This window comes from Trachypithecus francoisi, unplaced genomic scaffold (genome assembly GCF_009764315.1).
Source record: "Trachypithecus francoisi isolate TF-2019V2 unplaced genomic scaffold, Tfra_2.0 Lachesis_group18, whole genome shotgun sequence".
Lineage (NCBI taxonomy): Eukaryota > Metazoa > Chordata > Mammalia > Primates > Cercopithecidae > Trachypithecus > Trachypithecus francoisi.
Genome location: NW_022681463.1, coordinates 45,446,649 through 45,518,737, shown reverse-complemented (window position 1 = coordinate 45,518,737; position 72,089 = coordinate 45,446,649).

The window sequence follows — 72,089 nt, the reverse complement described above, 5'->3', positions numbered from 1 at the left end:
TATTCTGGTAATGCCTGAGTTATCCAGCAACAGTTTAGGAACTATTTGTTACATTGTATTTTTTGGTGATGAAAATGTAGCCATAAAACTTTTCTTGGAACAGGTAATTTTTTTTTTTTTTTTTTTTTTTGAGACGGAGTCTCGCTCTGTCACCCAGGCTGGAGTGCAGTGGCGCGATCTCGGCTCACTGCAAGCTCCGCCTCCCGGGTTTACGCCATTCTCCTGCATCAGCCTCCCGAGTAGCTGGGACTACAGGCGCCCGCCATCTCGCCCGGCTAATTTTTGTATTTTTTAGTAGAGACGGGGTTTCACCGTGTTAGCCAGGATGGTCTCGATCTCCTGACCTCGTGATACACCTGTCTCGGCCTCCCAAAGTGCTGGGACTACAGGCTTGAGCCACCGCGCCCGGCCGGAACAGGTAAATTTTAAGGCATGGTATTATTTTGGACAGGTTTCGAATGGGAGTAACAAATTTCTGTTCCTACAGGAGCTTAAGAGTTATTAACTAAATGCAAAGAAAGAATGTTCACTCATACCAGTTTATACATTTTATCTCATATTTCTTGCCGCATTTCTTGACCAACTTTTATTTTTCAACTTTGAGAGAGACACAATGACATAAAAAAGAATTCACAATTCTATTAAAGACAACAGCAGTAATGTGATAATATATGATAACTGACGTTTAAAAACAATTTTTTAGGAATCCAAAAGGTAAGGATATAAACTTTGAGGAACTGGACATACACACTCAGTCTAAACAGCTCAGCCAACCCTCAACTCTAAGCTGATTGCTGCCCAACAGATATACAGACTTAGCTTTTTTGCTTATATAATATTTTAGAGAAAAAAGAGGATTAATATCTATTACATTTTTTAAATACAAGTATTTAAAAATGAACTTAAGTAAGCCCAGTAGTCTGCCTTTTAGGCTGCTCATTCAAGTTTTGAAATGTCCACAGGGCATTACTGCAGAAACTGAAATAAACATTGTGCTGTCTTGAAAGTATCTGAAGGTAGTGACAGAAGAATGCCAAAATAGTATAAAGGAAAATAAAATAAGAATTATATATGATTGATATTGTCAAATTTTAGTTACTTGTATTCCACATTTATGCAATAAGAACTCAATCAAAACCCATCTCATTTTACCTAGATCATTGTGTGCAATATTTCTGTCAAGTCCTCAGTTAGCTACCAAAACAAAAACATTTAAAATGTAATATTATATTTTAGTATCTATTGCTTTCTTGAAGATTCTCTCAGAAATGTAGAACAATGTCTATTAATGATAAAAGCATGTTTTTCCACTTGTTAATTTGAGATAAAATAAATTGAGACACATTCTTATTAAAATCAAATGGAATATTTATCTGGAGAGTCATATAAATACATAAATTATTTTCATTTGTTAAATCATATACTGCTAAACTCTCAAAATATATCCTATTTTTTAATCACGTCATGCCACAACTTTTATTTTAGGTGACCTTTGGCTGAAGTGAATAGGTTTGTGAATATGCTTGTTGATGGAAAACATGAAAAAACATTAAAATCTGTGACAAAAATGTTAAAGATGCGATTTTGTTAAAGTATTTAATAGAAGAGCAAAGGAACAAAAATAATCCTTTAGAATGTATTAGGAATCCTAAAATAACAAAAAATATTTTTTGTTATACATTTTATTTTATTCTTGAAAATAATATAAAAAAATTTTAAGAAATTTTTACTGGAAAATGAAAAAATACCTCTCATGAAGATTAGATTTCACATTACACAAGAATTACAAATATTTAAAATTCTGTATGAACATATCTATGAAACAATTAAAATTAACGTGGAGTTAATGGATTAAGAATTTTAGGTCATGCGTCAAATTGAGAAATAATTCAAAGAGATTGGAAGAGTTAAAAAATATGAAATTCATTTTTAGTGTGGACAATGTTCTACTATGAAAGATTAGCCTGACTCTTACTTTCTTTTCCGTCGTGTGTCTTCCCTGTGTATATACAAAGCCACACTTATGTGTTGTGTGCAATACGAAAGTACCACAAGGTCAATTATATTCTTTGAAAGTAAGACTCTAGTATTTTTGTGGTGCTAGATATTGAAGCAATAATAGAACATTAAAAGAATTCCAAACTTCTTATCATGTACACGCTGAAGTAGTAGGTTTTATACAGTAGATGTTTTTCATTCTTTTTATGAACAATTGTATTATACATGGTACAATATAATACATGTACATTATATACATAGTATAAAGAATCTACAGAATATGTAAATATAGTATTTATATATAGAAAAATATGTTATATATTTTTCTAAAATTATTTGAAAATAAGAAATTTAACAAATGTTTCCCTAACCTTTTAATCTCCTTCCTGAGAGTTCCATTGTCTTAAATTTAGATGGGTATAATCCTAGCAACCCTCAGGTCCCAATAGCCTCAGTCCTATACATAGACTAAAGCTGTAATAGTAAAGAATTAAGAAATTATTTGTATGTGGAAAAGAAGACTGAAAAAAGCAAAAACTTAAAACTGCCAAGCGCTTATGCCTTGCCCATTGATAATATTGAAAGTATCAGTCAGTCTTCTACCACCATCTGGTGGTGATCTGTGGTATGAGCCAAAGAAGATAGTTCTGGTGTTAAGGTACAAATAAATTTCAATGTACAAGCACATTTTAAATGGAGTATTTAATTTGATTATTATGGAAAGTTCGAGTTTTTTTTACCTCAAATGTTTTTCTTATTTTTAAGTTTCAGAAAGTGGGACAAAAGATGTACCCGACTGTTATATATATAGGATAAACTAATAGCATTCATACTGTCCAAATAATAGTTGTTTTTTAAATTCATTTGAAACATAACTAAGTTAATAAACACTCTATAATCGACAAATCATTTAATAAGACAAAGGCACTCTTAAAATAAGTTGTGTTTGTTTGATTTGTTTTATTTTTATTATGAGAGTTTTTAAACATAATACAATGGGCTACTAGCTAAATATGTGTAGAATATATAGTTAATTTAACCTGAAGAAAATACTGCCTTTAATTTCTTATTAAACTTCTCTAGTGGAGTGTCATTTATAAGAAATGGATTGCAAATATTATGCAGCGGGCATATGATAATAGCATCATATTTTCTGATTCCTTGCAATTCTAATTCAAACAGGAGTTGAGAAAACATAAATATAAAATTCAAACTTCTCAATGATTTTTTTTAGCTTTAAAAGATCTTCTCCCTTTGCTCCTCACTGGTCAGGTTCCCAGGTAGCAATTTTTCATGAGAAAATGTGTGTAGATTATACAGGCAGAGAGGAGGGGCATGAATAATCTACTTTTTTTGTTTAGTGTTTTCAGAGTCTTCATTGGCCTCTCTGACGTGGTTTGTCTGTGTCCCCAACCAAGTATCATTTTGAATTGTAGCTCCCATAATCCCCAAATATCGTGGGAGAGACTGTGGGAGATAATTGAATCACGGGGGCGATTTCCCCCATACTGTTCTCATGGTAGTGAATAAGTCTCATGAAATCTGTTGGTTTTATAAATGGAAGTATCCCTGCACAAGCTTTCTTGCAGACTGCCACGTAAGATGTGATGTTGCTCCTCATTCGCTGTCCACCATGATTGTGAAGCCTCTCCACCCATGTGGAACTGTCAGTCAATTAAATTTTTTTCCTATGTAAATTACCCAGTCTTGGGTATGTCCTTATTAGCAGCATGATAACAGTTTAATACAGTAAATTGGTTCCTGTAGAGTGGGGTGCTGCTGTAAAGATACCCAAAAATGGGGAAGCAGGTTTGGAATTGGGTAACAGGCAGAGGTTGGAACAGTTTGGAGGGCTCAGAAGACAGGAAGCTGGGAAATTTAGGGACTCCCAAGAGATGTGCTGAATGGCTTAGGCCAAACTGCTGATAATGATATGGACAATGAAACCCAGGATAAAGTGGTCTCAGATGGAGATGAGGAACTTGTTGGAAACTGGAGCAAAGGTGACTCTTGTTATGCTTTAGCAAAAAGACTTCTGGCATTTTGTTCCTACCCTAGAAACTTAAGAGATATGATTAGGGGCATTTGGCAAAAGAAATTTCTAAGCAGCAAAGCATTCAAAATGTGACTTGGGTGCTGTTGAAAGTATTCAGTTATATATATTCACAAATATATGGTTTGGAATTGTAACTTATGTTTACAAGGGAAGTAGAGTATGAAAGTTAGAAAAATGTACAGGCTGATGATGTGATATAAAAGAAAAAAACATTTTCTGAGGAGAAATTCAATCAGGCTGCAGAAATCTGCGTAAGTAGCAAGGAACCTAATGTTAATCACCAAGACAATGGGGAAAATGTCTCCAGGGCATGTCAGAGAACTTCATACCAGCCCCTCTCTTCACAGACTAAGAGGCCTAGGAGAAAAAAAAAATGGTTTCGTGGACAAGTTCCAGGGTCTCCCTGATCTGTGTAGCCTAAGGACTTGGTGCCTACATCACAGCTGCTTCAGCCATAGCTAAAAGGGGCTGAGATACAGCTCAGGTCATGCCTTCAAATGGTGTAAGCCCCAAGCTTTGGCAGCTTCCATATGATATTGAGCCTGCAGGTGCACGGAAGTCAAGAACTGAGGTTAGGGAACCCCCACCTAGATTTCAGAGGATGTATGGAAACACCTGGATGTCTAGGCAGAAGTTTGCAGCAGGGGTGGGGCCCTAATGGAGAACCTCTCCTAAGGTAGTACAGAAGAGAAATGTGGGGTTGGAGCTTCCACACAGAGTCCCCACTAGGGCACTGCCTAGTGGAGCTGTGAGAAGAGAACCACTGTCCTCCAGACACGAGAATGGTAGATCCACTGACAGCTTGCACTATGTGCCTGGAAAAGCCACAGACACTCAATGCCAGCCAGTGAAAGCAGCCAGGAGGGGAGCTGTGGCCTGCAAAGCCACAGAGGCAAAGCTACCCAAGGCCATGGCAGCCTACCTCTTGCATCAGTGTGCCCTGGATGTGAGACATGGTATAAAAGGAGATCATTTTGGGGCTTTAATATTTGACTGCCCCACTGGATTTCAGACTTGTGTGGAGCCTTTAGCCCCTTCGTTTGGGCCAATTTATCTTGGTATTGACTCAATGCCTTACCCCCTTATATCTAGGAAGTAATTAACTTGCTTTTTACTTTACATGCTCATAGGCAAAAGGGACTTGCCCTATCTCAGAAGAGACTTTGGACTGTGAGCTTTTGAGTTAATGATGAAATGGGTTATGACTTTGGAGGACTGGTGGAAAGACATAATTGGTTTTGAAATGTGAGAACATGATATTTTGGGGAAACCAGGGGCAGAATGATATGGTTTGACTATGTCCCCACCCAAATCACATCTTGAATTGTAGCTCCCATAATGCCCATGTATCATGGGAGGGACCTGGTGGGAGACAATTGAATCATGGGGGAAGTTTCCTCCCATACTATTCTTGTGGCAGTGAATAAGTCTCACAAGATCTGATGGTTTTATAAATGGGAGTTTCCCTAAACAAGCTTTCTTTTCTGCCACCATGTAAGGTGTGACTTTGCTACTCATTCGCATTCTGCCATTATTGTAAGGCTTCCCCAGCCATGTGGAACTATGAATCAATCTAACCTCTTTTCTTTATAAATTACTCAGTCTTAGTTATGTCTTTATTAGCAGTGTGAGAGCAGACTAACACACAATGCTAAGATATGCTTCATGCAACTATATCAGTATGTGTCCTGTGCTAATATGACAAAAGGCAACACCTTTTGCCTAACATGGGAGCATTGTGATGGGAACTGCTACTGAAATCTCCCACCCCCAATGGAGTCTTTATTCATGAGGTTTCCCAAATTTGAATCTCATTATCTCCAACCTTAGGCCATTCCATTGAAGATTCTTTCTGCACTCTGAGTTACCTCTACAAATCACATAGGAAGTTCTGGATCATCTGAGTGTTAACCTTAGGCTGTTGAGGATATAAATTTATCACTCAGGACCATTTTTAGAGATATTAACTAGAGACATGCCAGTTCTGGACTCCTGACAGATGACAAGTTGGACAACACTGAAGATGTGCTTCATAGCCCAGTGGGGTGAGAATAAATGGAGCACTATGAAAAAGTCATAATTGTGTTGATCTCTTTCTGGATTCTATTCTGGTCCATTCATCTATGTGCCTATCTGTTTGCAAATATACAATTTTTGTTGACTGTAGGTTTAATACTAAATGTTCTTAAAATTGTGTAATGCTTATTTTCAAACACTGTTGTATTTCAAAGTTATTGTCACTAGTCTAATTCCTTTTCTTTTTTTATATAGTTTAGATTCTGTTTCTATATGTCTAAAAAAATACGTGGGATTTTGGGATTTTGACACATATTGCATTAAGACTAAAGATTAGTTTGGGCAGAACTGACATCTTTATTGTGTTAGATTTTCCGTAGTATTTATCTCTGTTTATATAAACCTTCTGTAATATTCAAAATATTTTATTTTATATTTTTTGGAGTTATAAATGGTATTTTATTTTATTATTTATTCATTTATTTATTTATTTAGAGATAGACTCACTCTGTCACTCAGGCTGGAGTGCTGTGGCATGATCTCGGCTTACTGCAGCCTTGACCTCCTGGTCTCTAGTTATCCTCCCACATTTGACCCCCAAACAGCTAGGACCACAGGTGCTCACCACCATGCCCAGGTAACTTTTTTTTTTTTTTTTGTAGAGATAGAATTTCATCATGTTGCCCAGGGCTCAAGCAATGCGCCCACCTCAGCCTCCCAATATGCTGGGTTTATAATAGGCATGAGCCACTATACCTAGCCAATAAATGGTATTTTTTAAAGTATGGTTTCCAATTGTTTTTTGCTTCAATATGAAAATATGATGAATTGTAGTATAATCACATTGTATTTTGTAGCTTTACTAAAAGTACTTATTATGTCTAGGAAAGTTTTTGTATATTCCTCGGATTTCTCTACAGAAAAGAATGTCGTTTGTTAATGGGAGCAATTTTATCTCTACTTTGCAAACGTTATATATTTTATTTCTTTTTCTTGTTTATTGTTTTGACTAAGACTTAGAGTCTTATGATAAATAGAAGTAGTGAGACTGAATATTCTCAGCTTGTTCCTGATCTAGAAAAAGCATTCTCACATTCACTATTAACAATGGTGTTTGCTGCAAGTATACTGCAGATGCCAATTATTGAGTTAAATATGTTTCTTTCTTTTCAAACTTGAATGCTTAGAGTTTTTATGGTAAGTGGGTGTTTAATTTTGTCAAATGTTTTTTCTACATCTATTGATACAATTATGTTTTCTTTTCTTTAAATCATTAACATGGTGAATTACATAGATTAATTTTTGAAAACTGGGCCAACGTTACATTATTGCAAGAACTCCACTTGGCCACGATGTATTCTTTTTATATATCTCTGAATTGCATTTGCTAATATTTTGTTGAGAATGTTAGTGTCTATATTCTCTCAGAGTATTAGTCTAAAGTTTTCTTAATGTAATTATTTTGGTTTTGGTTTCAGGGTAATGCTGGGTTCAAAAATGTGTTTGGAAAGATTCCTTCAGTTTCCAGTTTCAGGAAGAGGTTGGGCAGAATTGCTGTTATTCTTTCTTTAAATGTTTGGCAAATTTTTCAGTGAAATGCTCTATACCTAGAGATTTTGTTTTTCAGAAAATCTTAACTATCAATTCAGTTTCTTTAATAGCTATGGGATTACTTAAGTTTTCTATTTCATTAGGGTTAGCTTTGGTAGTTCATGCTTTTCAAATTATTGCTTCATTTTATGTAGGTTGTTGAATTTATGTGTGCAGCTTTCACAGTATTCATTCATTATTCTTGTAATGTTTGTAGTGTCCGTAGAGATACTTTATCTTTCATTTTTGGTATTGCTGGTTTGAGTCGTTGTCTTGTCAGTCTTTCTAAAGATTTACCAATTTTATTTATCTTTTAAAATAAACAGTGTGTGGAAAAGAAAGATCAGACTGTTACTGTGTCCATATAGAAAGAAGTAGACATAGGAGACTCCATTTTGTTCTGTATTTGAGATGCTGTTAATCTGTGACCCTACTCCCAACTTGTCCTTGCAAGAGACATGTGCTGTGGTGACTCAAGGTTTAAAGGATTTGGGGCTGTGCAGGATGTGCTTTGTTAAACAAGTGCCTGAAGGCAGTATGCTTGTGATGGGTCATCACCATTCTCTTAAATCTCAAGTACCCGGGGACACATACACTGTCAAAGGTCACAGGGACCTCTGCCTAGGAAAGCTAGGTATTGTCCAAGGTTTCTCCCTATGTGATAGTCTGAAATATGGCCTCATGGGAAGGGAAAGACCTGATCGTCCCCCAGCCTGACACCTGTGAAGGGTTTGTGATGAAGAGGACTAGTATAAAAGGAAAGAAGTCCTCACATCTCGGTGTAAACCTGATTGTATGTTCTGTTTACTGAGAAAGGAGAAAACGGCCTTAGGGCTGAAGGTGGGATGTGCTAGCGGCAGTGCTGCTCTTTATGCACTAAAAAGGTTTATGGAGATGTTTGCATATGCATATCAAGGCACAGCACTTTTCCTTAAACGTATTCATGTCACAGAGATCTTTATTCATATGTCTTACTGCTGAACTTCTCCCTATGATGATCCTATTATCCTTCTACTTCCCTTTTTCTAAGATGGTAAAGATAATGGTCAATAAATACTGAGGGAACTCAGAGACCGGGCCTGCATGGGTCCTCTGTATGCTGAGTGCAGGTACCCCTGGGCCCACTTTTTCTTTCTCTATACTTTGTCTCTGTGTCTCATTTCTTTTCTCAAGTCTCTCATTCCACCTAATGAGAAATGTCCACAGATGTGGAGGGGCAGGCCACCCCTTCAAAATAGCTTTCAGTTTCATTTATTTTCTTAACTATTCTTTTGTTTTCAGTTTAATGTATTTATTATCTTAATTATTTTATTTTCTTAGATTGATTTGGATTTATTTCATTCTTTTTACCAATATTTTAATTTTTTTTTTGTATATGTGTTTATTCCTATAACTTCTCTTGAAGCAATATCTTGGCTAAGTCCTGCAATTTTTGCTATTTAGTGCTTGTATCAGTTTGGTTTCATGCTACTAATAGAGACACTCCCAAAACTGGGAACGAAAAGAGGTTTAGTTTGACTTATAGTTCTATATTGCTGGGGAGGCCTCAGAATCATGGTGGGAGGAGAAAGGCACTTCTTACATGGCCACGGTAAGGGAAAAATGAAAGAAGAAGCTGGGGAGGCCTCAGAATCATGGCAGGAGGTGAGATGCACTTCTGACATTGCCACAGCAAGGGAAAAAATGAGAGAAGAAGCAAAAGCAGAAACCTCTGATAAACCCATTGGATTTGGGAGACTTATTTAGTATCATAAGAATAGCATGGGAAAGAATGGCACCCCATGATTCAATTACTGCCCCCTCCGGGTCCCTCCCACAACACATGGGAATTCTGAGAGATACAATTCAAGTTGAGATTTCGGTGAGGACACAGCAAAACCATATCATTCTGCCCCAGCCCCTCCAAATCTCATGTCCTCACATTTCAAAACCAATTGTGCCTTCCCAACAGTTTCCCAAAGTCTTAATTCATTTCAGCATTAATCCAAAGTCCATAGCACAAAGTCTCATTTGAGACAAGGCAAGTCCTTTCCACCAATGAGCCTGTAAAATTGAATCAAGCTTCTTATTTCATAGACACAATGATGGTACGGGTATTGGGTAAATACAGCCATAACAAATAGGAGAAAGTAGCCAAACAAAAAGGTTACAGGGCCCATGAAGTCCAAAATACAGCTTGGAAGTCAAATTTTAAAGATCCAAAATGATCTGCTTTGACTCCATTTCTCACATCTAGGTCAGGCTGATGCAAGAGATGGGTTCCCATGGTCTTTGGCATCTTTTACCCTGTGGTTTTGCAGGGTACAGCAACAGTTCAGGCTGCTTTCATGGACTGGAGTTGAGTGTCTGCAGGCTTTCAAGGCACATGGTGCAAACTCTTGGTGGACCTACCATTATGAGGTCTGGTGGATGGTGGCCCTCTTCTCATAGCTCCACTAGGCGGTGCCCCAGTAGGTACTACTTGTGAGGGCTGTGACTCCACATTTCCCTTCTGCACTGCCCTAGAAGAGGTTCTCCATGAGGGTCCCACATGTGCAGCAAACATTTGCCTGGGCATCCAGATGTTTCCATATATCTTCTTAAATCCAGGCAGAAGTTCCTAACCCTCAATTTTTGACTTCTGTGCACTTTCAGGCCTAACACTATATGGAAGCTGCCAAGGCTTGGGGCTTCTACCCTCTGAAGCCACAGCCTGAGCTGCACATCGGCCCTTTCAGCTATGCCTGGAGCCACTGGGATACAGGGCACCAAGTCCCTAGGCTGAACACAGTATGGTGATGCTGAACCCAACCCATGAAACAATTTTTTCCTCCTAGGCCTCTGAGCCTGTGATGGCAAGGTTGCTGGGAAGTTCTTTGACATGGTCTGGAGACATTTTCCCCATGGTTTTGGGGATTAACACTAGGATCCTTGCTACTTAGGCATAATTACTATGCAATTTCTGCAGCTGGCTTCTATTTCTCCTAAAAAATAAATTTTTTTTCTATTGCATCATCAGCGTGCAAATTTTCCAAACTTTTATTCTCTCTTTTCCTTTTAAAATGGAATGTTTATAATAGTACCCAAGTCACCTCTTAAATGCTTTTCTGCTTAGAAATATCTTCCCCCAGATATCCTAAATCATCTCTCTCAAGTTCAAAGTTCCGAAACCTCTAGGGCTGTGGCAAAATGCCACAAGTCTCTTTGCTAAAACATAACAAGTGTCACCTTTGCTCTAGATCCAACAAGTTCTTCATCTCCATCTGAGACCACCCCAACCTGGACCTTATTGTTCATATCACTATCAGCATTTTTGTCAAAGCCATTCAGCAAGTTTCTAGGAGGTTCCAAATTTTTCCACATTTTCCTGTCTTCTTGTGAGCCCTCCAAACTGTTCCAACCTCTGCTTGTTACCCAGTTCCAAAGATGCTCCACATTTTGAGGTGTCATTTCAGCAACACCCCACTCCTGGTACTAATTTATTGTATTAGTTCATTTTCCCTTTTTTTTTTTTTTTTTTTTTTGAGACAGAGTCTCGCTCTGTCTCCCAGCCTGGAGTGCAGTGGCCGGATCTCAGCTCACTGCAAGCTCCACCTCCTGGGTTTACGCCATTCTCTTGCCTCAGCCTCCCGAGTAGCTGGGACTACAGGCGCTCGCCACCTCACCTGGTTAGTTTTTTGTATTTTTTAGTAGAGATGGGGTTTCACTGGGTTAACCAGGATGGTCTTGATCTCCTGACCTCATGATCCGCCCGTCTCAGCCTCCCAAAGTGCTGGGATTACAGGCTTGAGCCACCACGCCCGGCCTAGTTCATTTTCATGCTGCTGATAAAGACATACCCAAAATTGGGAACAAAAAGAAGTTTAATTGGACTTACAGTTCCAAGTATCTGGGGAGGTCTCAGAATAATGGTGGGAGGTGAAAAGTACTTCTTACATGGTGGTGGCAAGAGAAAAATGAGATAAGAAGCAAAGGTGGAAACCCTCGATAAACCCATCAGATCTTTGAGACTTATTCACTATCATGAGAATAGCAAAAGACAGACTAGCGTCAATGATTTAATTATCTCCCCCTGCGTCCCTCCCACAACACATGGGAATTCTCGGAGATACAATTTGAGTTGAAATTTCAGTGGGGACACAATTTAAAAATATTTTTGAATTTCCCTTGAAAGTTTCCTTTATACTGATGAATTATTTAGTATGATGTAGTTTAATATCCACATGATTGAATATTGCCCTGATATCTTTCTGTTATTGATTTCTAATCTAATTTTATGATAATCAGCAAGTATTTTGAATTATTTCAATTTTTATAATTTTTTCAAGTTTGTTTTATGACCCACAATATAGGCAAGCTGATGAATGGGTCAATTGTTATTGTGAAGAATGTATATTCTACTATTGTTGGATGGAGTTTCTATGAATATCAATTAAATCTTATTGATTGACGGTATTAGTTCTTTCTGTTGTTGTTGATGGTATTCTCCATTACTGGTTTTATTTACTACTGATAGAATATAATTTTAGTCACAAAATATAACTGTAGACTTGTATGTAAGTTTACTTGTTTTTTCATTTGCTTCTGTCATTATTTGCTTTGCATATTTTGAAGTTCAGTTATTAGTGCACACACAGTTAGGATCATCATAATCTTCTTCATGAAATGACCATTTTATCAGTATGTAATGTTCTTCTTTATCCCTGGGTATTTATTTTATTAACTCTGAAGTCCACTTTAACTGATGTTAATATAGTCACTCTATTTTTCTTTTAGTTAATACTTGCTTGATATATCTTCTTCAATTTTTATTTAACATACTATTATATTTGAATTTTTTGTAGAAAACATAGTGTTGAGTCATTTTTAAAAGTCTAATCTGACAGTATGTTGTATTTAGAGAATTTGTATTTAATATAATTACTTATATATTTGGATATAGGTCTATCAGTTCATCATATGTTTTCTGTGTGTTTATTTGCTTGTGTTTCCCCTCTTTAGAGGTTCTAGCCAGCTTTTGGGTTATTTGAATGTTTTAGGATTCTATGTTAATTGATATATCACGATTTTGAAAATATCTCTGTTTATATATTTTAATGGTTGTTCTAGTGACTAAATAGTAGTAGTTAACTTCTCAATATCTAACTAGAATTAGTAGTTTACAACTTCATTTTTGAATATAGAAACTTTAGTGCAGCAATAGAGATTTTCCTCCACCCCATCCATGCTGTAACATTTTGAGTAATACATCTACATTTATTGAAATACTCATCCAATAATACTATTTTTTGCCCTAAACCATAAAACTTTTTAAAAACTCAAGAGGAGAACAGTCTTTTATATTTATATAAATATTTACCATTCTGCTGCTCTTCTTTTATTTCTAATATTTTTTGTTTCTTCTGGTATAACTTCTGTTCTTTCTGAAGAACATAATTCAGCATTTTCTTTTAGTGCATGTGTGATGCCTAAATTATTTTATACTTTGTCTTAGTTTCTTTTGTGTTGCTAAAACGGAATACCACAGAGTGAGTAATTTATAATGAACAGACGTTTATTTGGCTCATAGTTCTGGAGGCTGTAAAGTCTAAGAGCATGGCACCAGCATCTGGCAAGGGCCTTTGTGCTACATTATCTCATGGCCAAAGGGCAAGGGAGTCTGAGAGCAAGAAGTGGCAAAACCTGCTTTTATAAAAAAGCCACTCTCACAATAACTAACCTATTTCCACCATAACAAAATTAATGCAGTCATGAGATCAGAGTTCTCACGTCATAAGCACTTCTCAGGACACACCTCTCACCACTGTTGCACTGGAAAGTAAGTTTCTGGCACATGAACTTTGGATGACATTCAAACCATAGTAGGTTTCATTCATCTAAGAATGAATTCCTCCCTTCTTGAAGAATATTGTCACGGGATAGCAACCTTGGAGCAGCAAAGATGCAGCAAGAAATGACAGGAATATGAAGAAAATTGAGACTTGGTAGTCAAGATGATAGAAGAAAAAAAATTTTAAATAGGATCAATTATTCACACTTCATGGGAAGTTTCCATTTGAATTCATTAATAATGGAGCAGGATACAAGTAGGTCTCCATGGAATAAGCAAAGAGATACTGAACAAAATCTATGTGGGAAGGCTAGAAAGGCAATCTCATGCCATTTAAATTGCATGGAAAGTTCTCCTCTTGGGCCAACTCAGTGAGAAGAAAAAGGAATTATTAGTGAAATTACATTTATTGAGCCAAGAAGTAGCTATGTTAATGTTTCTAGAATGCATTTATATTGTAGTATATTTTACATTACCGATAAAGAACAAATAAATTGGATGTCATAGAAGATAATTTGTCAAAGGATAGACTAAGGATCAGAATTGTGATACTTATTTTTCCAACAGTGCTCTACTGGGTTACTCCTATTAGGTTACAATCTCAGGTAGAATCAACCAAAAAGCTGCGCATAAAACTTTCTGGAAATGCCACTTCAGGAAGATGAAGATGAACTATTCTCTATTATTTCTACTAAGTACAACTGAAAATCCTAGACACTATATACAACAAAAACATAAGAAAACTCTTTAAAAAGGAGAGTTTGAAGAATGGTATGGCAGTGAATTTCCTGAGTTTTCTTTTTCCCATATATCCCAGACTTAAAACAAGGAGTGAGGAAGCTGGAGAGAACCAAAGGCACACGCAGAAGTAGTCTTAGCAAAGATCTCCTCTCTCTAGCCAAAGGAACAGGAAAGGAGCCAGCTGGAAACACAGAAAACTTCTAGACAGTAACTCTCCATACTACAGCAGAAAAACCCACAGGAATGAAATAGGGGATACCATTATAGACTTTGCAGATATTAAAAGAATAGCGGGATATTTTGAATAAATCTGGACAGTTAAATCGGACAACTTTGATAATATAAAACAATTCCAAAAAAAAAAAAAAAAACTTCCACAACTCTCTCTATCTATGCAATAGATAACATGAATAGCCTTATAACTCTTAAAGAAAGTAAATTTATCATTTAATACCACCCACCTCCTCCTGCCCACCCCCCAAAAAATCCTCTAGTCCAAATGTTGTGAAAGAAAATCATCAATTATACACAATGTTTCTGAAAAATTAGAAGTGAAAATAAAGCTTCAAAATCTCTCTTATAAAGCTAATATTACTCTGATATCAAAATCAGACAAAGGGAATACACAAAAATTAGACTACTGACCAATAAGCCCTCTTGAATGTAGGCATAAAAATCCTTAATAAAATATTAGCCAAAAAGTAAACCAACATATAGAAAGAATTATACCTCTTGAACAAATAGGGTTTATTTTAGTCATCAAAGGCTGGTTCAGCATTCGAAAATCAGTAAATATTATGCACCATATTAACAGTAAAAGAGGAAATGGATGGTCACACTGATTGATGGAGAAGAAAGTTTGCTTTCAAGATTAAACATCTATTCATAATGCAAAATAACAACAAAAAATACACACACACACACACACACAAAACACTAAATGAAACAAAAATACCTCTTAGAAAAATAGAAAGAGAGAAGAACTTACCCAACTCTATAAAAGAGCATGTAATATACAGAAATATGAACACCCTATCCTTTGCTTAATTGTGAAAGACTAAATGGCTTTCTTCTAAGATGGGTATAGGGCAAAGTTGTCATCTCTCACTCTGTTTATTCAATATAGTGCTGGAAGTTCTAACCAGTGCAATAAGAAATATGGTAATAAAAGGCATACAAGTTAGGAAAAAAAAAAAAAACATATAAGACTGTCCCTACTTGCTCATAACATGATTCTCTACATAGAAGTTTCTGATATTGTAAAACACACACACAGAAATTCCTAGAACTAAGTTAGTTGAGCAAGATGGTAACATGTAAGATAAATATGTAAAAACCTATTGTGAAGACCTAAATGTAAGAAATACAATTATAAAACTCTTAGAAGAAAAACCTGGGGAAAAACCTTCAGAACATTAAATTTGGCAATTATTTCTTAGAGATGACACCAAAAACATAAGCAACAAGACAAAAAGAAATAGATATACTGGACTTCATTAAAATTACCAGCTTAAAAGACACCATCAGTAGAGTAAAAAGGCAACCCACAGAATGAGTGGAAGTATTTGCAAATTATATGCTTGGTGAGTGATTAATATGTGGAATGTATGAAAACCCCAAAACTCAGCAGCAGAAGCACACATTCGAATTAAAAAATGGTCACAGAACCGGAATAGGCATTTATTTGTAGAATACATAAAGATGACTAATGTGTACATGAAGAAAAATCAGTAGTAATTAGGGAAATGTAAATCAAAAGCACAATGAGATATCATTTTACACACATTAAAATGGCTATTATTTTAAATAAAAACAGAAAATAACAAGAGCTGGTGAGGATGTGGAGAAATTGGAAGCTTCATGCATTGTTGGTGGGAAGGAAAAATGGTGCAGCCAGTGTGGAACACACTTTAGTGGTTCCTCAGAAAACTAAAATTATAATTAGCATATGACTCAGCAGTTCATTTCTATTGTATATACACAAGATAATTCAAAACAAGGACTCAAACAGATACTTGTAGGCCACAGTTCATTGCAAAATGATTCACAGCAGGCAAAAGATGGAAATAATCCCTGTTTCTGTCAATAAATAAATAAAATAACAAAATGTAGTAGATACATACAATGGGATATTATTCAGCCATAAACAGGAATGAAATTCTCATACATGCTACAATAGGGATGAACTTTGGAAACATGCTAAGTAAAATAATCCAGACACAAAAAGACGCATATTGTTTAATTCCAATTGTACGAAGTAAGGATCCAGAGTAGGCAAATTTATAGAGACAAAATAAATTAATGATTACCATTGGCTGTAGAGAAGAATTGGGAATTGCCTTTTAATGGTTACAGGGCTTCTGTTTGTGATGATGAAGAAATTTTGCAAATAGCTAATGAAAATGTTTGTTAACATTGTAAATCCAATTAATGCTACTCAATTGTATATATAAAATGGTCAACATGGCAAATTTAAAATATATTATGTATATATAATACAAAATTAAAATTCAGTTTGTATTTCTATATACCATCAGTAAACATGTGGAGATTGAAATTTAAAATGCAATAGCATTTACAATAATTAAACCAATTAAAAACTCAATGTGCACATCTAACAAAACACACCCGGGAATTTTATGTTGAAAACTTAGAACATCAATGAAAGAAATCAAAGATTATCTAAATAAATGAAGAGACAAATAGTGTACATGGATTAGAACAATCAACCTAATAAAGATATCAGTTTTCCCCAAGTTGATATGCAAGTTTAATGCAATTCTTATCTTAATCCAGGAAGATTAATTTTTGTACATAAATATGCAATAGACAAATACACTATAGACAAGATTATTCTAAAACGTGTAAAGAAAGGCGAAGGAACCAGAAATGGCAAAATAATTTTGAAAAAGAAATATAAAGTGGGAGGAATAATCTACTCAATCGACTTGTTTTATTAGAAGGTGAGACACACACATCAATGGAACACAACTGAGAAATAAGAAATAGACCTGTACAATATGCCTGTTTTTTTTTTTTTTTTTTTTTTTTTTGAGACGGAGTCTCGCTCTGTCGCCCAGGCTGGAGTGCAGTGGCCGGATCTCAGCTCACTGCAAGCTCCGCCTCCCGGGTTTATGCCATTCTCTCGCCTCAGCCTCCCGAGTAGCTGGGACTACAGGCGCCCGCCACATCGCCCGGCTAATTTTTTGTATTTTTTTAGTAGAGACGGGGTTTCACCGTGTTAGCCAGGATGGTCTCGATCTCCTGACCTCGTGATCCACCCGTCTCGGCCTCCCAAAGTGCTGGGATTACAGGCTTGAGCCACCGCGCCCGGCCAATATGCCTGTTTTATTTTTGACAAAAGAACAATAGTAACTCCATAAAGAAAATATGACCTTTCAACAAATTTTACTTAAAAAATTAGATATCCATAGCCAAATTAAAGAAAAAATTCTAAGACTTGTGTAAAAATTAACTCAAAATGAGTTCTGTCTGTTGGTTATAAGAAGTCAAACCATGCACTATAAATGAAAAATTAAAAATATAGACATTTCAGAAAGAAGCATAAGAGAATAATATTTGGACCTATGTTTAGGCAAAAAATGTTCTTAGACTTGATACTATGTATAATTCATAAATAAAAAAATTTTAAGATACATTTTACTTCATCAAAAAAATAACTTTTGGTCTAAGAAAGATTCTGTTAAGAGCTACCTCTTGGAAAAAATTGCAAATCATATATTCAACAAAATGTTAGTATCGGGAATAAATAAACAACCCTCAAAATTCATCAGTAAAAAAAAAAAAAAAAAAAAAATGAAGGATCTGACTAGAAAATGGGCAAAAGAGACAACCAGACATTTTGCTGACAAATAAACACATGAAGATCCTCATCATTTCCCATTAGGGCAATGCAAATTAAACCACAATGAGATATTAGCACACACCTGTAAGAATGTATATAATTAAACATGGATGGTACTATTAAATACTAGAGAAAATGAAAAGCAAATGGATCATTTATATACTGATGGTGGGAATGTAAATTAGTAAAGTTATTGTGGACAATTGGCAGTTTCTCATAAAACTGAATATGCAACTACCATATAATTCAGCTATAATATTCTTAAGCATTTATCCCAAAGAAATCAAGCCTTACGTTGACAAAAATCATGTGCACGAGTGTATATAGCAGCTTTATTCACAATAGTCAATAACTAGAAACTGCCTAGATGTCTGTACCTGGGTGAATGACTAAACAAACTGTAGTAGATCCATATCATGGAATACTACTCAGCAATGTAAAGCAATCACCCATTGGTACATATAAAACCCTGGATGAATCCTTAGAGGGTTATGCTTAGCGGAAAAAAAAAAAAAATGCCAAAAGGTCACATACTGTATGATTCCATTAACATAACATGTATTGTTTAAATGACCAAATTATAGAGAAAAGATGAGTGGTTGTCTGGGTTTAAGCAAGGAATGGAGATGGGAATTTGACGTGGCCAAAAACAGACAAAATGGGCCAGGTGTGGTGGCTCACGCCTATAATTCCAGCACTTTGGGAGGCCGAGGTAGGTGGATCATGACATCAGGACATCAAGACCATCCTGTATAACACGGTGAAACTCCATCTCTACTAAAAATACAAAAAATAGCCAGGCGTGGTGGCGGGCGCCAGTAGTCCCAGCTACTCGGGAGGCTGAGGCTGGAAAATGGAGTGAACCTGGGAGGTGGAGCTTGCAGTGAGCCTGGATAGGGCCACTGCATTCCAGCCTGGGCGACAGTGCAAGATTCCATCTCAAAAAACAAAAAACAAAACAAAACAAAACAAAACAAAAACAGAAAAAATGAGGGAACCTTGCAGTGATGGAAATATTCTGTATCTTTATTTTGTCACTGTCAATTACCTGATTGTAATATTGTCCTATAATTTTATAATATTTCACTTATGAGGGAAATTGGGCAACTGCAGGTACAGAAATCATACTGCCAAAGGAATAAAATGTAATCTTTCATTTTAATCTTTAAAATTTAAAATGTATCTAATAATTCAACGGTCACTTGAACACCCAAATATCATTTTAGACTTAAACCACACTGCCATAGAAATTTGTCATGAAATTGTTTTTCTCAGATACCTGACAAAGTTTTAAACAAAACGTGAAATCTATTTAAGTAAAATGGTTACTTAAAAAACAACAATAGCAACAACAAAAACCCTATCCTTCTCTACTAAATTACTGTATAGGTGGTTAGAATCAAAAACAATGCTCAATTCTCCAGCACCATTTTTTATCGTTGTTATTGTAATCTGACCCAGTCTATTGTTTTCCCTATTTCTGTTGGTATCCCCTCTGTCTTTGTATTAGTACCTCTCATGGACCTGTTGTTTCTGTCATCATTCCTTGTCTTGTGAACCCTTTGTTGTCCAAGAAATATTATTCTTACTTATGCAATCAGTGCTTTGCGATGATTAAGCCATGTGACAATGTCCACTCTTCACCATTTCAAGTAACTACACATCCCCATTTACATCCGATCTCAGGGATGTGATTCTCATATCAAACATCTGGGAAGAAACTAAGACAGACCTGATCTAATTAGTCTTTGGGAAATTCAGATTTCTCTCCCTCTGTGAAACTTCTGCTGAACACCCCAGGTGGAAGCATGATCTGTTTCACTTTAAAATCAATAAACTAAGTTTTTGTAACTTTCACTTGGTAAATCATTAACTTTCTTCAAACTAAAATCAGGGAGTTACTTACATAAATTTATACACATACATGTATCTTCTCTTTCCATATAATCTCTGAATTTTTTTACTTAAGATTAAACCTTATGTTTCTTTTTATCTCACAGTATTTTGCACATAAGCATTAAACCAAATGTTTATTTACTACTATTTCTCAGATAACTTAAATACATTCTAAGTAAGATACCACAAACACCATCAATCCAGTGCTTGAATTCTTCCTTTTTTTTTTTTTTTTTTTTTTGACCGAGCCTTGCTCTTTCACCCTGGCTGGAGTGATCTTGGCTCATGGCAGTCAAGACATCCTGGGATCAAGGGATCCTCCTGCCTCACCCTCCCAAGTAGCTGAGACTACAGGCTCATGCGACCAAAACTAGCTTATTTATTTATTTATTTATTTATTTATATTTATTTTTCTAGAAGCAAAAAATCCCCATATAGATCAAGCTATTCTCAACTCCTGGACTCACTAGATCCTCCACTCTCGGCCTCACAAAGTGTTGGGATTATAGACGTGCCTCCATGCCTGGCCCTTCCTAACGTATTTTTAAATAAATTCAATCCATTCTGAACACTCGTGAAGATATAAAATAGAGTTTAAATATAAGATAGCCTCTCTTTAACACTAGAAATATAGCTGTGTCTTCATCATTGATAAAACACACAAAGTTAGTGTTATTTAATTCTGTGATATTTTATATACCAAAATGGAATAATTGCCTTAAATAATATAGGTAAAATAAAACACATGATACAGTTTGAAAGATTCATTAAAAATACTATAAAAATACTAGTTTTTTTATTAGGGTGAAATACACTTCTTACATTAATACTACCTTAAATTGGATTCGAATAGGAAACGTGGTAGAACAAGGAATGTCTTCATTTACATGAAAGATAATTTATAAGTATTAGTTAACAATAGCATGCTCTTTTTTTTTTTTTTTTTTTTTTTTAATTCAGGCATGAGCATGCTATGGAACATGTAAAGAATTCAGAAAATGTTTCCCCTTGCATAACTAGAAAATAGAATTATGATGAGAAGCTGGTCAGGTCTACTTAGTGAAATTTCATACAGGCTCTTAATTTAGGATATTATTAATATTTCTTTAAATAAGCCACAGGCTTTTACATAAAATGGACTACAGTGATAAAAAATTAGTATTATTTTCTAATCCAAATTTATTGAGAATCTCGAAGAATCTTAAAGAAAAATCATCTATACCATAGTTGAACTTGAAATAGTTTCAGTGAAAGTACAGAATTCATTTAAATTCTAGGTGAAATTTCTGTTTTTTTCCTTCCTTCCTCTCTTCTTTCCTTCTTTTCTCCCTCTACATCCACCCCTTTCTTTTTTCCAAAAAACAATTAAGAACTTAGACAATAACATACCATTTTATGTTTTTTTATTTTTATTTTCAAGTACTCTGCTTATAATTACTATTAATTTTATGTAGTTAAGCAAATATAATAATAAAATGTCACCTACTGAATAAATCAAGTTAATATTGTAATTGATTTTTCTGGATTGCTTGTGCTTATTTACTTTCAACAGAGGCTGGTTTTATACTTACATTTACTTTCTCATTTTCATATTATTGACTGCAATTGCTGCAAAAATTGGAATTGTTGTGTCTATTGTTTTATGATATTAATTAATTTGATTTACACATGGATTACATTTTGAGTAATTACATTATGACAAAGTAACACTAATGTAAATAAATTACTTTATTTGAATACACCACTATTGGTATTTATAATAAGTAAACCTCTCATTCCATAAAAAATCTTTGCGATTAGAACAAAATCAATACCATAAATTTTCACTCTTTCCTACACACCACAAGACACTGTATTCCTTGTTTACATAGTTGTTAATCAGTGTCAAACTGAAGAACAATTTTTTAAAATATTCAGGGGGGATGCTCCTAGATCTCATATTTAACACCTTCATCAGTGGCCTGAGAATTTTGCTTAATGTCAAATGACCCTCACAATTGTACATTATTGGAAGGGTATTTTCAGAAGTTTTTAAAATACATGCATAAAGTGGTAATAAGCAGCAAACCTAGGAATAACAAAATCAGAACTATGTACCTCCATAAGGAAACCTGACTGTGAAAATAGCAGAAAGAGAGAATTTAGAAACATGCAGGTACAACAGTAAAATGCCAAGAATCCCAATGTTTATTAATCAAAAGCATTCTATCAACCCAAATGTCCATCTGTGACAGACTGGATTAAGAAAATGTGGCACATATACACCATGGAATACTATGCAGCCATAAAAAAGGATGAGTTTGAGTCCTTTGTAGGGACATGGATGCAGCTGGAAACCATCATTCTTAGCAAACTATCACAAGAAGAGAAAACCAAACACCGCATGTTCTCACTCATAGGTGGGAACTGAACAATGAGATCACTTGGACTGGGGAAGGGGAACATCACACACGGGGGCCTATCATGGGGAGGGGGGAGGGGGGAGGGATTGCATTGGGAGTTATACATGATATAAATGATGAATTGATGGGTGCTGACGAGTTGATGGGTGCAGCACACCAACATGGCATAAGTATACATATGTAACAAACCTGCACGTTATGCACATGTACCCTAGAACTTAAAGTATAATAAAAAAAAAAAAAAGAAAGTGACTACTAAAAAAAAAAAAAAATCAAAAGCATTCTATTGTATTAAGAGTTGAAAAGAGTATGGTGAAATGGACATGAATAAATAGTGAGATAAAAATTAGGAACTTTTAGGTAATTTTGCAGTAATAGGCATTTATTTTATTCAAGAGTAAATAAACTGTATAGATAACTGTGCAAATAAATTCGAAAACAGTTCTAGAAAACATTCTAGTCACCACTTAGAATCAAAGAAAGGTAAAATCTGAAAAACCTAAATGAAGGAATATAGGGAGCTAATTTCCTTTTCAAGTATAGGAAAATTCTATGTTAGCTAAGTTGCATTAAATTTAGAGACAAATTGAACTACTAAAAGAATAGAATGCAAATTAATATTGCACTTAATAATTTTTTCAGGAAATGTAATGTTTCCTGCATTGCACTAGGTTACAAGGGAATGGCTTTAAAGTTATTTGCCTGGAGAATACTAAAAATAAAATAAATGTTCCACTTCTGATAATGACAAATGCAGATAATAAAGGGAATTCTTGGCAACTAATTATAAAATGTATACAGAAATGCAAAGGACCAAGAATATCTAAAGACATTTAATAAAAAGGACAAAGTAGGAGAAGTTACACTAATAAATGTCAAAAAATATAATAAAACTACAGTAATGAAGATAAATAGCAAAAGGGGTAAAATTGAGAGTGCAGAAACATCCATGACTTTGTGAAAGATTAATATGACCCAAGATGGCCAAATAGGAACAGCTCCAGCCTCCAGCTCCCAGTGTGAGTGACACAGAAGATGGGTCATTTCAGCATTTTTCAACTGAGGTACCAGATTCATCTCACTGGGGCGTGTCAGACAGTTGATGCTGGTCCACAGGTGCAGCCAGACCAGCGAAAGCTGAAGCAGGGCGAGGCATGGCCGCACCTGGGAAGCGCAAGGGGGAAGGGAATTTCTTTTCCTAGCCAAATGAAATTGAGACACACGACACCTGGAAAATAGGGTAACTCCCACCCTAATACTGCGCTTTACCAAGGGTCTTAGCAAACAGCACACCAGGAGATTATATTCCATACCTGGCCCAGAGGGTCCCATGCCCATGGATCCTCCCTCATTGATAGCACAGCAGTCGGAGATCTAATTGCAAGGTGGCAGCGAGGCTGAGGGAGGGGTGCCCACCATTGCTGAGGCTTAAGTAGGTAAACAAAGCTACGGGGAAGCTTGAATTGGGTGGAGCCCACCACAGCTCAAGGAGGCCAGCCTGTCTCTGTAGACTCCACCTCTGGGGACAGGGCATAGCTAAACAAACAGCAGCAGAAACCTCTACAGATGTAAAAGTCCCTGTCTGACAGCTTTGAAGAGAGGAGTGGTTCTCCCAGCAGGGAGGTTGAGATCTGAGGACAGACAGCCTGCTCAAGTGGGTCCCTGACCCCTGAGTAGCCTAACTGGGAGACATCCCCCACTAGGGGAAGACCGATACACCACACCTCACAAGGCTGGATACGTCCTGAGACGAAGCTTCCAGAGCAAGAATCAGACAGCAACAATCACTGTTCAGCAATATTCTATCTTCTGCAGCCTCCGCTGCTGATACCCAGGCAAACAGGGTCTGGAGTGGATCTCAAGTAAACTCCAACAGACCTGCAGCTGAGGGTCCTGAGTGTTAGAAGGAAAACTAACAAACAGAAAGGACACCCACACCAAAACCCCATCAGTACGTCACCATCATCAAAAACCAAAGGCAGATAAAAACACAAAGATGGGGAAAAGCAGGGCAGAAAAGCTGGAAATTCAAAAAATCAGAGTGCATCTCCTCCTCCAAAGGAATGCAGCTCATCGCCAACAATGGAACAAAGCTGGACAGAGAATGACTTTGATGAATTGAGAGAAGAAGACTTCAGTCGATCAGACTTCTCAGAGCTAAAGGAGGAACTACATAACCAGCGCAAAGACCCTAAAATCCTTGAAAAAAGAATGAATGAATGGATAACTAGAATAATCAATGCAGAGAAGACCTTAAAAGAACTGATAGAGATGAAAACCATGACACGAGAACTACATGACAAATGCACAAGCTTCAGTAACCGACTCGATCAAATGGAAGAAAGATTATCAGTGATTGAAGATCAAATGAATGAAATGAAGCGAGAAGAGAAATGTAGAGAAAAAAAAGTAAAAAGAAATGAACAAAGTCTCCAAGGAATAGGGGATTATGCAAAAGACCAAATCTATGTCCAATTGGTGTGCCTGAAAGTGAGGGGGTAAATGGAACCAAGGTGGAGAACACTCTGCAGGATATCATCCAGGAGAACATCCCCAACCTAGTAAGGCAGGCCAACATTCAAATTCAGGAAACACAGAGAACACCACAAAGATACTCCTCGAGAAGAGCAACTCCAAGACACATAATTGTCAGATTCACCAAAGTTGAAATGAAGGAAAAAATCTTAAGAGCAGCCAGAGAGAAAGGTCCGGTTACCCACAAAGGGAAGCCAATCAGACTGAGAGCAGATCTCTTGGCAGAAACTCTACAAGCCAGAAGAGAGTGGGGGCCAATATTCAACATTCTTAAAGAAAATAATTTTAAACCCAGAATTTCATATCCAACCAAACTAAGTTTCATAAGTGAAGGAGAAATAGAATCCTTTACAGATAAGCAAATGCTTAGAGATTTTGTCACCATCAGGCCTGCCCTACAACAGATCCTGAAGGAAGCAGTAAACATGGAAAGGAACAAGTGGTACCAGCCATTGCAAAAACATGCCAAAATGTAAAGACCATCGAGGCTAGGAAGAAACTGCATCAACTAACGAGCAAAATAAACAGTTAATATCATAATGACAGGATCAAGTTCACACATAACAATATTAACCTTAAATGTAAATGGACTAAATGCTCCAATTAAAAGACACAGACTGGCAAATTGGATAGAGTCAAGACCCATCAGTTTGCTGTATTCAGGAGACCCATCTCACATGCAGAGACATACATAGGCTCAAAATAAAGGGATGGAGGAAGATCTACCAAGCAAATGGAAAACAAAAAAAAAAAAGCAGGGGTTGCAATCCTAGTATCTGATAAAACAGACTTTAAATAATCAAAGATCAAAAGAGACAAAGAAGGACATTACATAATGGTAAAGGGATCAATTCAAAAGGAAGAGTTAACTATCCTAAATATATATGCACCCAATACGGGAGAACCCAGATTCATAAAGCAAGTCCTTAGAGACTTACAAAGAGACTTAGACTCCCATACAATAATAACGGGAGACTTTAACACCCCACATTCGACATTAGACAGATCAATGAGACAGAAAGTTAACAAGGATATCCAGGAATTGAACTCAACTCTGCACCAAGCAGACCTAATAGACATCTACAGAACTCTCCACCCCAAATCAACAAAATATACATTCTTCTCAGCACTACATCGCACTTATTCCAACATTGACCATGTAGTTGGAAGTAAAGCACTCCTCAGCAAATGCAAAAGAACAGAAATTATAACAAACTCTCTCTCAGACCACAGTGGAATCAAACTAGAACTCAGGACTAAGAAACTCAATCAAAACCGCTCAACTACATGGAAACTGAACAACCTGCTCCTGAATGACTACTGGGTACATAACGAAACGAAGGCAGAAATAAAGATGTTCTTTGAAACCAATGAGAACAAAGATACAACATACCAGAATCTCTGGGACACATTTAAAGCAGTGTGTAGAGGGAAATTTATAGCACTAAATGCCCACAAGAGAAAGCAGGAAAGATCTAAAATTGACACCCTAACATCACAATTAAAAGAACTAGAGAAGTAAGAGCAAAAACATTCAAAGCTAGCAGAAGGCAAGAAATAATTAAGATCAGAGCAGAACCGAAGGAGATAGAGACACAAAAAACTTTTTAAAAAATCAATTAATCGAGGAGCTGGTTTTTTGAAAAGATCAACAAAATTGATCGACGGCTAGCAAGACTAATAAAGAAGAAAAGAGAGAAGAATCAAATAGACATAATTAAAAAATGATAAAGGGGATATTACCACAGTCCACACAGAAATACAGGCTACCATCAGAGTACTATAAACACGTCTATGCAAACAAACTAGAAAACCTAGAAGAAATGGATAATTTCCTGGACACTTACACTCTTCCAAGACTAAACCAAAAAGAAGTTGAATCCCTGAATAGACCAATAGCAGGCTCTGAAATTGAGGCAATAATTAATAGCCTACCAACCAAAAAAAGTCCAGGACCAGATGGATTCACAGCCGAATTCTACCGAAGGTAAAAGGAGTAGCTGGTACCATTCCTTCTGAAACTATTCCAATCAATAGAAAAAGAGGGAATCCTCCCTAACTCATCTAATGAGGCCAACATCATCCTGATACCAAAGCCTGGCAGAGACACAACAAAAAAAGAGAATTTTAGACCAATATCCCTGATGAACATCAATGCAAAAGTTCTCAATAAAATATTGGCAAAAAGAATCCAGCAGCACATCAAAAAGCTTATCCACCATGATCAAGTGGGCTTCATCCCTGGGATGCAAGGCTAGTTCAACACACACAAATCAATAAACGTAATCCAGCATATAAACAGAACCAAAGACAAAAACCACATGATTATCTCAACAGATGCAGAAAAGGCCTTTGACAAAATTCAACAGCCCTTCATGCTAAAAGCTCTCAATAAATTCGGTATTGATGGAACGTATCTCAAAATAATAAGAGCTATTTATCACAAACCCACAGCCAATATCATACTGAATGGGCAAAAACTGGAAGCATTCCCTTTGAAAACTGGCACAAGAAAGGGATGCCCTCTCTCACCACTCCTTTTCAACATAGTGTTGGAAGTTCTGGCTAGGGCAATCAGGCAAGAGAAAGAAATCAAGGGTATTCAGTTAGGAAAAGAAGAAGTCAAATTGTCCCTGTTTGCAGACGACATGATTGTATATTTAGAAAACTCATTGTCTCAGCCCCAAATCTCCTTAAGCTGATAAGCAACTTCAGCAAAGTCTCAGGATACAAAATCAATGTGCAAAAATCACAAGCATTCCTATACACCAGTAACAGACAAGCAAAGAGCCAAATCATGAATGAACTCCCATTCACAATAGCTTCAAAGAGAATAAAATACCTAGGAATCCAACTTACAAGGGATGCAAAGGACCACTTCAAGGAGAACTACAAATCACTGCTCAGTGAAATAAAAGAGGACACAAACAAGTGGAAGAACATATCATGCTCATGTACAGGAAGAATCGGTATTGTGAAAATGGCCATACTGCCCAAGGTAATTTATAGATTCAATGCCATCCTCATTAAGCTACCAATGACTTTCTTCACAGAATTGGAAAAAAACTGCTTTAAAATTCATAAGGAACCAAAAAAGAGCCCGCATTGCCAAGACAATCCTAAGTCAAAAGAACAAAGTTGAAGGCATCATGCTACCTGACTTCAAACTATACTACAAGGCTACAGTAACCAAAAGAGCATAGTACTGGTACCAAAACAGAGATATAGACCAATGGAACAGAACAGAGTCCTCAGAAATAATACCACACATATACAGCCATCTGATCTTTAATAAACCTGACAAAAACAAGAAATGGGGAAAGGATTCCCTATTTAATAAATGGTGCTGGGAAAATTGGCTAGCCATAAGTAGAAAGCTGAAATTGGATCCTTTCCTTACTCTTTATACAAAAATTAATTCAAGATGGATTACAGATTTAAATGTTAGACCTAATACCATAAAAACCCTAGAAGAAAACCTAGGGAATACCATTCAGGACATAGGCATAGGCAAGGACTTCATGTCTAAAACACCAAAAGCAATGGTAACAAAAGCCAAAATTGACAAATGGGATCTAATTAAACTAAAGAGCTTCTGCACAGCAGAAGAAACTACCATCAGAGTGAACAGGCAACCTACAGAATGCAAAAAAATTTTTGCCATCTACTCATCTAACAAAGGGCTAATATCCAGGACCTGCAAAGAACTCAAACAAATTTACAAGAAAAAAACAAACAACCCCATCAAAAAGTGGGCAAAGGATATGAACAGACACTTCTCAAAAGGAGACATTCATGCAGCCAACAGACACATGAAAAAATGCTCATCATCACTGGCCATCAGAGAAATGCAAATCAAAACCACAATGAGATACCATCTCACACCAGTTAGAATGGCAATCATTAAAAAGTCAGGAAACAACAGGTGCTGGAGAGGATGTGGAGAAATAGGAACACTTTTACACTGTTGGTGGGACTGTAAACTAGTTCAACCATTATGGAAAACAGTATGGCAATTCCTCAAGGATCTAGAACTAGAAGTACCATATGACCCAGCCATCCCATTACTGAGTATATACCCAAAGGAATATAAATCATGCTGCTATAAAGACACATGCACACGTATGTTTATTGCGGCACTATTCACAATAGCAAAGACTTGGAATCAACCCAAATGTCCATCAGTGACAGACTGGATTAAGAAAATGTGGCACATCTACACCATGGAATACTATGCAGCCATAAAAAAGGATGGGTTTGTGTCCTTTGTAGGGACATGGATGCAGCTGGAAACCATCATTCTCAGCAAACTATCACAACAACAGAAATCCAAACACCGCAGGTTCTCACTCATAGGTGGGAATTGAACAATGAGATCACTTGGACACAGGAAGGGGAACATCATACACCGGGGCCTGTTGTGGGCCGGGGGAAGTGGGGAGGGATAGCATTAGGAGATATACTTAATGTAAATGATGAGTTAATGGGTACAGCATACCAACATGGCACATGTATACATATGTAACAAACCTGCACGTTGTGCACATGTACCCTAGAACTAAAGTATAATAATAAAAAAAAAAAAAATTAAAAAGAAAGGTTAATATAAGACATATTGGAACAAAAGTGGTCTCCAAAGTAGAAAGAAAGTATGAAACTTTCCATACATTATTCTAGAACAATAGCAAAGGTTTAAATTAGAGAAAAAGCTGAAACTTGATCTTACTTAAAAGCACAAAGAAATCAACAATGTAAAAGCAAGAACAATATGATTTCAGACCACAATGTAAAATCTTTTTTTTTCTTTTCTTTGTATCTCTTCTTCTATTTTTCTTGTGTCTTTCACTTTTGCCTTTCTTCCCCTTAGCTTTTGCTTCCTGAATAGATCCATTGAAAATCCATTAAGTAGGACAAAAGCTGGTGTCTGCATGAGTGTGTGTGTGTGTGTGTGTGTGTGTGGAGTGTTGAGTATTGGTGGTCTAAAGCAGGGTGTTGAAACTCAAGCCAGGTGAGAAGAATATCTGTGCAGGAGGGTGATGGACAAGTGCAAAGTGCATGATCATCACATGTTGGCTAATAAATACACAGGCAAAATAAAGCAAACAAGCATGAGGTGTTAAAGCTTACGTTTGGTAAGGAGGCATTCACAGAGGTCAGCAGCCTGGCACAGACTATAAAAGCCTGAGTACAGTTAGAGTGCCCTTTCACAGATGGTTTTCCTGTCATAAAATGTAACCTACAAGCACAACCTCCACTGATTCTCTCGGTGATGTTGGTGCCTGTCTTAACAGAGTCACTTACTGATTTTATAATGCCATGTTCACACATTTTCACAGAATGTCCACTTCGTGTGTTTCCCAACCTTACAGAATATATGCACTCTAGAATATCCAATTATCTGAACCTTTTGATTTCTTCTGTTACCATCTACCAGAACAGTTTTGACATTTTAACTCAATGTTTACAGCTATGTCTTTATGCTTCTTTTTTTTTTTTTTTTTTATACTTTAAGTTCTAGGGTACATGTGCATAACGTGCAGGCTTGTTACATATGTATACTTGTGCCATGTTGGTGTGCTGCATCCATCAACTCGTCAGCACCCATCAACTCGTCATTTACATCAGGTATAACTCCCAATGCAATCCCTCCCTCCTCCGCCCTCCCCATGATAGGCCCCCGTGTGTGATGTTCCCCTTCCTGAGTCCAAGATCTCATTGTTCGGTTCCCACCTATGAGTGAGAACATGCGGTGTTTGGTTTTCTGTTCTTGTGATAGTTTGCTGAGAATGATGGTTTCCAGCTGCATCCATGTCCCTACAAAGGACACAAACTCATCCTTTTTTATGGCTGCATAGTATTCCATGGTGTAGATGTGCCACATTTTCTTAATCCAGTCTGTCACTGATGGACATTTGGGTTGATTCCAAGTCTTTGCTATTGTGAATAGTGCCGCAATAAATATACGTGTGCATGTGTCTTTATAGCAGCATGATTTATGATCCTTTGGATATATACCCAGTAATGGGATGGCTGGGTCATATGATACTTCTAGTTCTAGATCCTTGAGGAATTGCCATACTGTTTTCCATAATGGTTGAACTAGTTTACAGTCCCACCAACAGTGTAAAAGTGTTCCTATTTCTCCACATCCTCTCCAGCACCTGTTGTTTCCTGACTTCTTAATGATTGCCATTCTAACTGGTGTGAGATGGTATCTCATTGTGGTTTTGATTTGCATTTCTCTGATGGCCAGTGATGATGAGCATTTTTTCATGTGTCTGTTGGCTGTATGAATGTCTTCTTTACTGCCCAAGGTTATTTATAGATTCAATGCCATCCCCATCAAGCTACCAATGAGTTTCTTCACAGAATTGGAAAAAACTGCTTTAAAATTCATAAGGAACCAAAAAAGAGCCCGCATTGCCAAGACAATCCTAAGCCAAAAGAACAAAGTTGAAGGCATCATGCTATCTGACTTCAAACTATACTACAAGGCTACAGTAACCAAAACAGCATGGTACTGGTACCAAAACAGAGATATAGACCAATGGAACAGAACAGAGTCCTCAGAAATAATACCACACATCTACAGCCATCTGATCTTTGACAAACCTGAGGGAAACAAGAAATGGGGAAAGGATTCCCTATTTAATAAATGGTGCTGGGAAAATTGGCTAGCCATAAGTAGAAAGCTGAAACTGGATCCTTTCCTTACTCCTTATATGAAAATTAATTCAAGATGGATTAGACATTTAAATGTTAGACCTAATACCATAAAAACCCAAGAAGAAAACCTAGGTAGTACCATTCAGGACATAGGCATGGGCAAGGACTTCATGTCTAAAACACCAAAAGCAACGGCAGCAAAAGCCAAAATTGACAAATGGGATCTAATTAAAATAAAGAGCTTCTGCATAGCAAAAGAAACTACCATCAGAGTTAACAGGCAACCTACAGAGTGGGAGAAAATTTTTGCAATCTGCTCATCTGACAAAGGGCTAATATCTAGAACCTACAAAGAACTCAAACAAATTTACAAGAGAAAAACAACCCCATCAAAAAGTGGGCAAAGGATATGAACAGACATTTCTCAAAAGAAGACAGTCTTTATGCTTCTAATAGCCATCCTAAGAGCATGTCAGTGTCCTTGCCGGGATATTAAATTTTGTGTCATAAGACAATGTTTCCATATTGATAAACTCTCTTTTAACCGACCTTATTACCTACATATCTTCTCTTGATTCGGTACCCTCATCATGTAGTCCTGTATTTATTTTATTGGGTTATGTGAATACTTACTGGGTATTTGGATTTAGATATAGTTTTATGTTTTTTCCTTAGGATGTCTAGCACTATGCTGGCTAAGTTACGTTTGACGTCCTTATTTATTTGTCTAGATACCTAGGGTAGTTCCTGTCTTGTAATGAAGAGCCCTTTGCATTATCTTCCAACACAGGGAGAGTGCTAGCCTTTAATAGCCAGATGTAGGCTACGACTGCAGAGAAATTTGATTCTCAGGGAAATCCCGAAATTCAAAATTTTCAACCAGATCTTCCCATCACTTATCCTACACACGTCTCAACCTGATGTTAGTGTGGTGTATCTTCCAGGACTGATAATTCAATCTTCTCTAGGTTCCTGCTTACTCCTATATTGAGTCCTATACCTAGTCTTTGGATTTTCTGCCCACTGATTTTAGGAGATAAGAGTCTATTTATAGTTTTTAAGGGGACCTTCTGGCCTCACACTTCTCTTGTCTTTCTCTAAAGCGTTTAACACCCAAGCAACAGCTATCCAATTCTGTTTCCCTTACAATTATGTTTTCTGATTTCTCCATGACATCTTGAATTCTTAATATGTTGCATCAGGCGTTTCATTTTCTACTTCCAGTACGTAACCTTAGTTGAGTAAAATTTTTAACAATTGTACTGCTACCACATGCCAAGGACTATGGATATCTACTAACACTGATGGGGTTCTCATTGCCTGCTAACGATGATCTAGCTCCAAAATCTTTGTTTTAAGTCTGTTCTTTTGGACCTCTCCTGGCAATGACTCTAGTAGGTTGGGTAAATGTCTTTGAAAGCAAGACTCTAAGAAAGAGATTCATGCAAGAAGTTAATGGATGTTCTTAGGATGAACAACTGTAGGACGGGAAAGAGGGAAAAGTTGAAATGTATTGAAGTAAGAGTAAAAGTTTTAGTTAATTCTTCAGGGAGCTCTAGAGCTGAGTTAGGCTTACAAAATTGCTCTAAGTAAGGTCAGGGGATCAGGACATTTATACATCACATTGAGCTATCACTGGATTCAGCCTGTCCCAGAAACGGTGAACAAAAGTTTGGGCAAGGAAGCTCTCTTGAGTCCAAGCCAACTGCAAAGAGATAACTCAGCCGAGAACTTTCAACCATCAGTACTCCCAGCACCTAGGACAATGAGTTTTTCCTTCCTGAAGGAGAAAATCTGGATAGCACACCACACTTCTTCAAAAAGTTATAAATGACTGGGTTAGATTTGTTGTTGTTTGTTTGTTTCACTTACTGTGTTGAACCACAAAAAGTTTAATGCTCTCCTTGATCAAATACATGCATGACACGTGCTATGATTTGAATGTTTTTCTTCCAAAATTCAGATGTTGCTAATGTGATAGTATTAAGAGGTGGAGACTTGAAGAGGTGATCAAGCTGTGAGGTGTCTTCCTTGTTAATGGGATGAAAGTCCTTATAACAGATGTTTCATACCACATTCAGCTAGCTTGCTAGCCTGCTCTTCCATTTTTCTGCCATGTGAGGACTACAGGTGCTTTGATCTTGGACCTCCCAGCCTCCAGAACTGTGAGAAAGTAAATTTTCCCTTTAAAAAATTACTTATATTTTGTCATAGCAGCACAGAATAAGACAGCACGAGAGTGTTATACTACAGAAGGATGTATGAACATGATACCAATTTTGTGTTTTGAACTGTTGAAAAGAAATGGAATTTGTTATTTCCTCCAAGCGTTAGCCATTTGAAGTTGCCATTATAAGACATCTGACATTAAAAAATATTTTAACACTTTGCACATTTCTCTGAAAGGGCTTCCATGACTAGTCAAATGTTTGTTCTATTTGTTTAATATTAGCAAAAATGTATCTTTGGAAATTGGATTTGACAAAAACAATTTAAATGAGTATGCTACACTGAAAGCAGCTTTCGAAAATAAAAGTGATGATCTCAGGTACATTCCAATAATTTCAGAGTTTCAGATTAAAACAAAAACTGTTCCCTAATTTCAAACTTTATGAAAATGATTTAATAGCAATTGATTTTCTTTTTCAACTAATATGAAAATAAATTAAGGCTCATAAATGGAATTGATTCATATAGGGTTCCAAACTATGGGACACTAAATATGATAATGTTGAAATGCCAAAATTGTATAACATACTGAAAATGATTATATAAAATAGATACTATAAAAAAGACATTGTGTAAGCCATTCTATTATATTGGGAAATACCAAAGTTTTTCCTAGTTAATAGACTCAATCATGAGTTTTGTTATGCATATACTAACCAATAAACATAATTCATTGCTAATTGACATCTTTGTTCATAAGAGAAAAATAAATAAATGTGTTCGAATCAAATAAATGAAATTATGTAAAATTGTAATTGCTAAATATTTATGTTTTTGAATTAGTACTTTTATGTAGTATTCTCATTCAGTAAAAAATAATGTTTGATACATTTGAGAAAGCATATAGACAATGGAGTGCTAATACACATCTGCCAAGTAGCTATAATTAAAACTTGACGGTAAAGTTTGGGTGAGAACCTGAAGTAAAAGAACCTTTCATCTATTGCTGATGGAAGTATAATTGGCAAATATTTTTGAAATCAATTAGACATTATATTTTAAAAGGGGAGATTTGCCTATGAGGTGAGCCAACAATTCTACTTTTAGAGTTAGTAACACAGAAATAGAAATATATGTGCATCAAGAAAGTGTGCAAAGTTATGTATACACAAAATTAGGTATATAGATGATTAGTTATATAATATAATGTAATATAACATAAGCCTTAATACATATACAAATGTTTTTATGAATGTATAAAATATTTCCCTCATTAAAAATTAAACTATACAACTAAACTATACTACTAAGAAATATATGCTTAGTTGCTAAACAACTAAAGAAAGACATGAAAAAATGTTACCATGAAGTCAATAATTATTTTGGGTGAGAACTGTGCAATGACTCAAGGAGAAAATGCAATGCATTCTCTGGAGTACTAACATTATTACATTGCTATTTGTTGTAATATAATGCATTGAGATGTACATTTCTGTAACTTTTGCATATGTGTTACATTTTTAAACTAATTTTTCTTATCAAAGTAGGTAACAAAAATAAGGTAATCTGTTGTTTATAAAGATAAAATGAAAATATCACCATGTAAGAAAATGAGGAAAAGTGTTCTTCTTATATATTTTTCACCTTCCTGGGAGAATAGACTATACTTTTACTTAAAATTTCTCTATTCATTTATTATATAATTATTTACTTAATTTTACACAAAATATTTTCATTATTTTTTCTTTACAGACTCCTAATTTGAAGTCATGAATTAGTTAATAATCATAAGATGTATTCAAATAGGTTTTTATATTTTAATGAAAATTTAGTAAAATCTGTCATAGGAAGTATTAGTCCCTGATTTCTAGCATTCGATAAACCAATCTATAAATTTTAAAAATTTAGAGACTGTTAAAAAATTATGTAAAATCAAATGAACAAATGGTAAAATTTAAACAAGTTCCAAAGGAAAATTCCAAAGTTATTGCTAATATGGAAAACAGTACTTTTTGAAGTATTTTAAAGACTATCAAAGAGGAGTTAAAGTTGGAGTAAAAAAATTCAATAAACCACAAAATCATTGTGCTATCACATCTTCATTTGGCAACTCCAGACCAACAATCATACTCATCTATATCGGAGCCATAAATACCTTATCACAATCTATTCTTACAAGATTTGGTACACATTGCTCATAATTCTGGCAATTCTTCCTTCTGCAAACCCACACATGGGGTTTCTTGATAGGAATTATTATTATTAATATTATTATTTTTTAGATGAAGTCGCTCCGTCTCCCAGGCTGGAGTGTAATGGCACCATCTCGGCTCACTGCAACCTCTGCCTCCTGGGTTTAAGCTATTCTCGTGTCTCAGCCTCCTGAGCAGTTGGGATTACAGGCGTGAACCACCATGCTCGGCTAATTTTTTTTTATTTTTTTATTTTTTATTTTTTTGTATTTTTGTAGCAACAATGTTTCAGCATGTTAGCCAGACTGGTCTCGAACTCCTGACTTCAAGTGATCCACCCCACTCAGCATCTCAGAGTGCTAGGATTACAGGGGTGAGCCAACGCGCCCAGCCCATAAGAATTCTTTAAGGAGGAGCTGTCTACATTTTAGGAAATGTCCATGTGAAAATCTATATGATAGAAACATTTTAGGAGTAAATTAACTTTAGAAAGGAAGAAAACTGCTTAGTGATCGCAACTTTATATCTAATACTGATTCATCATTACAGTCAAGCAAGGGCAATCTGCAGTCCTCCGTCACCTATCTTGTTCCAGGGTAATTCCTAAATTTCCTTCTCTGGGTGTTTCACCAATAAGCTTTCCAAAGATGAGATAGTCTAGATCACACATGTCAGTGTCATTTTGGACAAGAATCATTAATTTCCTTCTGAAAAGGAATATAATTGACTTTAGATTCCATATCAATGTTACCAGAAGGAAGAGGCTAGGGAAGACAATTTTGGAGTATTAGATTCTGATTCACCCCTGGGCAATCAAGTTCTCTCAGTTTTATAGACTGAGACCAGCTGGTTGTTCTTGTTTGTTTTATAAATCTCTGATAGCTTTCCTGACCAGAACATTCTACAGCATCCTCACACTCACATTTGATCATATTGTATTTGCTTACCATTCAGCTGCCTTTCATTATTTTTACTTTGATTTGAAGTCACTGAGTAATATTGAAGTCTGCTCTGAAAAAGAATCCTATAAAATGCACTGTAAAGATGATAATGTTTCTCATTCAAAAACACATAGTTATTTAATGTCCCCTAACTAGGACACCTTAGATTACTTCCCCACTGCTGTAAGTACAAAGAAGAGCTTTAATTCTCGTGAGTAAGTAGGTTTTTAAATTGTTTATTTATTTGTTATTTTGTGGACAGAAGTATTTTGATAGCCAAAGTTTCTCTTTCCACACTAGCTATCAGAAATCCTGGAGCCAAATTGATGACTCACATAAAATACTGCATAGGCCATGATGGCAAGCACAGGTCTTGCTTTACTCTCCATTCATCTGCATTCTATTTTTTTTCATTTTTATTGCTTGTAGTTAAAGATATGCCACTTTTTTTATGAGTTTCTGTAACCCATCATTCTAGGAAAAGGAAATCATAAGCAAGTAAAAAATATTCCTTTGTTCTTATGTATGGTTTTCCTGCTCATTGAGCTGAGTATTTATAAAAAAATTTTAAAAAGACAAATTATGTCTTAGGATTTAAAGTAAAATCCATAACAAATGCAAATTTTATATGTATTATATAAAAAATACATTTACAATAAATGTGTTGAGAAGGTAATATTCATGATAAATAAAATATTTTATTGCAAATGTTTCAATGAATAAATATTTACTCACTACACATTTAGTTTATTTAATATATTCCAGAATAAAGAAAAATGACCAATTTTTCTAATTTATTTTAGGAAGATCATTTATTTTTAACATCCATGATTGACAATATAGCACTCTAAGTAATATTATAATATCAAAATAAATAAATGTGAGAGTAATAAAATATTAGCTTTCATATTTGAAGGAAAAGTTAGACAAAAGGAAAGAACACAGATAACTAAAACAATAAAATCACTAAGATATATTTAATAGCTAGAACTTTAACAATTTGTGCTATAGGCAGATAATATGTTTCCTTTTCCGTTTTTTTCTTCAACAGTGAAATTGTGTAAAAATTATGTAAACATACAATAATCTTAAATAAAACTTTGATAAATTTTCCCAATTAGAAATTACTCAGTCTATACTTTTTGCAAATGATATAGTAAATTCAAATAATAGTGATAGAAGTGAAAATAAATAAGTAAATAATCATTTGAAAGGAAAAGAAAAAGTAGAACACAGCACCAAAACAACATTCAATAAAATAGAAAATAAAATCTAAAAAGAAAATACATGTAAAGTCTATAGGATTATCATTATTATTATTTTGCTCATTTTTGAATCACATTATACCATATATATTTTATCAACAAAAGGTTAAATATTACTTAGGAATTTAAAGAAAAAATCCAATAAACAATTTTAATTAAAACAGGAAAACATGGATAATAATGTAATATAATACTTTACATTTGAAAAAATGCGTTTTGATAAAATAAGCAATACAAAAGAAATAAATTTAACTTAATAAAATCTAATCAAGGGACAAAAAGTAAAAACATGAATGATGCAGGACCTAGAGCAATATAGTCTCATTTAAAATTAATGACACTTGTTTTCTAAACTTGATTAAAATATTCAGAGAAAATAGAATATGCAAAGTGTATGCATACAATAAATATGATATTGTTAAATTAATTATTTTAAAGAACTACATCTAAAGATGGCATCACAAAAATTCTCTCAGCCTCTCAAGATGCTTATCATTTTCATGTCCAGTAATCTAGTTCAATATAAACAAAAGACTAAAACTTTTTTCTACTAAATTTATGATTATATATTTCAAATAGCATAATTTTGAAATAAGCATTCACTGAAATAACATTATAAAAATAATATCAGAAAATAATAATATTAGAAAAAATAGCAAATAATATTAGAAAAAAAGCACTAGAACCCTAATCCAGTAGTAAAATAAAATAATAGACAACCATAGACAATTAAGAGTCATTTCAGGGTAATAAAAAAGTTAGAAAGTCAATTAGTACAATCAATTATAACGTTCAATGAAAATATTTAATGTTTAATAAAATGGTTAAAATTTATTCTGACATATCGGGGGGCGGAGCAAGATGGCCGAATAGGAACAGCTCCAGTCTTCAACTCCCAGCGCGAGCGACACAGAAGACCGGTGATTTCTGCATTTTCAACTGAGGTACTGGGGTCATCTCTCTAGGGAGTGCCGGACAATCGGTGCTGGTCAGCTGCTGCAGCCTGACCAGCGTGAGCTGAAGCAGGGCGAGGCATCGCCTCACCTGGAAGCGCAAGGGGGAAGGAAATCCCTTTTCCTAGCGAGGGGAACTGAGACACACAACACCTGGAAAATCGGGTAACTCCCACCCCAATACTGCGCTTTAAGGAAACAGGCACACCAGGAGAATATATCCCATACCTGGCCGGGAGGGTCCCACGCCCACGGAGCCTCCCTCACTGCTAACACAGCCCTCTGCGGCGATCTATCCGCAAGGCAGCAGCGAGGCTGGGGGAGGGGCGCCCGCCATTGCTGAGGCTTAAGTAGGTAAACAAAGCCGCTGGGAAGCTCGAACTGGGTGGAGCTCACAGCAGCTCAAGGAAGCCTGCCTGTTTCTGTAGACTCTACCTCTGCGGACAGCGCACAGCTGCAGTCCATTAGGGGAAAGAGCGGGGCCGTGGCAGACGCGAACGACTCTGTCTGACAGCTTTGGGGAGAGCCGTGGATCTCCTAACGCGGAGGTTGAGATCTGAGAACGGACAGACTGCCTGCTCAGGTGGGTCCCTGACCCCTGAGTAGCCTAGCTGGGAGACATCCCCCACTAGGGGCAGTCTGACATCCCACACCTCACAGGGTGGAGTCACCCCTGAGAGGAAACTTCCAAAGAAAGAATCAGACAGGTACACTCGCTGTTCAGCAATATTCTATCTTCGGCAACCTCTGCTGCTGACACCCAGGCAAACAGGGTCTGGAGTGGACCTCAAGCAATCTCCAACAGACCAACAGACAGTCCTTCTGACTGTCAGAAGGAAAACTATCAAACAGGAAGGACACCTATACCAAAACCCCATCAGTACGTCACCATCATCAAAGACCAGAGACAGATAAAACCACAAAGATGGGGAAGAAGCAGGGCAGAAAAGCTGGAAATTCAAAAAATAAGAGCGCATCTCCTCCTGCAAAGGAGCGCAGCCCATCGCCAGCAACGGATCAAAGCTGGTCAGAGAATGACTTTGACGAGATGAGAGAAGAAGGCTTCAGCCATCAAACCTCTCAGAGCTAAAGGAGGAATTACGTACCCAGCGCAAAGAAACTAAAAATCTTGAAAAAAAAGTGGAAGAATTGACAGCTAGACTAATTAATGCAGAGAAGATCATAAACGAAATGACAGAGATGAAAACCATGACACGAGAAATATGTGACAAATGCACAAGCTTCAGTAACCGACTTGATCAACTGGAAGAAAGAGTATCAGCGATTGAGGATCAAATGAATGAAATGAAGCGAGAAGAGAAACCAAAAGAAAAAAGAAGAAAAAGAAATGAACAAAGCCTGCAAGAAGTATGGGATTATGTAAAAAGACCAAATCTACGTCTGATTGGGGTGCCTGAAAATGAGGGGGAAAATGGAACCAAGTTGGAAAACACTCTTCAGGATATCATCCAGGAGAACTTCCCCAACCTAGTAGGGCAGGCCAACATTCAAATTCAGGAAATACAGAGAACGCCACAAAGATACTCCTCCAGAAGAGCAACTCCAAGACACATAATTGCCAGATTCACCAAAGTTGAAATGAAGGAAAAAATCTTAAGGGCAGCCAGAGAGAAAGGTCGGGTTACCCACAAAGGGAAGCCCATCAGAATAACAGCAGACCTCTCGGCAGAAACTCTACAAGCCAGAAGAGAGTGGGGGCCAATATTCAACGTTCTTAAAGAAAAGAATTTTCAACCCAGAATTTCATATCCAGCCAAACTAAGTTTCATCAGTGAAGGAGAAATAAAATCCTTTACAGATAAGCAAATGCTTAGAGATTTTGTCACCACCAGGCCTGCCTTACAAGAGACCCTGAAGGAAGCCCTAAACATGGAAAGGAACAACCGGTACCAGCCATTGGAAAAACATGCCAAAATGTAAAGAACATCGAGGCTAGGAAAAATTGCATCAACTAACGAGCAAAATAACCAGTTAATATCATAATGACAGGATCAAGTTCACACATAACAATATTAACCTTAAATGTCAATGGACTAAATGCTCCAATTAAAAGACACAGACTGGCAAACTGGATAAAGAGTCAAGACCCATCAGTCTGCTGTATTCAGGAGACCCATCTCACATGCAGAGACATACATAGGCTCAAAATAAAGGGATGGAGGAAGATCTACCAAGCAAATGGAGAACAAAAAAAAGCAGGGGTTGCAATCCTAGTCTCTGATAAAACAGACTTTAAACCATCAAAGATCAAAAGAGACAAAGAAGGCCATTACATCATGGTAAAGGGATCAATTCAACAGGAAGAGCTAACTCTCCTAAATATATATGCACCCAATACAGGGGCACCCAGATTCATAAAGCAAGTCCTTAGAGACCTACAAAGAGACTTAGACTCCCATACAATAATAATGGGAGACTTCAACACTCCACTGTCAATATTAGACAGATCAACGAGACAGAAAGTTAACAAGGATATCCAGGAATTGAACTCATCTCTGCACCAAGCGGACCTAATAGACATCTATAGAACTCTCCACCCCAAATCAACAGAATATACATTCTTCTCAGCACCACATCGCACTTATTCCAAAATTGACCACGTAATTGGAAGTAAAGCACTCCTCAGCAAATGTACAAGAACAGAAAATATAACAAACTGTCTCTCAGAGCACAGTGCAATCAAACTAGGACTCAGGACTAAGAAACTCAATCAAAACCACTCAACTACATGGAAACTGAACAACCTGCTCCTGAATGACTACTGGGTACATAACGAAATGAAAGCAGAAATAAAGATGTTCTTCGAAACCAATGAGAACAAAGATACAACATACCAGAATCTCTGGGACACATTTAAAGCAGTGTGTAGAGGGAAATTTATAGCACTAAATGCCCACAAGAGAAAGCAGGAGAGATCTAAAATGGACACTCTAACATCACAATTAAAAGAACTAGAGAGGCAAGAGCAAACACATTCAAAAGCTAGCAGAAGGCAAGAAATAACGAAGATCAGAGCAGAACTGAAGGAGATAGAGACACAAAAAACCCTCCAAAAAATCAATGAATCCAGGAGTTGGTTTTTTGAAAAGATCAACAAAATTGACAGACTGCTAGCAAGACTAATAAAGAAGAAAAGAGAGAGGAATCAAATAATCGCAATAAAAAATGATAAAGGGGATATCACCACCGACCCCACAGAAATACAAACAACCATCAGAGAATACTATAAATGCCTCTACGCAAATCAACTAGAAAATCTAGAAGAAATGGATAATTTCCTGGACACTTACACTCTCCCAAGACTAAACCAGGAAGAAGTTGAATCCCTGAATAGACCAATAGCAGGCTCTGAAATTGAGGCAACAATTAATAGCCTACCCACCAAAAAAAGTCAAGGACCAGATGGATTCACAGCTGAATTCTACCAGAGGTACAAGGAGGAGCTGGTACCATTCCTTCTGAAACTATTTCAATCAATAGAAAAAGAGGGAATCCTCCCAACTCTTTTTATGAGGCCAACATCATCCTGATACCAAAGCCTGGCAGAGACACAACAAAAAAAGAGAATTTTAGACCAATATCCCTGATGAACATCGATGCAAAAATTCTCAATAAAATACTGGCAAACCGGATTCAGCAGCACATCAAAAAGCTTATCCACCATGATCAAGTGGGCTTCATCCCTGGGATGCAAGGCTGGTTCAACATTCGCAAATCAATAAACGTAATCCAGCATATAAACAGAACCAAAGACAAGAACCACATGATTATCTCAATAGATGCAGAAAAGGCTTTTGACAAAATTCAACAGCCCTTTATGCTAAAAACGCTCAATAAATTCGGTATTGATGGAACGTACCTCAAAATAATAAGAGCTATTTATGACAAACCCACAGCTAATATCATACTGAATGGGCAAAAACTGGAAAAATTCCCTTTGAAAACTGGCACAAGACAGGGATGCCCTCTCTCACCACTCCTATTCAACATCGTGTTGGAAGTTCTGGCTAGGGCAATCAGGCAAGAGAAAGAAATCAAGGGTATCCAGTTAGGAAAAGAAGAAGTCAAATTGTCCCTGTTTGCAGATGACATGATTGTATATTTAGAAAACCCCATTGTCTCAGCCCAAAATCTCCTTAAGCTGATAAGCAACTTCAGCAAAGTCTCAGGATACAAAATTAATGTGCAAAAATCACAAGCATTCTTATACACCAGTAACAGACAAGCAAAGAGCCAAATCAGGAATGAACTTCCATTCACAATTGCTTCAAAGAGAATAAAATACCTAGGAATCCAGCTTACAAGGGATGTAAAGGACCTCTTCAAGGAGAACTACAAACCACTGCTCAGTGAAATCAAAGAGGACACAAACAAATGGAACAACATACCATGCTCATGGATAGGAAGAATCAATATCGTGAAAATGGCCATACTGCCCAAGGTTATTTATAGATTCAATGCCATCCCCATCAAGCTACCAATGAGTTTCTTCACAGAATTGGAAAAAACGGCTTTAAAGTTCATATGGAACCAAAAAAGAGCCCGCATTGCCAAGACAATCCTAAGTCAAAAGGACAAAGCTGGAGGCGTCACGCTACCTGACTTCAAACTATACTACAAGGCTACAGTAACCAAAACAGCATGGTACTGGTACCACAACAGAGATATAGACCAATGGAACAGAACAGAGTCCTCAGAAATAATACCACACATCTACAGCCATCTGATCTTTGACAAACCTGACAAAAACAAGAAATGGGGAAAGGATTCCCTATTTAATAAATGGTGCTGGGAAAATTGGCTAGCCATAAGTAGAAAGCTGAAACTGGATCCTTTCCTTACCCCTTATACGAAAATTAATTCAAGATGGATCAGAGACTTAAATGTTAGACCTAATACCATAAAAACCCTAGAAGAAAATCTAGGTAGTACCATTCAGGACATAGGCATGGGCAAGGACTTCATGTCTAAAACACCAAAAGCAACGGCAGCAAAAGCCAAAATTGACACATGGGATCTAATTAAACTAAAGAGCTTCTGCACAGCAAAAGAAACTACCATCAGAGTGAACAGGCAACCTACAGAATGGGAGAAAATTTTTGCAACCTACTCATCTGACAAAGGGCTAATATCCAGAATCTACAAAGAACTCAAACAAATATACAAGAAAAAAACAAACAACCCCATCAAAAAGTGGGCAAAGGATATGAACAGACATTTCTCAAAAGAAGACATCCATACAGCCAACAGACACATGAAAAAATGCTCATCATCACTCGCCATCAGAGAAATGCAAATCAAAACCACAATGAGATACCATCTCACACCAGTTAGAATGGCAATCATTAAGAAGTCAGGAAACAACAGGTGTTGGAGAGGATGTGGAGAAATAGGAACACTTTTACACTGTTGGTGGGATTGTAAACTAGTTCAACCATTATGGAAAACAGTATGGCGATTCCTCAAGGATCTAGAACTAGATGTACCATATGACCCAGCCATCCCACTACTGGGTATATACCCAAAGGATTATAAATTACTCTACTACAAAGACACATGCACACGTATGTTTATTGCGGCACTATTCACAATAGCAAAGACTTGGAATCAACCCAAATGTCCATCTGTGACAGACTGGATTAAGAAAATGTGGCACATATACACCATGGAATACTATGCAGCCATAAAAAAGGATGAGTTTGCGTCCTTTGTAGGGACATGGATGCAGCTGGAATCCATCATTCTTAGCAAACTATCACAAGAAGAGAAAACCAAACACCGCATGTTCTCACTCATAGGTGGGAACTGAACAATGAGATCACTTGGACTCGGGAAGGGGAACATCACACACTGGGGCCTATCATGGGGAGGGGGGAGGAGGGAGGGATTGCATTGGGGAGTTATACATGATATAAACGTCATGCACATGTACCCTAGAACTTAAAGTATAATAAAAAAAAAAAAAAAGATATTCACATATCACAAAAAAAAACGAAACAAAAAAAAAAATTTATTCTAATAAGGATTGAAAATAATTTGGTAAAATTCAACTTCTATTCTCCTAAAATATTGTATAAAATGAGGTACTGTTTATTATGACTAATAGTATCTAATTGAATAACACTAAAAATATGCTATTAGAATTTGAAATTTTATTACATAATTAATATCACTTAGAATGTCTTTAAATATATTTAAAGATGAATATATATTTGTTTCTCAAAATGTGAAGGTTGTATAAACCTAGTATTTACATTTTAATTAAATTATTTTTATTATAATATACTTTATCATGTAGCAAATTTAAAAGTACTTGTAAACTACATATTCTTCTGACTCTAACAAACATAAATCCAAGTTAATTAAATACAAAATACCACATTTAAAACGCCATCGATTTCATGTGATAGATGATGCTGTTTTGATGAAACAAAATAGCTTCTTTCAACATCACTATGACAGTAGCCACTACTGACATAGTTCTATGAAGGTTGGCATTTCTATACAAATATATACCGTGATGATTTGAATAATTCATTATTATCTACACCTTTTCCCAGGCTAAAATTAATCATCATTTATGTAGTATATCTACCTTCTTTTCTCATTAGTCTCTATTAATTGAAGTAGTACACTACTGTGTCGCACAATGTTGTTGGCAAACACATATATGTTCTTAAAAATAACTTAAGTAAGCCCAGATTATTCAAAAATAATATTTTACTTTGGAATTCTTACTAAAGGTAATATTTTGGCATGAATGCAGTTTTTTACAATAACTTAGATAAACTCCAGGGTCTAGTAGGACTATTGTTGTTATTTTAAAATTAAGATGTGTTAATCTAACCAAAGCATTCATATTTTGGAACAACATATTAAAAGTTAATCAATTTCTTGATAATGCTTTCCTGTGTCACTTTAGTCAATACCATAGATAGTATTGGCAGTCGATCTACAAGCAAAAAGTAAATCAAGTGAAAGCTATTATACCTGAGAAGACTGGGGGAGACAAAACTACATCATGATGCTTAAGTTATTTTTCCTTAGTGCTTATTTTCTTTACATGCCTTCTGTGTGGTAAAACACAAGCTCTCAGCCATTTAATGGCAGATTTTCCATGGCAAATTAACCCTATTTGTTTCAATTCATTTCAAGTCACATCATACAATGCAGCAAAAGAATGCAACATTTCATGGACTAATCCACCCCTTAAAATCGCTTGGAACAAGTTAGAGCAAGAAATTGTGTGGGGATTTACTCTCATTGCCTTGGGAGGAATCAAATCCTTATTATAAATTGGAGCTAATAGTGGTCACTGTGTAGTGTAGTTCAAAATCATTAGGACTGTGTTATATGACTCTAGAGTATAGTATATTTTTAAACATTGAGTCTGCAGTCTTAATATTTTATGAATATTTTATTTTATAAGTTATAAGTTATGAGTTTTCATAACCCATGAAAAGACCTCAGAGTTACATAATATTGAATGGTTGTTCATGAAAAAAATGCATATTTGTGAATTCATCAGCAAAGGAAGTAAAAGGAAAATAATGGAAAAAAAAACCAATTCTGACAATTGGGAAATGTGAGTAATGGTCCTATGACTCCTATTTTTTAACTAGGTTTTCCTTAGGTAAGTCACTTTATTTCTTTGGGTCTCAGTTTTCTCATCTGTCCATCAGGGAGCTTGAATTAGGATACCTCTAAAAACTCTTGAGTTCTGAAATCCTATGTTCTACTATGATGTTAATTTCATCACATATGTATAGATAATTTCATTGCCCACTTAATTCTGGACTACTAACAATTATCTATCCTAAAAGTACATCTCTAAAATGTTCTATCTAGCAAGTCTTCCCTAATCATCTAGAGCCAACATTAAGAATCTTTTCTTTAAAATTCTATAGCTGATATATATCAATTTTAAAGTATTTATTCTGACATGTGGTCCATATTGGTGTATTTGTCTTTGTTCCATACTAGAAGTCAAGGGCTATTTATTACTCATTTAGGTGACTCCCCTTCTTCTGCAGTGCCCCTATCTCAAAGACCTAATAGTGCTACATGTACATGAAGGATAAAATTGAGACTCAGTAAAAGTGCATTGTATAAAAGTAGGAAAGTAGGTTTTCTGCCCTATACTTGAATCTTATTGCACCTATGAGAGTCACTAGGTCTTCCCCTTCACTTGCTACAATATTTGGCCTTTGAAGTCCTTTGGACAGTTCTTGGAAATTGCAACCTGAGTAAATCAACATCTAAATTTAAATCTGATAGTGATATCCTCCCAGTTTCAAATTTACTATCTACCATAGCAACTCATAATGCCTCATCACTTTCACGGGCCATATTTCCCTGTTTCTGTCACTGGCCTATATCAGAAACGCTGAGAGTGACAAACCTCTTTTAGTTTTTTTCCCCTCTTGGAAAACATTTTTTCAATCAGTTGATCTCAATAAATGCCAAAAATTTTGTGTCCGGGGGAATTGCCTGTTTCCTTCATATCACTATATCGTACTTAACCTCAGAGTACTGATTACACTTCACTTTAATTGCATGTAGATTTTTGATCTACACAGTAGCCTATGAATTCCTAAGGGAAGAATTTTTTGCTTTCTTTCTGTTTACTAGGTAGTTAACATAAAGCCTGATAGAGCACCCCCACAGAGCACACAACCTGTGAATAAACAACTTCACACCACTGTCTGGCTGGAGTCCATGTGAACTGTAACTCAAGGTTGTGCCTTAGAAAAGCTCACAACCTACTTACGACAATCTGAGCTAGATAAAATGTGGTAACAGAAAAACCACAAGTAACTCCTGGATCATTTTATCTTTCAGGAAATTAAATTCTTCCTGCTAGAACAAATTAAATGATCAGCAAAAAGTGATAGAAACCTGTAAGAAAAAGTATTAGGACGTAAAAAGGATTTAATTAATGGCATCTATAATACTGTTTCTATCCATCTCACACTATTACAGAGTGTTTAAAAATGTTAAATTGAATGTGTAGAAAAAGTAAATAAAATAAATTAGTAAGATTCAAAGTGACAGCACAGGAACCCCTAGATACAGGCATGGAAAGAAACAAATCAAAACTAATGGTATTCCTCTGAGTGAATACTGATACCAACATAAATTATAATTCCTATTAAATTCATGAAGTGTTAATTAAAATGCTGCTCTACACAGCATTACATATTGTATGTGTGTAAATGTTAGTGCTAGCACATTTTACTGCTTCTCATTTATCACCTTCAGTATCAAATGTGTATTTTTATATGCTGTACAACCTATGAAATGCAACAGGCAGATTGGATTTCCCTAAATAATTTCCTTGTCTTCATTAAGAGCTTTATGCATTTTCCATATGTATGTGAGAAAAAATACAGAATGGAATAAAATATTATTCTCTACATATGTATATGCATATATATGTGTGTGTATATACATTTCTTGACTATAACTATACTAATTTATGTTTCAAAAATTCTATTTTATATCAAAATATTAAATGAAACTAACAAGTCTTAAATTTGAGATCCTTTATAACAATGTACTTGTTCCAGCATTGTTCCATCATTTTTTCATTCCATCATTATTCCATCAATATTTCAAATATGTATGTATTCTACCATTATTTCAAATATTTCCATATTCTATAGAATATTTAGCTTTTCTAAATCATTGTCCTTAACAGACAAAGACATAAATAGCTGATTTCTAAGTTTTTGAAAAGTAATTGTATATTTACAAGGAATACTACACCAGAAAAAGTTTGCAACATCAATATTACCAGACAACTCTTTATTAGTTTGGAGTGTATTTCTCTTAATGTGAACTTCTCAGTCTTTTTGCTACAGATATCTAGTATTAATGGCATTACACAGTGGTCACATGAGACTGATAATAAACTGAGAGGGAAAATTGTGTTCCTCAGTAGAGTGTCTTAAACATTTTGGTTTCCACAGCTGTTTTACACTTTTAAAAATTATTGAGGAGACCCAAAACCCTTTTGTTCCTTTGAGTTTTATCTAGTAATATTTACTAAATTAAATACTATGCCCAATACTTTTTAAAATATTTATTTTTAATTCACTTACCAACATTAATAAATCTATTACAGTTAAACAAAAATGACTTATATTTTTATACAAACAAACATATTTTCCCATGCAATTATTATTGAGAAATGTATCTTGGAAAATTTGTCTTTTTAGAAAACTATTAGATTTTCATATATTCTACTGCACTATATCTATAATATATGTTTTGGCTAAAATATGAAAAGAAAATCTGGCCTCATGTTTATTCTTTCAGAAACAGGAAGTGAATTTAAAAGCCTTTTCTGATAATTATTTCTTTTTGAAACTCCACTAAACAGACAAGTGGTAGTTTCCTTAATATAAATTGCAGTGTAGAATCTTAAACCACATAAATGAATTTACTGTATTCTGCTACATTCATCCAATATTCTATCTTGCCAATTGAATGCAGTTTTTACCCACACATGATTTCAAAATCTTAGGCAATATATTTTGAAAAATACTGTTTTTAAAAAATATTGGCTCACTGAATTATACACATCTACCAATATTTACTTACAAATATATGTGTGCATTTATTGAGGGTGTTTTAAAATTTGTTTTTGAGACAGGGCCTCACTTTTTTGCCCAGGCTTGAGTGCAGTGGCATGATCACAGCTCGTTGCATCCTTGACCTCCCAGGATCAAGCAATCCTCCCACCTCAGCCTTTCAAGTAGCTAAGACGACAGTTGTGTGTCACTATGCTCAGCTAGTTGTTTTTTGAATTTTATTTCCCCTCCCACCCCCCACCAATGTTGGAGTGCAGTGGCATGATCTTGGCTCACTGCAACCTCTGCCTCACAGGTTCAAGTGATTCTCGTGCCACAGCCTACCAAGTAGCTGAGATTATAAGTATGTGCCAACACAGCCTGCTAAGTTTTAAATTTTTAGTATAGATGGGTTTCACCATGTTGGCCAGGCTGGTCTTGAACTTCCAGCCTGAGGTAATCTTCCCACTTTAGCCTCCCAAAGTGCTGAGATTACAGGCGTGAGCCACTGTACCGAGATGGAGTCTTTCTATGCTGCCTAGGATAGTCTTAAACTCCTATGCGATCCTCCTACCTCGGCCTCCCATATTACTGGGATTACCGGCGTGAGCCACCACAATATTTAAACATTTTAATATACAATATATTTTTTAAATCGCATCTGTTAATATTACCATAGCTCATGAGAAAAATATTTAACATTGGGAAGATGTTAAGCTTACATGGAAGGGTGCTCTTTTTCCAAAATCCTAGCTTGCACTTGAACATTTCAGTTTTATCATTGACAAAAATACTATTATTTTTGTTGAGGTGGCAGGATCATTTCGTTAATTTTTGAGAAGTATCTACTAAATACCAACATCTAAAAAATCATAGTTTATCAATGTTCTTCGAAGTAAAAAGAACTCCTCATGAAAATAGTAGCAGTTAAATGCTAAATTTCACAGTCATGTAAATACTTTTTGCTTGAGAGAATAATTTGCAGTAGCATATGCAGCAGAAGTACTTCCTCTGTACTTCCCACTTTTCACACCTTTTTAATGTCTTTTATATATCTAGGTTTTATTTATCTAATATTTTATTAAAAAGAGCTGTATTCAAAAATCAAGATTTATAAAAGTGACTTTTTGCTGCTTCATCAGGGCATTTGTAAATCAAATTTGGCTTCTTTTTTTTTTTTTTAGCATTACTATTACTGTTAGTGTGTGCTGGTAAAGACTAACTACTAGTTAGGCCAAGCTATAGTATCTTGAATCATGCTAAGGCATGAGCAATTTTATCCTTCATTGCTTTTGCATGACCAGTGAATATATCAACTCAGTAGATATGAGAAATGATGTTTCTCACTATTATTTTAAAGAGTGTGAACTACAGGGAATCCCCCCTGAAAGTCTGTATGGCACTCTTGGGTTTTGTGGAACATGTTTAGTGAATTGTCATTACAGAACAAGATTTGAGCAGATTGCATACTCCCTAATATATTTACTTTTAAAAACATTAAGCATTTCAGAATTCCTATAGACAACTTGTAAAATGTTACTAGAGAACAGTCAAATTACAATAATGACACTAAGTATGTTGAATATTAAATGGCATTCCTAAGGTCATAGAAAAGACTAATGATATAAATTAACATTTGTGTCTTCTAGGGGAGCCCAGAGTTCCCTCTTCTGTACTCTTTCCTCTTAATTTAGCTTGTAAAATAATATTTGCTAAAGCATTGATTCCTTCTAAATTATTTTCAACTTTTGGACAAATTCTTGAAAGCAATCTTTTAAATTCAGAAATTGTATAGGCTTCATTCAAATTTTAAACAACCACAAATATATAACAGCTTTGAGAAAGTAATCTGAAGAAAATATGTCACTAAAATGTGTAAACTACAAAATTCTCTATAAAATACTACACCACATGTAAAATTTATTTCTAGGTTACATGTTTTCAGTATAGAAAATAATACATCCTCTAAAGATAAACTCTATTTTTTTTGCCAAAATTGTTCACATTTTCGATCATGTATGGTCATTTGTGAAAACTCAATGCCTTATTCTACAGAGACAAACTATAAATATAAAAGAAATTATTTTTCTCAATAAAAATATTTTATTTAAAAATAAACATTGGCAATAGGATGAATAATTATAGAATGCTTATAATCTGAAACTGTACAGTGTTGTTGCAAATGTGCCAATTAAAAAGGCATTTTTGCATTAATATTTCTACTTTTTACGAAAAGACTTTCCTATGTATCTTCCAGTAAGTTGACCAGATGCTTAGTGATATTAAGAGTTATGAGAAGGTAAAACACCACTAAAAAACTTACCTATGTTGCCAAAAACCACCTGTTCCCCCAAAAGCTATTGAAATAAAAATCAATCAATCCTTCAGTAAAAATAAAATGAGGAAAAAGTTTAAAAATAAATAAATAAAACATTATGAGAAGGGAAATATTTACTTAGCATATATACATAGTGTATATTTTATACATATAATTTATATCTATACATTATGTAAATATAATATATAAATATATATAATACTTGAAGGTGAAAAGACCTACATAAGTGTAGAGAGTAGTGGTGTTCACATTTCATAAATTCAGGCCCAAAGTTTATGAAATGAGGTTTATATCTTTAATGATTGACTAAAAATATAATATTTTACCTTATTTCTAGTTTGAGAACGCATGTGTTTAAAAGTTTTGTCATCTTTATCTCTACAATTCTCCATGCCTGGCAAAGTTCATAGTGAATGCTTAATAAATGCCAGTCAAATTGAATTTTTAAATGCACATTTGGAGCTCTTCATTTCTTGGTAGAAAAATATTCATATGATGTATGAATGATAGAGAGTACGATGAAGAACGGATCATTCAGATTTTACTTTCCAGAGCACATGGCCTTTTCTATATGCTAGCATAATGGATACACTGGTGCAGGGAAGCTGGGGGATTTTTCTTCTGGGCCTGTTCCATATTTATCATCTATTTTGTCACTGGGTACACAAGGTCTATGCACTTTATAAGAGGATTTCTGCCTAGAGAGACATATTTTATTTTTTTGCTAAGATGATCAGTATAAAATCGACAAAGTGTTTGCAACTGGAGTTTAAAAGTAGTTCCTGAACCTTGATCATGTTGTTCTTGGTCTTAGTGGAGTCAAGAGTATAGCCAGTTCTTCAATGCTTATTCTAGTTGCTTTGAGACGAAAGCCCCAAAGACTCCTTTTTTCTAAAATTAATAAACTGAGCAAAGGAAAGAGTAGGTTGCGGTCTATATGAGCCAAAGAATCCATGAATAGGCTCACGCAACATCTACAATTATATTTATACAGCATAATAAGGCAGGGTCAATATGTTTGTTTCCATGGAATACTGTTCACAATAAAAAGCAATGACGTATGTGTGACTATCTGTATGAATCTTCTGAGTTAATTGTGATACTGTGAAGTATGTTACCATCACAAGAAAGGATATTGCAAATGCATTACCAATTTTGTTACTATACATGAAACATTTCCACTGAATATTTTGGGGTACTCACCTTCTCATTCCAGTATTAGTGGTTCAAACTAGAGATTGATTTATAGATATTCCTGAATATCCAAATAATTGAAATACAATATTTTTAACAACCTTTTCACATCTCCGTACAGAATATTTGATCAACTCTAAAATAAAAACACAGTACAAGAAAAGAATATATTGACTTGATTGGACTACAATCGATTGAATGGCATTAACCTTAATTAGCTGCATTATTAAATACTTATAAAATGGGGAGAGACATTGAAAAAGAGGAAATTTTATTTTGGGTTTTGGGTTATCTAATGTTTCCATTTACTTTATGCTATATATTTTACAGTAAAGAGAGGCTTAGGAAGAAACAAAAGTTGCAACTAGAACAGATTAAGAGGTAAAATTTAAAAATCAAGGATGAAAGTTTATTTCTAATTTTTCTTTTAATACCAGAATCACTAAATAAAGAATAAGTTTTATATATTTTATTGTATGTAGTATTTGAGATGTATTTTCTTAAAACAAATTTTATCTTTCTTTCATAGTGATACTCATATTCAAAAATTATGTTGAAAAACTATGTCCTATGATGTAATATTAAATCAATCAATATTGATATACAAACATTCCACTTGTGTTTATTGAGGGAATATGAGAAGACTTTATTTGGTGGCAAGGATTTGAAGATTAATTTTGTTTGGTGCAAGATTTTCTCTTAGTGTCAATGTCTTTGATATTGACAACATGTTTTAGTGTGGAGTCATTCTAAGCACTGTTATATAGCACAGCTCCTAACTTAGACTCTCAAAACTCTATTCTTATAGAGAAATTGAATTCCGTGGGGCTTTTGATGGGGCTTTTATTTTTAGAGAATATCTCTGAATTTTAACTTGTTTACATATTACAATGAATATTTCCATTATTAAATTATTTTCTGTTATAATGATTTTCTCTAAAAGTTGAAATTTTCAGCATTTCAATAACTCAAGATAATGACAATAAAAACTACTGCTTATTGAGCACTTATTATGTACCAAACAATGCTCCAGGCACTGTGTAAGGGTGATCTCTTATAATCCTCACAATAATCTCTGTGCAAACAATATTACATTCAATTCACAGATGAAAAAAATATGCCTCAGGGAATTAAAATAACTTATCCAAGGTCATAGACTAGTAAATTACAAAGCCATGATTCAAGTTCAGTTTCTGATTCCTAAATCCATGTGCATAATGATTAAGGCACAGAGTCTCTTTTAGTATTAATTATTTATATATATACAACTTCTCAACTTATTTGAGTTTGATTTGAGAATGAAGTCAATTTTAACAAGCAATATGAATTGGAACAATCAATAAATTAAATGACCATACTCTCCAAAGCAATTTACAGATTTAATGCTATTCCTATCAAACTACCAATGATATTAATAGAACTACAAAAAAGCTATTTTCTAATTCACGTGAAATAAAAAAAGAGCCCGAATAACCAAGGCAACCATAAGCAAAAAGAACAAAGCTGAAGTATCACATTATCCAACTTCAAACTATGCTACAAGTCTACGGTAACCAAAACGACATGGTACCGCTACAGAAACAGACACATAGAACAATGGAAAAGAATAGAGAGCCCAGAAATAAGATCATACAAATATGACCTTCTGATCTTTGACAAAGCTGACAAAAACCATCTATGGAGAAATGACTCCCTATTCAATAAATGGTGGTGGAATAACTGGCAAACCATATGCAGAAGATTGAAACTGGGCGCCTTTCTACACCATATACAAAAATTAACTGGAGATGGGTTAAAGACATAAACGTAAAACCCCAAACTATAAAAACCCTGAAAAACAATCTAGGCAATAACATATTTTACATAGGCAGGGGCAAAGATTTAATGACAAAGATGCCAAAAGCAATTGCAACAAAAGCAAAAATTGAAAAATGAGATCTAATTAAACTTAAGAGTTTCTGCGCAGCAAAAGATACTATCAACAGAATAAACAGACAACCTACAGAATAGGATAAAACATTTGCAAACTATGACTGACAAAAGTCAAATATCCAGCATCTATAAGGAACTTAAAAAAATTTACAAGAAAAAAAAACCATTAAAAAGTGGACAGATTACATGAACAGATAATTTTCAAAAGACGACATACATAGCCAACAAGCACATGAAAAAAAGCTCAATATCACTGATCATTACAGAAGTGCAAATAAGGACCATAATGAGATACTATATCACACTAGTCAGATGGCTATTACTAAAAAGTCAAAAAATAACAGAATCTGGCAAGGTTATGGAGAAAAAGACATGCCTATACACTGTAGTGGGAATGTAAATCAGTTCAACCATTGTGGAAAGCAGTGTGGCAATTCTTCAAAGAGCTGAAAATAGAACTACCATTTAACCCAGCAATCCCATTACTGGGCATGTACCCAAAGGAATGTAAATCACTCTACTGTAAAGACACCTGCACCTGTGTGTTCACTGTAGCACTATTCATCATCACAAAGACAGGGAATCAACCTAGGTACCCATCAATGGTGGATTAAATAAAGAAAATGTGGTACATATATATCATGGAATACCATGCAGCCATAAAAAGACATCATATCTTTTGCAGGAACATAGATGGAGCTGGAGGCCATTATTCTAAGTGAACTAACACAGGAACAGAAAACCAAATTCCACGTTTTCACTTACAAGCAGGAGCTAAATGATAAGAACACATGGACACAAAGAGGAGGACAAAAGACACTGGGATTTACTTGAAAGTAGAGGGTGAGAGGAGGGAAAGGATCAGAAAAAAAAATAACTATTGGTTATTAGGCTTAGTATCTGGGTGATGAAATAATCTGTTCAACAAACACCTATGATATAAGTTCACCTATATAACAAACCTCCACATGTACCCTTTAACCTGAAATAAAATTTAAAAAGAAAAGGCAAACATGGAACTGTAAGGTATACTTACATATACTATGCTTTCACTATATTCTCTTTCAAAAGTTTGAAATAGATTATAATTAGATTTTCATTTGTTTATTGTTTAGATTTTCATTTAGGTAAACAAAGGCTGTTTAACGAAAGTCTGCTCATCTTGTGTTCCTTCACAATTTCCCAAAACATAATCTGTTGTCGGTTAGGATGAGGAATTGTCAAAAAAGAAGGAGACAACATAATTATACTTAGCCAATGGTGAGCAAGTCTTATTGACCTCTAATTTAGTATTTGAGCATACTCAGTGCTTAAAATGGCTACATTGGAATCTGTTACAGACACTTAACATTAGTCAATTTGCTTTATGAAACTTGGTCATACAAATTAGGTCATTTTTGTCATACCGGATTAAAACAGAGTCAAAAAGCCAGGGGGAGAAAGCACTCAGAGCACATACCATTGCTCCAGGAAGATAATTTCCTACAAGTCAACTTGCTGAAATTGCCTGTTGTAACCTGAAACCAGTTTTATCTAATGACCACTGAAACAACCCTGAATCTTTTATCTAAGGCCCTCACTTGCCAATCAAAGCCTGCCAGTTCCCCAAGACTTTACTAATAGCAATGAATTTTCTCAAAGAACAAAGCATAACATTTCCCTTTTTTAAATAAAAGCTCTAACCTTTTATTTATTATTGAGACATACTTAAGACCATCCCGTGTGCGTGCATGCCACAAATTGCCATTCTTTCTTCCTAAATAAAATGTTTTCATTGAAAAGATGCATCTCTATATTTATTTGACTTCACTAGCTTCCTGGGTTAAAGGTTAAGCAATTTTCATTCTGTGTGAAAGCAAAAACACCTATCAGTTTATGGGACCTAAATATATTCTAGTAAGGTCACTCAGGCCCTTTTTTCACTAAAGAGAAGACAATTTAAAGAACCGTGAACTTGTATTGTTGGAACTCTGTTTCCATCTACAATACCCTTCATTCAGCAAAATGTACTGAATATCTAACATGAGCCAGGCACTGTTCCAGAATGGGCAATATAAACTTCTATGTGGTTCTTACGCACTTATATTTGCAGGTGGGGAGTGGAGCAAGAGGCAGACATCAAATGAGAAAAACAATATAAGAACAAAGTTAAATGAGTGACATTATATAATTAAAATAAGGTGGAAGGCCGGGCGCGGTGGCTCAAGCCTGTAATCCCAGCACTTTGGGAGGCCGAGACAGGCGGATCACGAGGTCAGGAGATCGAGACCATCCTGGCTAACACGGTGAAACCCCGTCTCTACTAAAAAATACAAAAAAAACTAGCCGGACGACGTGGCGGCGCCTGTAGTCCCAGCTACCCCGGAGGCTGAGGCAGGAGAATGGCGTGAACCCGGGAGGCGGAGCTTGCAGTGAGCTGAGATCCGGCCACAGCACTCCAGCCTGGGTGACAGAGCGAGACTCCGTCTCAAAAAAAAAAAAAAAAACAAGGTGGAAACTGTAAAGGAAAGAAATAGGTCTGAGGAAAGTTGTGTTAGCAAAAGACTTTATGAGCAGGGAACATTTAAGTTACAGACACAGGATTACAAAATGAAAAACAATATGGCTTTAAAAACAAACAACAGCAAAAAAGAAAAGAAGAAAGAAACAACGAAAAGGGCCTATGTTGCTGAAATGTGAGGAATGAGCAAATGAGTTATTTGAGGTAAGGTGAGAGGAGTAGTTTGACAATGGACAGTTAATATTAACAGATTTGAATTTTCCATGAGGGAAAATATGCAATTACATGGTGTCACAGAAATTAAAGACACAGTTTTTAGTACAAGTGCTGTTTAAAGTATGAAGTTGTTCAAAGTAAGTATATTCATATAAATAAACATACGTTAATTGTATAAGAAGAAGGATGTTTTCTTTTTACTGATGTTCTGATGATACACACATCTACATGTAAACTCATGCCATCTTCATGCATCCTGTAGAGTTAAAAAGTAAGATATACACTTGGGAGTCCAAGGCGGGCAGATCACGAGATTAGGAGACCAACCTGGCTAACATGGTGAAACCCCGTCTCTACTAAAAATACAAAAAAAACTAGCCGGACGACGTGGCGGCGCCTGTAGTCCCAGCTACCCCGGAGGCTGAGGCAGGAGAATGGCGTGAACCGGGAGGCGGAGCTTGCAGTGAGCTGAGATCCGGCCACAGCACTCCAGCCTGGGTGACAGAGCGAGACTCCGTCTCAAAAAAAAAAAAAAAAACAAGGTGGAAACTGTAAAGGAAAGAAATAGGTCTGAAGGAAAGTTGTGTTAGCAAAAGACTTTATGAGCAGGGAACATTTAAGTTACAGACACAGGATTACAAAATGAAAAACAATATGGCTTTAAAAACAAACAACAGCAAAAAAGAAAAGAAGAAAGAAACAACGAAAAGGGCCTATGTTGCTGAAATGTGAGGAATGAGCAAATGAGTTATTTGAGGTAAGGTGAGAGGAGTAGTTTGACAATGGACAGTTAATATTAACAGATTTGAATTTTCCATGAGGGAAAATATGCAATTACATGGTGTCACAGAAATTAAAGACACAGTTTTTAGTACAAGTGCTGTTTAAAGTATGAAGTTGTTCAAAGTAAGTATATTCATATAAATAAACATACGTTAATTGTATAAGAAGAAGGATGTTTTCTTTTTACTGATGTTCTGATGATACACACATCTACATGTAAACTCATGCCATCTTCATGCATCCTGTAGAGTTAAAAAGTAAGATATACACTTTGGGAGTCCAAGGCGGGCAGATCACGAGATTAGGAGACCAACCTGGCTAACATGGTGAAACCCCGTCTCTACTAAAAATACAAAAAAAAAAAAAAAAAAAATTAGCTGGGCATAGTGACATGTGCCTATAGTCCCAGCTACTCGGGAGGCTGAGGCAGGAGAATCTCTTGAACCCGGCAGGCAGAGGTTGCTGTGAGCCAAGATCGCGCTACTGCACTCCAACCTGGCGACAGAGCTAGACTCCATCTAAAAAAAAAAAAAAAAAAAAGTCAGCTATAGAGGCTTGAAAATATATGTTCACTGTAACTTTATTAGCCTCCAGTATTAATATTATTGCTATTTATCAAATGCCAAAAGAAATTGTATGAAAGCACAGGGAGTGTACTTCAGAAACAATTTAGCAAGTTCCCTAAGACACAATAGGACATCTAATGTCTACAACATCTGAATAAATGCAGTGATTTCTTAGCTCCTTCATTGCTTACTGGAAGGATGAATGATACTACATTTTACTTAGCTATATGAGGAGACTTTCTAGACTATTTTGGATGTATCAAAATTTTTCTCCTCTCAGTGCGCTGTAAATACTTATTCTTCAAACATTGTTTTGCTTTGAAGATTGTTATGGTATCTTGCTGGTTCACCACCAGAGAGTATTATTCGTGCTTGGCATAAACTCTATGAATTGCAACATGTAACTGTGCAATAAATTGCAATATATGAATTAAAAATTAATTTTGGTCAGCAAGAAAATATATTCCTACTCTTCAAATATTATTCATATTATAAATTTAAGAATATAACTTCAAATTTTTGACAAAAGCCAAGTTAAAATAAGTAACTTGTATGGAAGAATTCAGTAAAAATAGTCAATATACTTCTCTTATATTTTATAATTTTAATTTAAAATTTTTATCAAGCTAAATGTGTGTGCCACCCCTTTTCTTCTTAGAGACCTACAATAAATCCTTACTACAAATTAAAATGAAATTTAGATATGTTAATCTAGCCTAAAAGACCAAATATGGCCTGATTAATCTGCTTCCTCAACCTCCTCTCACACTGATTGCACTCAATATGTCAAGTTTAAGAACTGTTCACCATCTGCTGTGTCTGCCTACACTGCCCTTCTTCCCCTGTTGAACATACCAATCCCATTTCTGCTCTGGTCCTTTGAGCATTCCATTTTTTCTCTTTGAAGGCATTACCTCTGGATTTACCCTGTCCAGACGTAAATGCTTATACTAATCATTTGGTTCTCAGGTTAAGTTTCACCTAATTGTAAAAACTTGCTTTTACCATTCTAGTTAATGCAGCTGCCAAACACCTTTCACTTGGATAGTTCCAGTTTCATCTGACCTCATGTCTCTTTTCAAATTTCTTTCACAGCACAGATCACAATTTGGAATTACTTTATTGACTTACTTGTGTTTGAATTTTCATCTCACTCCACAAAATTTTAAACACCTTAAAGATGGCAATGATAGGTTTCTTAGTCACCATGGTTGTCACAAGAGATTATAAAAGTACCAACATGTGACATCTCAATAAACAGAAAGTAAAACACAACGTTTTAGATCCTGAAAGTGTTCTCTTATATATTATATACATACATTAGAAATGCTCTATTAAGAGTCACATAAATCCTTTACTGCATGTATTGTGAAAATGTTTTTAAGGACTTCTCACTAATTACTCTGAAGTCTTTATGAAAATGTCTCAGCAATAAGAAAACTGTTTATTTTAAATATCTATGATTTTATGTTTATGAATGTTATATTATGAAAACATTGTTCTTTTATTTACCTACTAAAGTCATCAAACTTGCGCTGGGATATAGGGATGAATAGAGTCTTGGGGCATACATATCTGTAGGCCATTCTTACCTGTCTTCATTTTTTCTCATCTGAATTCCATTTATCTAACATCTATAATGATATTATAAATGTTATATACTTATAATATTAGAAAGGCCTTAAAACTTATGTGCAATAGCCGGGCGCGGTGGCTCAAGCCTGTAATCCCAGCACTTTGGGAGGCCGAGACGAGTGGATCACGAGGTCAGGAGATCGAGACCATCCTGGCTAACACGGTGAAACCCCGTCTCTACTAAAAATACAAAAAACTAGCCGGGCGAGGTGGCGGGCGCCTGTAGTCCCAGCTACTCCGGAGGCTGAGGCGGGAGAATGGCGTGAACCCGGGAGGCGGAGCTTGCAGTGAGCTGAGATTCGGCCACTGCACTCCAGCCTGGGTGACAGAGCAAGACTCCGTCTCAAAAAAAAAAAAAACTTATGTGCAATAAAAGGTGAATAATGTTTTTCCTAACAATGAGTGACCATTTCAAAATTTCTAGAATTATAAAACAATACTTTTGAAGCTAACTCAAGAAATACACATACGGATTACATTTTATTACAGGAAGTACTCTTTTAAGCATAAGTTTAAAAGTAAGTTTCCACATCCTTTTTTTCTTTAACATTTAACATCCCCTTTAGACAGACATGTTATTTGTCTTCTATTTTACAGTTAAGAAAACCAAGAAAAATAAACAGGTTAACTAAAAGACCCTAAGACAAATAATTTATGAGTTATACAAATTCATCAAGTTCTTCACTTAAACATCCAAATTCAGTTATATTCAACCATTCCCTAGAGCCATCACTGAGACATCAACTTATGCATTCCACTAAGGACCCGTGACAGCTACAGAAGATCTATTTACTTTTCAAGGGTGAAAATATTATTATCAAGAATCCCAATATCAAGAACTACTTATCTTTGTCTCTTTCTTTAAAAAGCAACCAGTACTTACAGTTGCCTCTAGCATAGATGGATCATAATTCTATTTGAGAATTATTTTCTAAGCTTAAACCGTTAATTGTGGTACTATGCATTCAGTGTAGATTTTTGTTGTTGTTGTTGTTCAATGCTTATCACCAGACACCTGTCTCAAAGCCTGAGGGAGTAATAGCTCAGGCAGACTCTATGAGCCATCTGCCACTGACATTCTCAGATTGTACTGGGTCAACTTCTCTGGGAGTTATATAAGAAGTCTTCTTTGACCTACCCTTTCAGGCCGAACAGATCACATTGTAACCGCACTGGATTTTAGAGTGGGCCACTTCTTAAAAAGGAAATGTCACATTGAATGTGAAGCTGCTGATTGGCATATAAGATACTTGAGGAAATAAAAACAATTTTTATATTTTAACATGAGCAATTTAGCTGTGGAGTTTCTGTGTTTTGATGAAAACACAGTTTTCCTTCAGATGATAATCTCATGTTATCTTGGCGCACTCAATGTGTCAAGTTTAAGAATTGTTCACTATCGCTCTTCAGGAAGAAGTTTTGTCATTTGTCTTAAATTAATTGTGTAATGACAATGACCTCAAAAAAAGAATACTGATATTCATGGTGATCTTACAGTAGGCATCCTATTTGCCATTGAAATTCAAGAAGTTTGCAGAATGACTTTTTTAAAAAGGTTGTTTTAATCTTAGAAAACAACATCTTCAAAAAAATATGTTTCCAGTTTAATTTAAAATTCAACTTCTCTAATTAAAGATCTGTACCTCTTATTAGCATTAAATGAGTTGGTAGTCTCTACTCTTCCTGAAAATGAGTCTTCAATGATTTCGTTTGAGATAAAAAGGAAATATATATTCAGACTTTTCCTATTAAATCTCAATGCCCTCAAGCAAATGGTCTGGCTGAAAGGTGGTACAAACTACTAAACATGCCCTGGAGAAGCTTATTAGAGGATATCAATTAATATGAATTGCCAGATTTTCACTGCTCGATATGTCACTACTTGCACAGTGCTATTGAATTATTAATAGAACAATGCCCTAGGACTTGCCTCAATTATTTCTACGCAGGCTTAAAGAAAAGTTTAAAGACAAATAAATACATATCCTGGGTACTATATTTCCTGTAGCTAGAATATTGATTATATCTATTTCTAGATTCTGTTTTTAGCTAGGAATTATGAGGTAACACTGAGGTGTGTTCATTATTTGATATTAGAAATGATGGGCAACAAGTTGGTGTAATTTTATTTGTGACCAACTGCAATGGCATCTCTCACAGAATGGAAGGATCTGAATCAAAATTCCAGAGCAATTCCTTGAAAGTCAACCTAGGGATCCACCCTGAAGGACTTTTTAGATTTCCAAAAGAAAAAAGTATCACTTCATTCCTTGCTATGGGAAGAGTTGAAGAGATGCAGCCTAGTATTCCAAAATAAATCAATGAACCAGTCTTATTGGATCTACCATGTTTCTCATTAAAACATTTTGTTAGTAAGCAGAGAAGAGCATTGTGGTCAGCACATAGTAGATGTGGTTTGCTAATATCAATTTTATTTTGTGAGAATAAATTGATTTAAAGCAGGGTCAGTGCAAGTGAAGAAAAACTGGTTGAGTATCTAATCGCCTTACCTGAATCACTGTCTAAATGGAACTGGGCATATTATCTTTTTGTAATGATTTATTGCTATCAGTTTTATGTAATTTTAAGAATTTAATGATAAAACAGTACAACACTAATGTCCATTAGAAAATATTCTCAGTAACACATTTTAAATGTATTTTTATAATATTGATTTGCACTATGTAAATGTTGGGTCCTTGAAATGTCATTGTGTTTCTGTATTTGATAGGCTAAGGCATTTCTGAAAGATATTCATGTTAAACACAGCAGTCTATTGGTTAAAAATTTATAAATAAAAAGTTTTTGACAAGGCTTAGAAGCTCATAGACTTTCTAAATGATGGTAGTTTGAAAATAAATGATGCAATATATTACAGATGCTAAAGGAGAAGCTGATGAAGGAGCTAAAGTCATACAATTTAAAAGAATTAATGTTTGACCTTCTCTAAAGTGAATGTGTTTAGTATTACCTAAATATGAAAACAATTTAGGGCCTGGTGCGGTGGCTCACACCTGTAATCCCAGCATTTTGGGAGGCCGAGGCAGGCGGATCATGAGGTCAGGAGATTGATACCATCCTGGTCAACATGGTGAAACCCCATCTCTACTAAAATACAAAAATTAGCCTGGCCTGGTGGTGTGCACCTGTAGTTCCAGCTACTTAGGAGGCTGAGGCAGGGGAATCAGTTGAACCTAGGAGGCAGAGATTGCAGTGAGCCGAGATTGTGCCACTGCACTCCAGTCTGACAACAGAGTGAGACTCTGTCTCAAAAAATAATAATAATAATAAAATAAAAAATAAAAATAAAAAATTAGAATCTGATGAATCCAAATACTTAACTATGAAAGAGTGTATTGAATTGTAGGTACCTCAGTGTCCTAATATGAGAGAGAAAGAATGAGATAGAGAATGAACATGAGAGTGACAAGAGCAAAACAGAGTGAGAGAAGGATTTACATAAAGAAATGCTGTTTGATGGTGATGTAGTTTAACCCGAAATGTCCCAATTATTTTCTTGTTCTGAAATGTAATTAAATTGACAGTTATGTGATCCTTCAGAGCTTAAATTAAACTGTTTGATAAGAAATAATGTTGATATTAGACAACAATGACACCTAGTTTCAAATTTAAAATGCACAAATAAATTAAAGGAAGCCTTAACACTGAACACAGATTTGTAGAATTGTTAAGTAAATAATTCATTTAAGTTTATTTTTATTATTCAATGGGAAACAGTTACAACTTTGCCACACCGAGAAGTCTTCAAAGTTTTAGTTCAACTATTTTCCCCACTGCATTCAGTCTTTCTCAGTGAGCTACTGAAAATGTGAAGCGAAAGTGTGTCAGGCTCTCTCTGCCACTGCCCTCTGTGCCCTGCACTTAGCGGTGTTCAAAACTGTTTGATGGTGAGCAAGGAAAAGAAAATGGGAAGAATTGGAATGGATTCTACATAGAGGAACTCTCCTTGCTGATCTTAACATGTCACAGCTGTATTTTGTTAATGAAACATTCAAATGAAAGCTTCAAAGTAAGAATCCAAAGGGGTTGTGTGAGAATCGAAAATTCCCAACCCCATCACATTAACTGAGCTATAGATTCTACTATCATTCTTGTTCGTGTGTTTATTTCATTGACACGAAATTTGATCAGGCAAAATTACTGAAGTATGTTGATTTAGAAGCTAACTCGAGACTAACGTACAAATGTGGTCCAGAAGGTATTCTGAGATACAATATGCCTGTTGGGTAAAACATGACAGGTAATCTCTCTAGACTGGACTGAAGTGGGATTTGTAGTTTTATAATTCTGCAGGAAAAGTAATGTAACAGCTGTGAAATAACGTGATACTTAAATGCCATTTTCTTACCAGTAGTGAGGATTTTTAATTGATGTATTTAGCAGGTATTAAGCAAACCTCTACACTCTTGTCCAGTGGGAAGCGGTTGTCATGTGCCCCATGCTGTTATCCCATATGGTAGAACTGCCCATGTTCAAAATTCCTTCCGTTTGGATCTGATAAAAATCCCTGATTAATTTAGACTTGCAATTGAAAGTGTTGTAAAAAATGTGAACAATATATCATACCTGAGTTTAGTGTCCCCCCTTCATCCCCTAATTTTCTCTAGTTCACATAAGCATAGCTAGCCACATTCTGTTTCAGGATTAAGGTAGTGATAATTTCATTTTATGTGTTCGTTAAGATCAGATGCACTTTTAAATGTATTTTTTTATTTTTATTATTTACAAATGGACAAATTAAATGGTAGGTATTTACAGCATACAACATGATGTTTTAAAGTATATAACATTTCAGAATGACTAAATATAGCTAATTAACGTATGCATCTTTTTTGTTGTTCAAAAATCCTTTTACAGTAGTAGACATTTCACAATGAGAACTTTATGAGTGAAATAACATTCCTACCTTACGTTCAGGGGTTATTCTGATAGGATTAAAAAGAATAATAGAACAGGTTATAAATAGTAAAGTCTAATATAGCAGTGTATTTGGTAGCAGTTTTGATATATCTATTAGGATAAATTGCCTTAAAAATTAACTAAGATAGTAGCAGTGAGGTATGGTAGAAAAAAGTCAGGATTTGAAGACAGGTTATCTGAGTTCAAAGCCTAGATCTAAAATTTACAAGCTTTGTGTTTCACTGAAACTCTCCAAACTTTAGTATTCTTTAAGGAAAGTGGGGTTAATGTGAATAAAATAGTCATTGCTGTTCATATAAAATTCTGTAAAACACTGAATGAACGTCATCTAACATCTATCATAGTTCCTAATAAATGTTGGTTACTTAATAAGTATTCCATGAATAAAGAGTTTTGAAAATTCTACATTAAGGTAGACACATTAGTGACTCCTATGATTAACTATCTGGAATTAAAATAACTTGAAGATAAAAAGACTGCACTAAAAATAAATAAATAAAACCTCCTTTTTGTCCAAAGTTGTAAGAGTGGATAAAACTCAGGCCTCCTTTGAACTGATGTCTGGTGCATAAGTAGTAAGTTATATTTGAACATTGCCATTGCCTTGAACTAAAGAATTAAAATATATTTTTGTCAAATTGAGAGAGAAGAAGCATTTTTCTTGTTTTAAAAATTTGCCTTTGTGCGTGAAGAGAGCAGATGGTAGAGCAGAGGGAGGAGATGGTACACATATATTATCAAGTGCTTAGCACATAAATCAATAGTCTTTTAAAATGCAAGTTAAACTTAAGAATGACTTGATGAGATGCAGTATCAGTTATGTCACCTCAAACATGAAATATGTTGTTAATAGAATAATTGTGTTGGTGTTGTTTTCCAAAAAAAAAAAAAAAGCTATAACAGATAAATTATATGCAATATTTAAATTATAAACATACAACCCAGGTAGTTAATATTATGTAGTAGTTAATGATATTATGATTTAGAGGAATGATTATTTCTACAAATTAATCTTCATTTGTGAGGACTGAGAAATCTTTACTAAATGCATGAGGGGAAAACTGTCTATCATGGCTGAATTTCTCCCATGCCTGACATGATAACATCCTGCCACTAGAGCTCATTGTTGCTCTTTCTATAGATTCCAAGTTCGATGTATTTTTCTTTCTTCTTTTTACTTTCTCTTTTTCACTTGCTTGCTCGCATCTCTCTGTTAGCTGGCTATAATCCACTCTGAAAAATATCACATTCTAAAAGCATATTGATATTTATGAATATGTATAATCCAATATGTAGAATCTTCTTTTAAGACCATGATAGGATGTCCAAACTATGCGAGTCTTGATAAAGGAGCAGCTTACGGAATCATTTGCACAAACACCAGTCTGGTAAACAGATGTCTCCTAATTAAATATATTATATCACGTTTATCAAACATGTTAAAGTGTTAATTTTCACGTATTCTCCAAGCTTGATCAATTTAATGAAAAATACTAAAGGATCCTATAAGGTATAATTTGGACTATGTAAATAGTTTTTCTATTGTAATTTCCTCCAAAATCTATGCCTTTCCATAGTTATTAAATAATATTTGAAGTCTTTTTTTTCTTAAGGCCAATACTGAGACCAAATGCCTTTAAGATATTTTTAATTCCTCATTGTAAATAGGAAAAAATGAAGTAGCCCACCGCTGCCAACATAGACACACACAACAAATTAAGACTTTGTTACTTTCAAGTTGTCTTTGGAAACAATATTTAGGACGATATGTAAAAAATGTTTACAGCCTGGGCGTGGTGGCTCAGGCCTTAATCCTAGCACTTTGGGAGGCCGAGTCGGGTGGATCACTTGAGGTCAGGAGTTCCAGAACAGCCTGGCCAACATAGGGAAACCTCATCTCTACTAAAAACACAAGAAATTAGCCAGGTGTGATGGTGCATGCCTGTAATCCCAGCTACTCAGGAGGCTGAGGTGACAGCATCGCTTGAAACCAGGAGACTGAGGTTTCAGTGAGCAGAGATCGCACCAGTGCGCTCTAGCTTTGGTAACTGACAGGACTCTGTCTCAAAACACAAGCAAACAAAACAAAACAAAACAAAACACACCACACACAAAAAAAAAACTGTTTATGTTACGCGTGGAGGGCTTCTCCCAATGTGTAGAGATGATGCCAATACTGCCTAAGGCAGCAAGAACAAGGTACTTTCTATCTTAAGTAGTAATAGCAGAAGGAAGTGGTGAATTAAAAAAAAAAAATAATGAGCGGTTTACCAAGAGACATTTGTGAGTTCCTTCTACTTTCTATTTTATCCTGGCTTCCTCCCTATGTGTCAAATCACTGAATGCTCCTGTTTCTTTCCTGATCAGTCTCAAACTGTTGGCAACCTAACTCCAACACCCAGTCAAACAAATAGTAATCCAGTCAAACAAGCAAGAATTGCCCAAAATTCATATTGTGTGTTTGTTGTGTGACTTTTATGAATTCTATTAGATAATAGAAGGCCCCCAAAAAATGTCCAGGATAATTTTGGTTTGTCTCTATTTTCACTAAATCAGAGGTCATTATGTTATCATGGTCACACAAATCTCCACATATCTTATTAAAGTATAGATGCTCTTTTCCAAGAAAAACTCCTGTTTAAAATTTTCTAAAGAATCCAACAGCCCAAGCCAAGTTAAAACTATGACCTAAATTCCCTAACTAGCTCCAAGATGAATTTTCAATGAATTCATTACCTCTTTCATTTTCTCAATAACCTTTTTCAATTAAAAACATAACTCAAAACTGTGCATGCCTGTTTCACACATGCACACACAGCTCAAGTTGTTCCCACAATGCATTTATGGGAACACAATTCGTTATAGCACAGTCTGGGGCACTCTAAGCTGGATTTTCTTATAATTTGGTCCCACTTCATTATAAACACTAGCTTTATGCTCCAGGCCCACCCCACCCCCCACCCATCACTAACTAATTGAGACACTGCTTTTCTAATAACCAAAGCAAAATATTTCCTTGTGTTCTACTCTCTGCTTCAGAGAGTTAAACATTTGAGCATTTCTACCAAATAAGCATTTCTCTTATAAATTCCACACTCCCTGGATATACAATAATGGATAGTTAAATTGCTTATGTGCTCTTATGATGTGTCAGACTATCAAAAAGAATTGGACAGACAATTTAGGTTCATATTTCAATAACTGGTATAGGTAACTTCCTATTTTTTGCCTAGTTAATTTCATATGCTGAGAGAGTTCCTGGAGATATAGGCAGAGTACAGGCTAGGAGAAAGAAGATGGACAACGTAATTTGAATGAGAAAGATGTACAGTGATACTTTTCCTTTCAAATTACCTGACAATTCAAGAGACATGGGTTATATATTAAGGAAAGAATGTAGTTCAAGACAGCATATGCCTGCCTGGGACTGCCTTAGATAAATGGACAGCTTTCTATACTGTGGAAGTTAGATATTATATTCAAGATAAATGCTTTGACTGACAGATCAGTATCTGAGAGAATCCTGGCATATCAATATCTTCATGCAAATAAGCACAGCCATTCTAAAGTCATTAGGTGAACTTTTGGTTGGGGGTGGGTCTGTGCAACTAAAAGCAAGAGTGATGAAGAGTTTAACATTTCCACAAAAATCGACAGATCATAAAAGTTACATGTTGAAAAAATATAAAACATATTTGAAACAACTGTCAATGAAAATTATTGAAATATTTATCTCTTCAGATTTTTTATATGTAATATAAAATTTTACAAACTTTTAAAATAAGATAGGCACCCTAACAGTGCATTGTAATGGGAATGATATTTACATGATACACTTTAAAGACTAAATGTTTAGCAAATATAAATATTGGTCATCATTCATGGATCAGAGTACTAGAATTTCTCTTTCTTTTTCTTTTTTTGCTAATTTATTTCTTGTATATTTTTGCTTTGCATAGCATATTTCAATAATAATGTGCATTGCACAAACTAGTGTTCACTATTCTGAGTAATTAGCAGATTTAAATTAGCCTCTGCTATAGAGAACACACTAGTCTTTAAGCCTTGCTATTTTTCATTGCAGTATTTTATTTTTATCACCCCACAAGGTTTTAGTTGATGCTTTGCATATTTGAAATTTACAAGTATTTTAGAATCGTATAAATTTAGTTTCACTTTGAAATTTGTTAAACACATAAACAGTCACCAACATCATTGAAGATAATATGGTATGAACATTTCTTATGATACTCTTACCTACCTTTTATCCTAGGACTAGGCTTGAAGCCTGGTAACTAGAAATTACTAGTCTCACTGGAACAATTCTTTATAAAGAGAATTGATGTCTATATAAATACAATGTGCATACTTATGCAAGCAGCCATTAACCTTTAAACCTTATTCGACTCCTCCTGAGTACAATCATTTGCCCAGTGTTATCAAGTTAACATCGACTGAATCATTAGCATCTTGCAGACTTTGTGGCAGGGTTCACCGTGGAAGGATTCACCTATGAAAGTATTTATTTGTCTTTTAGTGTCTATGGTCTTTTAATCTGTAGCTTGTTTTCCTATGATTCAAGAACCCAAAACTATATGGTCTTACATAGCAAAGTTACCAAAAAAGTGGATGGTATTCCACTTTCTTTTTATAGAAGACTCTAATTTCCCCAGTTGTTACATAGAATTGTTTCAAATGTCTAGATACTGTAGCCTCACAGTACTCTTATTAGAAATATGCAAATGAAATTAGAAAGAAGTACTCTTTATTTTCTATGTCATTTTACATGTAGAAACATGATTTATGTTTGTGTGTTTGAAGAGTGCTTTACAATTATGTAGTAATCCATGTAATAAATATGGGGAGTTATGTATTGATCTACTGACTATCAAGCTCTATTCTTTGATTACAAGGGATAAAAGTGTTTATTGTACAATATATTTTCAAATGTTCCTATGTGGATTATCTGCTTTTGTCTCTTGTTTTTAGTCATTTATTTTTCCATCTTAAATCACCTTTCCAGAAAAGCTCAACCAGTTCCTAGGCTGTCACTCTTTACTGAAAAATTGAAATAACCAAATCCAATGAATAAATTGAATCACATACTAAAATGATGTTTAGATTTCTTGAACACAATAATAAAATGCCCTCACATATCTCTATATCTATGTCAAACTTCTTTTTAAAATCTCTTGATTATTCTCTTCTTCTTATACCTTCCCTTAAACTTTCTCCTCAACCAACTGAATTGGCCACTCAATTTATAATGAGTTGATCAGAAACCTGGATGTCATACATGAATTTACTCATCTTCACATTTGCACCTCCAAAGAATCAATATTAAAATTGAATCTTTTTCCTCCTTGCCCTTAATCTTTTTCTAGTATTGGCTCCCATCCTCTTCCCTTTGGTTTACTGCAATAATATAAATTGTCTATAGTCCCCAAAAGTTCCAAACATGAATGTACATTTTACTGAAGAAGAAACCAGATGGCAAATAAGTACATGAAAATATGTTTAACATTATCTACCAGGAGAGAAACATAAAAATCATAGTACATGACTAAACCTGTCATAATCACTAAATAAAAAGCTGTGAGCAAAACAAAAATAACGTCATTAAAAAATGGGCAAAGGACATGAACAGATACTTGTCAAAATAAGACATACAAGTGGCTAACAAACATGAAAAACTGCTCAGCATCACTAATCATCAGAGAAATACAAATCAAAACCACAATGAGATACCATCTCACACCAGTCAGAATGGCTATACTAAAAATAAAAAATAAAAAAATAAAAAATAAAAAAATACTGGTGCTGGAGAAGCTGCAGAGAAAAGAGAATGCTCATACAATGTTGCTAGGAATGTAAATTAGTTCAGCCACTGGGGAAAGCAGTCTGGAGATTTCTCAAAGAACTTAACACAGAGCTACCATTTGATCCAGCAATCCCATTACTGGGTATGTAACCAACGGAAAATAGGTTATTCTTTCAAAAAGACACTCATATGCATTCATATGTTAATTGGTGCCCTATCAACAACAGCAAAAACATGGGCGCAACCAGGTGTTCCTCAATGGTATATTGAATAAAGAAAATGCGGTGTATATACACCATGGAATACTATGAAGCCATAAAGATAATGAAGTTACATTCTTCACAACAACATGGATGCAGATGGAGGCCACAATCCTGAGTGAATTAATACAGGCACAGAAAACCAAATTGGATGTGTTCTCACTTACAAGTGGGAGCTAAAATTGTAACACACATAGACATAATTATGGGAGCA